This window comes from Hydra vulgaris, chromosome 13, assembly GCF_038396675.1.
Source record: "Hydra vulgaris chromosome 13, alternate assembly HydraT2T_AEP".
NCBI classification, from domain to species: domain Eukaryota; kingdom Metazoa; phylum Cnidaria; class Hydrozoa; order Anthoathecata; family Hydridae; genus Hydra; species Hydra vulgaris.
Genome location: NC_088932.1, coordinates 3,150,057 through 3,222,145, shown reverse-complemented (window position 1 = coordinate 3,222,145; position 72,089 = coordinate 3,150,057). Strand labels below are relative to the sequence as shown.

Genomic DNA, 72,089 nt, shown 5'->3' with positions numbered 1-72,089 from the left:
ATTAGTTTAAATATATAACATCAAAACAAATGCTTTACTCAAATTCTAAATAAAGAAATTAAGATAAAAACAAAAAAGGAAATTTTAATTCAATTCTGAATTAAGTTAAAAAATAAATTAATTGAATAAAGAAAGTTATTTTAAAATTCCTAATAAAATAATTAAAATCAAATAGCAAAAAAAAAAAAGTTTGTATTTGGAACTTAAATTCCAAATACTTTATTTAAATTGTAAACAAAACAATTAAATTCAAAATGGAAAAACAAACATTTTTTAATAAAATATAATAATAATAAAATCATTAAAATGAAATTTGGGAGTAAAATTTACAAATGATCTTAAGTGGAAATTTAAATACCAGAGGTCACGGTTTTAGATATGACAGAGAAATTATTAATAGTGGAGTTCAACATAACATCTTAACAAACAGAGTTGCAACATTATGGAATTCATTGTTAGAAGAAGCTGTCAACGCAAAATCTTTGAATGAATTCAAAAATATTTATAACAGACTACAAAAGTAAAAAACCTGAACGCATTAAAACGCATTAAAGAAAACTTCTCTTAAAACATGAAAAGGCTGTCATAGTGTGGAATTTACACTTGCTGGTATTTCCATCAGTTACAGCATTAAATTATAATAAATATAATAATAAAATAAGCAGAACTTTCATTAAATTTTCAAATATTTAGGAAACCATCGACATTTGAAAGAAATGTTGGAAAACTTGATGTTTGTTTTTCTTAATAAAGTCATAGAACTTAGGAATTTGGTTTTCTTTCTATTTTCTTTCCATTTGTTTCAAACTTTGTTTTAAAAATTTGTGCTGAACTTATGCCGGACCTAAAACAGTTTTAGACCAGCAAAAAAGTTTGCTGACCTTTTTTTTCCTAATTCCAGGGGGAGTATACTTACATTGACTAATGGTTTAGGTTCAGGCAACCTATTAATTTAAAGAAAAAGCATTTTTAAAAGTTATTAAACTTACTAAAGTTATTAAACTGTGGTTTATTAGCATTTGACTTGAAACAACAGTTTATGGAAAAAACCTTTTACGATCATGCAGGACTATATAGTATATATAACATGTACAAATATATACATGTATATTATACAAATATATATATATATACATATATATATATATTTATATATATATATATATATATATATATATATATATATATATATATATATATATATATATCAGGAGCTTTTCTAGGAAAAAAATTTTGCCGCCGTACTCCTGTATCCTGGAGAAATTTATAAGAAATATTGCTGAATATAGGTGTTTTTTTGCGAAAAAAAAAAATATATATTTGCCATTAAGTATGTAAAAAAAAAAGTCCCCAAATTTTAATTTGGACGGCGCACTGTGGAAAATAAAGGTCTGTTTTGGATCAAAAATCAATAACTTTTTTGTTCTTAAAGATTAAGTTTTGAAATTTTGCACAAATGTAAAGTAGTATATGATGCTTCTAAGGAAATACTTTTTATAAAAAAAAATTTAAGTATAAAATTTTAAAATAAAAATTAAAAACTTTAAAGTTGTCATTTTTATTTTATTTTTAACTAAACATGTTCTTTTTAATTATATGAAAAACTTTGAAAGTATTCAAAACAACAAAAAATACATAAAATGTTTGGAAAATATATTCTGGAAAATATATACTCTAGTAGTGATGTACCGATTAATCGGCATCGGCTTAATCAGCCACATTTTGCACAATCGGAATCGGCATCGGCCTTATTTTCCATTTTCCAACCGATGGCATTTTAATATTTTTATCCTGCATTATAATAATAATTAAATAATAAATTAACTAAGCTTTATGCATTACTTAGAACTTTTTTGGATTTTGCAAAACAACTGCGCTAGTTACCTCATCAACTAATCTGATCGGTACCAAAGGATTAATAAATAAATTTGCATCAGAAATAAGTTCAGATTCCTCTAAAAGTTTCTGCGTGTACTTGCTTTGGCCAGAGGAGCCATCACAACCCCATTTACTATACAAAATTAAATGTTTAAATTTACTATTGTAAATGAAATCTTTAGTCAAAATTCTATCTACAGTGTGATCCAACAAATTTTGCAGTTCCATATTCTATTTCTATTGCAGAAGATGGTGGATAGCAGGTCTGTTTAATTTCTTTTAATTTGTAATATGGTGGGAATAAGTAACAGTTTTTTATCTGTCAACTTCCTCAAGTATAAATATTGTGCTTTAGTTAAATTTAAATCAAAAAACACGCTGAGTGCTTCTTTATCCGTCAGTTGAACGTTTTTGTTTTCCATAAAACTCAAGACAGAGATTTTTTTTCTCCTATTGAGAAGAAACAGAAGATCTTTTTTGAAGAAAAAAAGATCTTCTGTTTCTTCTCAATAGGAGAAGAAACAGAAGATCTTTTTTTCTTCAAAAAAGAAAAAAAGATCTTCTGTTTCTTCTACTATTGAATATAATGTCTGAAGATATGTATTAAAGATATGCTTGAATCTAATTTCTTTAACTAATGAGATTTTTTTCTTCTTTTACTGGTCTCTAACAAATCTTTATAAGACACGCACGGTCTTCCACATTTTTCAAATGATGTAAATGGCATGGGGTCTGTTACAGCGTTTTTCGATTTTAGTAAAAATACACTATATTCAGAATCTAACCAATTACTCTTGTTAGATAAAAAAGCTTTCACTTTCCGTGATGCCTTGGTACATTGTTTTTTAAACAACGGAATAATGTGCCTTTAAAAATCACTAACGATGAAACACAAGCTATCCTGAGAAACTTGATAACTTTCTTTTAAAGTTATTGATGGTGCCTTAATTGACCTTATTCCATCAATATAGGAAAGTAACAGTTTCCATTTTGAACACTTAAAAGTCGTCATTTTAAAAAGTAACCGAAGTATTCAATTTCCACTGTAAATTTGTTGCAGTGATATAAATTTTTCAACTCTTTATATATCATTTTTTAAATGATGCAGTGTTCAAAAATTGCTGATATTTTTACCACAAAATGCAAAAATGATAGAATGCATGTCCACCAAAATTAATTCTCAACAAAAAATTGACTAAAAAACTTAAGCAAAACTATTTTTATAAACAGATATAGTCTAAAACCACGATAAAAAGCGGTTTTCTGACTTTTATCACTTTTTTATATATAATTTTGGAAACCACACATATCCACACCTGATTTTTAATAATTCATTTTTATAGACACCTAAGCTATAAATAATTATAAAAATGAAGCATGGGAAAGCGTGGGTGACTGACAAAAAAATCAGTGAACTTTAGGATTTTTTATTTTCTAGGTTACTTTATAGTTCAATTAAATATTAGTAAACAAAACCATATAATTAAAAATATGAATTTGTTCTAAAATCTGAATAACATGATGCTTTCAAAAAAGTATAATACTTTATTCATAAAAAGTTTTATAGAAAACAACTTTTAAAGTAATGAATCAAATAAGTTTCAACGGAACATTTAAAAAATATGAAACAATATGGCTTTAAAAATTTCAGCTAATTTTATGTTAAATCTTTTTACATAAAATTAGCTGAAATTCCTACATTATAGTAAAGATTAACTATCAAACTTTTAAAAAAAAATTAAAATATAATTTTAGAAGTGAAATTGAAATTTGAGGAAAAATCATTTATGCTACATTTTTGTAGTACTATTTTCCACAGTGCAACGCTCAAATCAGCACCCAAATACGGTTGACACTGTCAAAAACAATCTAGAATAGCCCTAGCCCAATCTAGAATAGTATATATATATATATATATATATATATATATATATATATATATATATATATATATATATATATATATATAATATATATATATATATATATATATATATATATATATATATATATATATATATATATATACATAAATACATATATATATATATATATATGAAGACCACACCGGTAAAACCACAGATGTCCACTTTTTGAAAATTTTGAGTTTGAGATATTTTTATGATATTCTAGTACTAAGCTATTTTAATTTGAAAATTCATAATAAAAAAACTATGTTATAAGCTTCTATGGTCATTTTAAATAAAGGGCAACTTTGAAACAACCACTGTTGTCCAATGTTTACTTGGTAAAAAACGCAGTTGTCCAAGTTATTAATAACTAAACCAATGATAATAAAATAATAAGTCACGTGACCAACATTTATCATTAAAAAAATATGGCGGCTAATCTAAACGACCCTACAGTCACAGAAAAACCTAAAAAAAAGGCAGTCAATGGAAAAAAAAGAGAGTTTACTTGAGATCTGAGATTAAAAAATCAGGTTATAGGAATACCATGTAACTGTGTTAGTCTGAAGTGTTTTGAAGTTACAACAGAAGATGACAGAATAAAACTTATATCATATTTCAACAACTTGAAAACAAAGGATGAGCAGGATATGCATATTTCTTCTCTTATTTCTGTTCATAGCATTAAGCGTCAATGAAGCAGAAATTTAATAATTGAACAATCTAAAATTCATAGTTATTTTTTTAAGTATCACCTGAACATTATTAGAGATAAGAGTTCTACAAAAATATGTGCGTGTATCAAAGCGTTCATATCTATATTTGGTTTGACAGAAAATCATGTAAGGCGAATCAAAGAAGTTCTTTCAGCCACAGGTATGTAAAAATAAATTATGATATATGTATATATTGTATACATCTTTATATATAATGAGCATTAAAATAATAAGAATTTTTTTCAATCATTAGGTCTACCTTGTAAAGACATGAGAGGACGTCATAAAAACAAAAAGCATGCTTTTTCTGTTGAAAACATTGATATGATAGTGCAGCATATCAAGTCATTTCAAGGACGATCTTCTCATTATGTTAGAACAAAATCTACCAGACTTTACCTTCCAGAAGACTTAAATATTTTAAAAATGCATTGCATGTTTGAAACTATGAAAGTTATCGTAAAATTTTTAATTCAAAGTTTAACATTTCATTTGGATATCCTAGAAAGGACACCTGCTCATTTTGTGATTTAACAAAGAAAAAAATAGTTGCAATAGATATTCAAGTACCTATTGACTCTGTTGCTGCTAATGATTTGTTAAGAAACAAAAATGCTTTGAATGGATCTCTTAAACTTCATCAGAGAAAAGCTGAAATGTTTTATCAAAGAAAAAGAACTGCATGTTTACAAGCTCAGCAAACTTTAGACTGTGCAGTAATCTGCTTTGATTTTCGAAAAAATCTGAAATTCCCAAACATTTCAACTCAAGATGTATACTACTCCAGGCGACTGTCATTTTACTCTTTCAACATTCACATACTTTCTACTCAAACAGTATATTTTTATTGCTATGATGAAACTGTAGGCAACAAAGTCTCGGATGATGTATGTTCTATGCTTCATGATTTAATTGTCATTTGCCTAAAAATGTAAAGCATATCAAATTGTTTTGCAATTCCTGTGCAGGACAAAATAAAAACTGGACAGTTTTACATTTCTTTTATCATCTACTTCATAAAATAGAAAGATTTGACAGCATAACAGTTTCATATCCTATAAGAGGTCATTCCTATATGGAATGTGACAGAGATATGGCTATTATTTATCAAAAGTTTCCAGCAGAAACACCAGAAGATTGGAGGAGTGTTTTCCAGGCATCTCGCAAAAAACCAGAGCCATTCAACATTATAAACATGACACAAGAAAAGTTTCTGAAGTTTACAGAGTTTTTAAAGCAAAACTTTTTAGTTGTTTGTCCATTTAAGACACGTTCACTCAGAGAAGTTGAAATATCAAATGCTAATTCTAACTTAATTATGTATAGGGAAAACTGGAGTGGTATATTAGTAACCTAAAAAAATAATTTTTTAAAAGATTTTTAGAATGACATGGAAAAATAGTTTCAAATATTTAAATTTATCATAAAAAATATGTACCTAGTAAAAAAAAATTTAATATAACATTTAATTTACATATAATGCATTTGTTTTTAAACAATCACTATAATTAATTTTTGATTCTATTTTATTTAAAGTCTTCACGTAAAATAAAAACTTTATAAAAAATCAATGATTAAAAGTTATGCATAATGTAACGATTCTTTTAATTGCATATAAATTGTTAAAACATCAAAACAGCAGTTGTCAAATTGTATAGCAAAAAAAAAACAAGCGTTGTCAGCTACAGCGTGAGATTTTAAGTCTATCTAAAAAACGTACAATATTAAATTGAAACTATTTCATTAAAAAACAAAAATCTACGATGAATTATTCTAAATAGTAAGGAAAGAAACAACAACTTCAAAAGACTAATGTTAAATAAACTGAATAACATGACAAAGATTTTGATTGCAAAACTCGGTTCCATAAAACCATAAAAATCATATTTTAATTATTTGATTGGACACTGGCCAACCCAAACAAGTTTTGATTGGACATTTTGTCCAGGACTTTATAAAAAATTAAATTGAGCCCTGGACATATATATATGTATATATATATATGTATATATAAGTATATATATATGTATATATATGTATATATATATATATATATATATAAATATATATATATATATATATATAAATATATATATATATATATATATATATATATATATATATATATATATATATATATATATATATATATATATATATATATATATATATATATATATATATACAGGGCTCAAAATAACAAACTTTTTTATTTCGGACAATTTGTCAGATAAAAACTTAGGTTTGTCAGACAAAACCAAAAATGTCTGACAAACCAGCAAAAATATTTACTTTATGAAAAGAAATGTGATCGCATATCATTCCTGATCACACAAAATATATCTTGTTTTTATACGTTATGTTTAATTATAGTTCACAATAAAACATAATTAGCAGAAAAATTAATTACAAAAAGCAGCTGTAAAAACAAAGAACTATTAAGTAAGTGCTTTCAGTTCATACTGAGTTCTATAATATCAACCGAGTTCAAGTTTGGCCAACATCTATGTATGATAAACATTGATTTAGATAAAATTTATTGTTTTTCTTTCTCAAAAAAAGTGTCAGGATTTCTACTGAAGATCACGGTAAATGCAGTGGTAATAAACTACTCACTTTTATTTTTAAAATGCCTTAAAATGAAATAAAAGTTATTTGCTTTTTCGTTATTTTCCTTTTTGTTCTTCTTTGACTAAAAAAGTGTAATGATTAAAGTTGACTTTTTAAAAATTAAAGAAAAACTATTAGTTGTTTATTTCATCATAGTAATATCTTTCTTAGTTTCTTAATTTAATTGTATATGGAAGTATAAAAAAACAATTTATATTTCATTTATTTTTGAAATTTTTCTGATCTAAGTATACCTTCTCAGTAGGCTATTCATACACTATGCATAAATTAAATTGTGAAATTTATATTTAAATAGTTAAACCATATTTAAACTAAATTTAAAATAACTTTAAAACACACAAATAAAAGTACCTTCTTTGTAATTGCATTCATATCCTTTAATATGGCTATATTTTTTTTTTCTAAAATAGTTCATAACACTTTAGTATTAGATCAAACTCTTTGACAACTTACAACAACTGAAGACTATTGGCATGCAAAAATCTATTACTTTCTCTCATGCAAAAGTGATAGAATCATTAATTCTGACACTTTGGCAAGACTGTGGTATCAATGGTTTTTGGTTAACATGCTGTGGGAAAAGATAAGCTCTGAATAACATGCTGTAGAGTAACCTGAATTGTCAAGAGCTAGAGGAAAAGTTTATTTATTAAGGAATTAAAATTATGATGGAAAAAGTGGAGCTGTTTTGGCTGTAAACACAAAGTATCTACTGTAAACGCAGTTTATAAAAATGATGTCTGCCTGCAACGACAGTTAATAAAATCTAAATGGTATGGCTTTTAACTTAAATAAATAAGAACTTTCAAACTTTTGTAAGAACATTCTGGACATTTTTCAAAATTCAATTTGAAACTGACAATTTTAAACGACTACCAAAAAAAAATATTGAAACATGTGCAAAAAAATTAACGTTTTGATTAATTTTATTTCGCATTTTTTTATGATAAAAGCACGTGGAAGAAAAATTGAAACATGTTTCAATATTTTTTTTTTTTTAGTTTTTTGTTATTTTTATTATTACGATGTTTAAAACATTTTAAAATATAAATGTTTAAGTATGACTTTGATGTAAGATGAAGAGATATCATAGAGCAATTAATCTAGAAAACAATAAAACATTTAGGTACATATCTCGTTCAGTTTTTGTTTATATTTTACATCAATAGCTTTTGTTTATTTATATTTTACATAGCGCTATTTTATATTTTAAGTAATAATGTTGCAACCAAGGAGATTTAATAAACCTTCTTGGTTGGAATTTATTAAACATCCTTGGTTGCAACAGCTAAAATGTAAATACGGTATTTTAGATTTTAATGGTACGGTATTTTTATAATCATTTCTTTCACTTGAACAGAATTTTTAGTGCGGTATTTTTATAATCACTAGACCAGGGCCCAATGCCATGAACATAAAAAACGAAGTTTTTTCCGTAAAAAACGAAGTTTTTACCGTAAATGGGTCGTCAATAAAGGACGTCATTCAGAATTTAATTAAAAACCAGAATAAAATAATAACCAGTATTAGAAGTCCATTGGCTCCCTTCCGCGGAGATTTTCGTAGAACATAAGGCGCTATATTACCCTCAAGTCTCTGCGCACGAGAGCCAACATTCTCCTACTTCTTGCCATTAGTTAAACTTAATGTGACGTCCTTTATGGGATGACCCCAAAAACCTAAGGAAAAAAATTCATTGCTATAAACATTCAAAAAAATCCGTTTTTAAGATAAAAACTTCGCTATTTAATCCAATGCTATTAACGAACAAGGGAATCGCTTTTTCAGATAAAAATTGCGTTTTTTCGAAAAATAACTTCAGATAGGTTCTTGATATTTTCTTCGTGATTTTTAGCGGCCATTCTTAGAGCAACGTTAGCGCTTCAAAATCATTGAACATTCTTTGTTTGTATTTTTATGTAGATATTTTATAGATAAAACTGAAAAGGATTTTGGTAACTCCATAATAAACTAATTACTTAAAATCTGCATTTAATCGATTACTCAGTTCCTTGTTGTGCTTCGTTAACAATGCATGCATGTATATAACATTCCATGCTTATTTATGTATGTTTTCGATAGTAATTTTGGTTAACCAAGTTTTTCATAATGTTTGACAAAAGAAAAGTATAAATAGTCGACAAATATGCCATATAAAACACAAATTCACAACAAAATAAAATGCTGTCTAAAGAACTTAAAATGCTACTAGCAATAAAGATCAGACAAAAGAAAGAGGTTCTTCTTGGGAAGCTTAGTATGTTTTAATCAGCAAATTATTTAAATAAAAATATGTATAATTACATTATATTTTATATATATATATGGGTAGAATTCAATAAATACGGCTGCGTATAAACTTTTTAAAAAATATATATATATTTTTTTAATAATATATAATTATTTCGATATTTCGCTGATCTATCGTGATCAGCGTCATCAGGTATAATACCTGATATATATATATATATATATATATATATATATATATATATATATATATATATATATATATATATATATATATATATATATATATATATATATATATATATATATATATATATATATATATATATATATATATATATATATATATATATATATATATATTATACCTGATGACGATGATCACGATAGATCAGCGAAATATCGAAATAATTATATATTATTAAAAAATATATATATTTTTTAAAAAAAGTATTTACAAATGTTATAGTATAAGTATGTCATATATAGTATATATTAACATAATATAACTATGTATTCAATCAATCATATATTTCTAAGTAAAGATTTTACATTCAAGTTTATATACAAAGAGTTATAAACTAATGTGACGTAAACTACTAATAGTGCTAATGATATATAACCAGGGTAATAATAATGGCAATTTAATCATTGTATTCAAAAACAGTAGTAGTCTAAAAACAGGTATAGTTTTGTTATACATATTTATATATGTGTGTTTATTATATATATATATATATATATATATATATATATATATATTTTATATATATATATAAATATATATACATATATATATATATATATATATATATACACATATATAATTAAATATTTTTGTATATATATATATTATAAACTAATATATATATTTATATATATATATATATAAATATATATATTTGTTTATAATATATATATATACAAAAATGTTTAATTATATATGTGTATATATATATATATATTTATATATATATATATATATATATATATATATATATATATATATATATATATATATATATATATATATATATATATATATATATATATATAAAATATACACACATATATAAATATGTATAACAAAACTATACCTGTTTTTAGACTTTTGGCAAAGTTTTGCATTGTAGTTCTTCGCAAATAATCCCACTCTCTACTACGTAGCTGGTTGATATATTCAACTTTTGCCCCTAAACTATTTAATGTGACATTATGTCTTCCCATATTCTATTTCTATGCATCATAGTAATAGATGGACCTAAAAGTAGAGTAAATAATAATCAATATATAGTATAATATAGTTTTATTATAGTAAAATACTAAATATTCCATAATAATATATTATTTTATAATTAGAATCATGCCTTAAAAAGCTTACCTATATATATATATATATATATATATATATATATATATATATATATATATATATATATATATATATATATATATATATATATATATATATATATATATATATATATATATATATATATATTTATATATATATATATATATATATATATATATATATATATATATATATATATATATATATATATATATATATATTTGGATATGTTATATATTATATATATATACACACATATATAATTAAATATTTTTGTATATATATAATATATACAAGTAAATATATATATATATATATATATATATATATATATATATATATATATATATATATATATATATATATATATATATCACATAAACAAGTATATGTAGATATATATATTTTTTTTTAAGGTGCTGCAGGAAAACAACTAACAGAATTAAATAATGTTGTTTTAGACATTGTTGACACGAAGTCAATAAATGTATCTGGAATTGATGTTCCTGATTTTAATATCTCTTTTTGTACTCCCAACCAAGTTTCCACTTCAACAGCCATCCTTTCCTCATCAACTGAAGAAGTAAACTTTACTTTGAAACAATCTTCTGATACAGCTTCTTTCATTTCATCTATGTCTGGTACATTTTTCTTTGTTGGTTAAGACTAGTTGTGTTATTAGATATAAATATATACATTAATTTTTTCACATCACATCAAAAACTTATTATTTTTAAAGGAATCTAAACCAACTTTCTTATTATTTTAATCAACGGATCTTGTTATGACACCTATAATTAAATTTTTAGATTCAACTCAAAATAAACCATCAATAGAGGCATTAAAAAATTTAAAAAGAAAACAAGCTAGAGAAGTCTCTTGGTAGATGGAAGTTTTAAAAAATTCAAAGTAAGTGTTTTAGGGTGAGAAAAAGAAAGATTAGAAAAAGAGCAAGAATTAAGAATTAAACTTTTGAAATAGGACGTTGCTCTCAGACAACAGCAAATTCGAAAAGAAAAGGCTCTAACAATTTATTACACAACAGCAACAAAGCTAATGAATGACAAATTGCAACCTTTAAAGCAGCAACATTTTTTTAATACAGAAACGGTATTTTAAAATTAATTTGTTGTAATATTTAGTATCAAACTTTATAATTAACAAATTTTATAATTAACAAATTTTTTGTTGTTTTAGGAGGAAATTCTCGAGCATTAAGGGAAGAACTATATCATAATTTTATGTTAAATTTCAAAAAATATTGCATAACTATATTTAACACACCTGTCCAAAATTGGTTGAAACTACTTTGGAGCCCTCCAGAAAAACCCTTTGGAAGGATGATTTTAGTATTATTCCTGATCACAAAAATGTAAAATTTGAAATCATCTGTTTCCGTCCGTGGAAGAAAATTTGATTTGAAGAGTTTCTCCATTTTAAGATAATTTAAAACAATGGTTTAGTATCTCATTTGCATTTTTGCAGCATTTTAGGATAAAATAGCAATCAAATGCTTAAATAAGTACTCAAATAACAATTTTTTTTGCAATAATTTTAGCTTTCCTGGAATTTAAAATTTAAAAGTCAACAAAATTTTTTTCGGGAAATAGCAAATTCTCTGATACTTTATCTTTAGAATTAGACCTTTATTGAGCAAAATTTTGTTAAAAGTCTCAGAAAAATGCCAAACTCAAAGAAAACTCATGAAGACTGTAGAAAAACAGTTTGTATCTTTTGCTTGAGAAAATGTACAAGAGAGTTTAACAACCAATTGATCAATACATTTGAAACTGTGCTCCAAATGAAACTTGACATATTAGACTCTAGAGTTCCAAAAGGGATTTGTGACACATGCAGAATTGCTCTTGGAAAGAAGAAAAATGGTGAGAATGTTTCACTTCTTCTTATGTTTCAATTTGAAACTATAAAAGTCAGTCCTTCAACTCGGGAACAGGACTGTGACTGCCTGATTTGTCAAATAGGACATTTGAAGTCTTATGAAAAACACCCACTCGAGACTTTACAGTCTTCTTCAAACCAAAAAAGATGTTCAGAGTGCTTGTCAATTCTTGGAAAAGGAATATCACATAACTGCTCTGACTTCTCATTTCGTGAAAACATGAGAAAACTAGTAATGAGGGATTCTCTTGTCAGTGAGCAAATTGCAGCTTCAGTTGTTACTGTCAAAGAAGCATCTCCGCATGGAACTGTCAAACTTGCACAAAGCAGAGGTGGCCGCCCTTTGTGTCTCACAAAAGGTACATAAATTTAGGCTAAAATTACTATTGTGTTATGTACAAGCTTTAAGACTAAGCATTCTTATCCTTAGTTTACTATTTTAAGAAATCACAGACACGTTATCAAAAAGCCCCTTGTAAAAAGAGATATGTTTGTTAGTTATCTCTTATAATAAAATAAAAGATTAGTTAGTGTTTAATGTACCCTTAAATTTGAGATTTGAGGGCAATGTTTGAATAAGTACAAAATTTATTTTGTTGCATGATAAAGTACACCAAACTCAACTTACAGCTGAATTTAGTTGAATCAAACATAACAAATAATTATCCAGGTTTAGTGTAGTGTCAAATCAGTAAATGCATATTTTCTTACACATTTAGACAAGCACCTAGCCAAAGATCAAAATTTGTTAATTAGATAGTCAAATGCTACTTATGTTTGTTTATCCATCATAATATCATTATACTTTAAGTGTCTATTTTACTTGTAGCAAACAAATACAACTATACATAAAGGTTTTCAACTTTATTATAGGACCATCAAGTGCCAAAAAACTTTTTGGAGACACCCCACTACTGACAGCAGAAGATCTGGTGAATGTCCAAGTCAACACTGGTTTGTCCAATTCCTCAATGAATAAATTGGTGTCTACCATAAACCAAGTCACCAAAAGTCACGTTGTGGAACCCAACTTTAAAACAAAGTTTATTGAGATTAAAAAGAAGCTGTCTGCTCATTTCACTCAAAATGACCTTGAAGTCTGCAATGACAAATCACAGAGAAGGAAGCAATTGGTTGTACACTGCAAAAACCTACGAGAACTTCTGAATGATGTCCTGCTTCAAAGACAAGTCTATACACAGCACATTGTGAAGCTTGGTCTAGATGGTGGTGGTGGCTTCTTTAAGGTCAGTCTGGGCATTCAAGAGATGGAGCAAGTGTTAGAGTCTAAGTCTCCACCTTGCAAGAAAACCTTGACATCACAAGTAGCTAAAGAAAGTGGAGTGAAGCGTCAACTTCTTGTTGCTGTAGCAGAAGAAGTTACAGAAAACTACAACAATGTAAGAAAAATTTTGAATCTTATTCATCTTGAGGGTGCCCATTTTCTCATCTCATGTGATTTGAAGTTAGCCAATATTATCTGTGGTTTGCAGTCCCATTCAAGCTCTCACCCATGCACTTGGTGTGAAGTTGACTCAAAGGATTTGTCTGCATGTGGGATTTGTCACAAGTCCTCGAACATTTGGTTCATTGAGAAAATGCTTCAAAGCATTCCAGGACAATGGTCAGGACTACAAAAGAGTCAAAGATTATAAGAATGTTGTCCATGAGCCTCTTTCCACTTCATTCCACCAATGGAACTCCATCTCTTACTTGGAGTAGTCAACCATCTGTTCAGAGCATTGAAGGAAGAGTGTTTGAAGGCTGATGAGTGGCCCAAGGCTCTTCACATCAAGCCTCAGCCTTTCCATGGTGGTCAGTTTGCAGGAAATGAGTGTAGAAAACTCCTCAAAAATGTAGATATCCTTCAAAGGCTTGCAGAAGAAGACTGTGCGTTCAACATTTTTGGCATTGTTGATGCACTGAGAAAATTTGATGCAGTGGTGTCTGCCTGCTTTGGAATGACCCTGGAACCTGACTATTATGAAAAACTATCATCATTCCAAGCCTCATATCTGGCTCTTGACAGAGTAAGTGTTACTCTAAAAGTCCATGCAGTGTTTTACCACATCAAACACTTCATAGAAAAGAATCAAGACTCCCTTGGAAAATATAGTGAGTAGGCCACTGAAGCTCTTCACCACAGCTTCAAGCCTCATTGGAGCAGATACAAGAGGCCAGTAGACCATCCAGAATATGAAAAGTGGCTGCAAACTTGTCTCGTGGACTACAACAGCAAGAATATCTAAATTGGGAGTAAAAACTATTTTTTTATTCTGCCAGTAAACTAAGATTTTTTTTTTTAGGAATGAGTAATTTAAAACTTTCTTCCTTCTTAGAACACACAGAATACCTCTTTTTATTCCTATCAATATTATGGACATGATTGTGGTTTCACGTGTGGTTAAGAATGCTAGAATTTGAAAACTTAAATATAAACTTTCAAATTTGAATGCTCTAGAAAATCAAAATAAACAGAATGCTCTCATTTTCTCTCTATTGTGTAGGATGTAATTTTCAAATCAAATTTTCTTCCAAGGACGATTACAGATGATTTCAAATTTTACATTTTTGTGATCAGGAATATTACAAAAATTATCCCTCAAAAGGGTTTTTCTGGAGGGCTTCAAAGTAGTTTCTACCAATTTTAGACATCATTTATTATTTATCACCATAGCCTTACAGTAATAAATTCTGTAAAACTTTACACTAACATTAAAACCAATGCTGTTGCAATGTGAAATTGATACAAGCATTACAACTATACCACTACCGCATTTAAATAGCGTGTTCAATTTATGGTATTGCATTGGCTAGTAATTGACATTTACCTTAACCTCTAAATTCCCTTTTTCAACCGCTTTTTTTGGGTCAGTACTCTACTTAAGAATATTTTATGTATATATCGGATATTTAGTACAACATCTTTCATATTTTATATTAAATATCTATTATAGTTTTATATTAATTCGATAGTTTATCTTAATTTTATGCTATTAAGCAATTTTATCTTTTTTAAAATACTCTTAATAAGAATTTCTCCTTACAACAAAAGCTAACAAGTCTCCTATTATTTTTTTAAACGTGTTCTATAAAAAACAAAATACACATACTTAAAAACAATTATAAACATATGTTTTTATGGTCTAATATTTTATAAAATTTCTTGCTTTTATTAAAAAATCATTGTGTGAATTTTTTTCCAATTTTAATTCTGCTAATTTATACACGAATCTATGATCCATATCTAAACTATTTTGATAGATCCTCTGCTCTAGAACAAATTGTATATGAATTTTTAAACAATATTTTTAAGTAAAGTAGTTGTAATCGTCTATTCAAAGCTCTATCATTCTGATTTGCTTGAGCTAGATTTTCATCAGCTTGTTCTTCTTCGCAGTCTTCAAAGTCATTACCGTTGTCTCCATGTCGAATACACAAGTTATGGATAACAAATCCACACATAATAAGCTTAGAGGCATCTTCGACCTTATGCAAACGAATTCCAGTTTTCAAAGCATAAAACCTGTTTTTGACAATTCCAAAACATTACTCAATTATGCTTCTAGTTTTTCTCTGTGCTATGTTGAAACGTTTTTGAAGTCCATCTGGATCACCAGGAAAAGGTGGAATTAACCATTCTCGACATGGGTACGCAGAGTCAGCCAAAATTACAGCTCCATTAAATGAAAGCTCTACAAATTCAAACTTGTTCCATAGGTTACAATTTCTTAGAACCTAATAGTTGTAAAATCACGATTTTAAATTTACTGTAAGTTACATTATAATAAATTATAACAGTTAGTCTAAGTTACATTATAATTACCAATCTAATACAGAGTGGTGCAGAGTAAACGCATCTTTTTCGAACCGCTAGTAGGCGGCGACGGGAGGAGGTATTGACCTTGAACGAATGTTGACAGACGGCCCAAACAATGCCGTTTCAGTCGCTATGGAGCATTGGAGCGTACAACATTGTGTGTTTGTTGTCGAGTAGTTTTTTAAAACAATGCTTCTGTAGTCACAGTGCAACGTCTTTTCCGTCAATATTTTAGAGTTGGACGTCGAGGTGCAGTGCCTGATCGAAATACCGTACTCCAATGGGTTGCAGCGTTTAGAAGTACTGGTTCTGTGATGAAAAAGAAACCACCTGGTCTTCCCCGTTCATTTCGTACTCCGGAAAATCTAGACCGAGTTAGAACGGCAGTTGTTACTAGTCCTAGACGATTGACTAGACGACATGCTGTAGTGCTGGGTATGTCACGTCGTTCGCTTCACCGCACATAAATAATGACCTCAAGTTCCATCCGAACAAAAAAATGATCGTCCAGCAGCTTAATGAAAAGGATTTCGTACAGCGCAGAGAGTTTTGTCGCATAATAGATGAAATATTTACGGAAGATCCCAATGCTACAGTCTTCATGACATCACTCATGCACATTTTCATCTTAACGGTTACGTCAATGTTCAAAACTGTCGGTATTGGGCATCGGAGAACCCACAAAAATTACACCAAAGACCTCTGCACAGTTTAAAGGTAACAGTGTGGTGCTGCATTTCAAAGTTGGGGATTGTTGGACCCTATTTTTTTGAAGAGGAAGGAATTTCAGTTACTGTTACATCAGCTCGCTACGTTGAAATGTTAAACAACTTTCTTCATCCGGAACTTGAAAGGCGTCAAGTGAACATGAGTGACATTTGGTTTCAGCAGGATGGTGCCATAGCTCACACGGTGAGAGTATCCATGGAAGTGGTTCAACAAATGTTCCTAGGACATGTGATTTAGAGATTTGGTGATGTTCACTGGCCCCCTCGCTCACCCGACCTGTTGATATGTGACTTCATTTTGTGGGGATATTTGAAATCAAAAGTGTACATGAACAAGCCTCGCACACTCAATGACCTTAAGAATTCCATTCGTCAGGAAATTAAAGCCGTGCCGAATGAAATGTTGGAGAGAGCCGTCCGTAATTTTCTGAAGAGGATCCAAATTTGTATCCAGCAAGAAGGACGTCATCTCAAAGAAATTATTTTTCCGAACCTAAATATGGTTTGTAATTTCATAAACTGCATTAAAAAATCTATCATTTAATACTTGTTTTTATTATTTTCAACCCATTGTGTCCCAGTAATTCAATATTGAAAAACATGCGTTTCCTCTGCACCACCCTGTATTTAAAATCGTAAGTTTAAATATGAACATACCCAAAAATGTCACGTACTTGAATGTCACGTAGTTGAATAGCCAGTATTAGTGCACTAACAGTTGTAAAATATAACTTAGTGATAGACTTACATGTGCATCATGCCACCTTCCTGGACTGTTGGTCGATGCATACAATATGAATGTGTTGGGTCCACATACTGCCATTGTATTTATGCTATGGATATAATGGCGATTGATTAGAGAATCTTCATCTGCTTGAGGAGGGTTAGAAAGGAGTATATGAGACCCATCCAGGACACCCCATACGCACGGAAAACCTCCAATTTCCGTAAACTTTTGTGGAAGAGTGGAGCAATCATTGGGCCATTTTATGATCTCTTTTCGAATCTAATTTTATAAGATAACAATTTTTACCTCTAAAAACTAAATTAAATTAAAAACTTTGTTTTTAATTTAGTTACTAAAATAAAAATAATAAGCAACTTTACATGACAACGTAAAACTTTCAATAATTTTATTAACTTAATACATTAACATTGAAAATAGCACTGTGTATAATACGATAAATTGTGTTGGTAGAGATTCCATGACAGTCTCTGAGAGCATGAAAAAAAACATTTGTGCCAATATATGTAAAAATATCATTATCTGGAAACGTACTGAAATGCTTTTATTTCGCTTAGTATAAATGCAAATTATCTTTAAGCCTAGTTTCTAAAAAATCTTATACAGCTCTTGGGACTACTGCTCTCGAAAAACGTTGTCAGAAACATCTTCGTTAAAAAAGCGAATAAAATGAAATTGAAAAACAAAACAAAAATATAATTTCTGCGCATATTTAGTATGATTTCTGATTTTGTTCGATAAAAAATCATTAAAAAACATCAAAATTTAATAATTTTAAGTAATGTTTTAAACACCAATCTCTCGAGGCAATCGGTGGCGAAGCTCATTATCTGCAACTTCGAAATCTAAGTCTTCATCCGAAAAAATTAAATCCATGTTCCTTTTTTAATTTAACACAGTTTTTTTAAACACCAAATCCTAGAATGTACAAATATTTATAAAAATAAAATAGACAGCACAGCCTACTTAATAACTAATAAAATTTATTAAGTAGGCCTACATAATGAAAATTTAAAAAAAATTGCTGTTACCGATGACGTATTACGGATAAAAAAGTGCGTGAATTTTAGCGACGTATACGTTTTACGCTTTATAGACCAGTTGTAAAGGTACTAAAAACTAATACTTATAGTAATAATTATTTTTATTTATAAATAAAATAGTATTTTTCTATAAAACTACAGTTCATTTAATTAAATCTATATTTTTAGGAATTCAAACTAATGAGGAAGAAATTGCATCATTAATTCAAGAAAAACTTAACAATCAGGTATCAAAAAAATTTTAAATTATTAGAGAAACTAAATTACTGGAAAAGAAGAGCAGCATGCGATTTTCATTCAGTGAAACTTAATTCTGGTAATTTAAACTTTATGACTGTTCTAAAAAACGGAAAGATATTCAATTGGATTCTTTCTCTTTTCATACAAAATGTCACACATGTGTGAAAAGACCTGAGCTATGAAAACCACTTCCTCCTACTTTTGATGAAGCTACGACTAGGTTTATCAAATAGTGATCTCTCGTGCCGATTTAATATCAGCAGAGAAAATGTTACCAAAATTTTAAGAAACTGGATCCCTGCAATTGGTAAAAAAGTTAAATATCTAATTATATGGCCTTCGCAAACAGCAATACAACAGAATATGCCATCGCAATTTCAGAATTTTAAGAAATGTGTTGTCACATGGTTGGGGTGGAAGAATTTCTGATAAAGAAATTGCAATAAAATCATGTTTTTTAGATTTTGTAAGATATGGAGACAGTATCCTAGCTGATAGAGAATTTCTTATTGAAGAGGAGTCAGCATTAAAAGGTGCAACATTGTGCAGGTTTTCATTCACAAAAGTAAAAAAAAGTTATCTGCTAAGGAAGTTAAGGAGTCTAGAAAATTGTCTCACTTGAGAATACACATCAAACGTGTTATTGGAAGATTAAAGACTTTTAAAATACTTTCAAGTGTTATTCCTATAACACAAGTTGACTTAATGATATTATGAAATCAATTTGTGCAATAGTTAATTTAAACAAAAGTATTGTTTCTTAACCAATTATCAAACAATTATGAACAATTATAAACAATTCTGAACAATTATAAACAACTTTCTATTTAAAATATAAAAATAGTATTTGAATACTTCTTTTTTAACAAAATTATATAAATATATATTATATAAGGGGAAAGTATATATTGAGACATACTATAATTTACAATCTATTACAAGATAAATCTTAAGGTTACATTATCTTATCTGTATTTAGACAGGGAGGACAAGATTCGAATGGTTCGAATAGATATGTCAAAGGTTCTGGGATACAAATTTCATCAGTTTCTTCTGCTGTACCAGTTTCACTAGAATACAAAAAATCAGTTTCATCAATACTTATTAGAACAGCAGCATCAAGTCCTATTTCTTTCAGTTCATTAAACTTGGACTTTGAAAAACTAGCATACTGTTTATAAGAATAACAATTTTCATCAACATTCTTGGATACTTGATTATGTAGGAGCAATTGCTTTTTTTTTCGGGCAGCTAAAATTTATGTTTGCTAATGCTGTAGGACTAACATGCTTTTTAGATCGATTCCATTCACATTGTAAACTTGTACAAGCAGTTTTATTGATTTCAAGTCTTATACAGGCTTCAACTTTAAAAAGTAGAGCTGCAATATGACTGCAAGCTAATCCAAATCTAAAACATAAGTTATTAAAAACTTAGGTTTTAATTATATTAATTATTATTTCTAATTAATCATTATAAATTATCTTAATTAACATAATTCTAATATAATATAATCATAAGACAATCCTAAAATAATCATAATAAAATTTAATGTTGTTAAAAAAAACAAATTTTATGGGTATGTTAACTTTAATTGTTGAAGTTAACATACCCATTTTATGTTACTAAAAAAAATCAACTTTAATTGCTTAAGTAAACATACCCAGCAACACAACTGCAGTTTCCATTTAAAATATATCCTTTTGATTTATGAACATAAATCCAAGCATCATACATTGCTGTTTTTTTCCCTTGTCTTTGACTTGGTAAGACCTAAAATAACAACATTAATTTGGTTTAAGATTTATTGTAGTCATATATCTTAGTTATATTTTAAATTTCACTAAAATTGTTTTTTTTACCTATGATTTTAAAGCACAAAATTCAGACTCTTTATTTAAATCAGCATAAAAAACATCTTGCACGTGTCCACACACAAAACAGTTAAAAGCCTCAAAGGATTTATATGCTTTCATACTTTCTCTGCTATAAAAACTTTGTGATTCTACTAAATATGTGTATATATCACCATAACTGACTTCAGGAAACAAACTAACATTGTTTTTCCAAAATTTCTCTCCGTTACCATAAGGATCGGGAAGCAAAACATTATTTTCTAATGTCAACTTCTTTAAATAAAATTATTTGTCAGGATTAGCAAGAGAATAGAAGTAAGAAGACATGGTTTAGATGAAACTTTATTAGGTTGTCCGAATTAGAATTCTTGTTATTTTTATATTTTTGCCTACCAACTACTGCGCATGCGCTTAAGTTGTAAACATTCGCAACTGTTCTATGGCAATGGGCAAAAAAATAAAAACAGCGATAAATTCTTCGAGTTTACGCATTTTTTTTAAGTAAAAATAATTTATTTAAAAAATTGCGTTTTTACGAAAGATTTTTTTTCTCAAAAAAAACTTCGAATTGTTTATAGCATTGGCCCTTAGAACTTTTCCTCGAGTAACTTGTCCGCAAGTTTGATTTTTATTTGTTACGTCATCAGTTTATTCGCGTAGTGCTTAGGGCGACCCGATTGCGCATTTTTTTCAACTTTGAGTTTAACATTTTGTGTGAGGTGCATAATTATTCAAAAATAGCTATTGTAAATTTTTATAACAATCAAACATTATTTAAGGGCAGCATAGTTACCTAATTAGCAAAACTTGTAGTTTTCGCGCCTTTTTTTCAAGATTTTACTGTCAGTTTTTCAAAATTCATCTGAGAACTTGTAGTATGTTATTTTCGCTAAGTAATTTACAGGTAAAAAAAACAGAGCTGAAAGAAGAATATTTAGGGGGTGCACAGAGCTGAAATATATGTTACTAATATACAAAACTGCCTAAAACAATGGTAAAAAGAAAATTATATGTTATTTTATATTATATTCATATAATATTCATATTATATTCATACTATATTCAAATATATTCATATAATATTCATAATATAATATTCATAATATAAATACAATATAAATATTCATATTATATTCATATAATATTTTATATTATATTCATATATTATAGATTATATTCATATAATCGATTGCGTGGATAAATAAGGGACTAAGCAGAGGCGGATCCAGCATTTTTTGACCTTTGAGATAGCTAACTTCCAGACATAGAGCTGACCCCAAACATTTATATGCTTATACTTATGTCAAATAATGAGGGTTTGAAAAAAATTGCGATGATTGGAGGCTAGGAACAAAAAAGCCCCAAAATTTTTGCAACACCTGCCCCAAACGTGAGAGCAACAAGTTGATGAAATCTTTTTTGTGCTATTCTCAATTAGACTTATATTCATCGATAATTTTTAAGTTTCATAGTATTATCTCTAAGCGTTCAAAAATGATGACCATATAAAGTTTAAACCTTTCTAAATTTGAGGGGGTTGAAATTTTTATATGATCATAATTTTTGAACGGTGAGAGATAATGCTATGAAACTTAAAAATTATCGATGAATATAAGTCTAGTTGAGAATAGTACAAAAAAATATTTCATCAACTTGTTGCTCTAATATATAACTCCAAATATTTATATAAACATATAAATGTTTGGAGTTAGCTCCATGTCTGAAAGTAATCTCAAAGATTAAAAAATGCTGTATCCGCCACTGCTAAATGATAAGGCAAAATTCACTTTTTCTTAATCTTGCCATCTTTATTTAAAATAAAATAAAAAATCGTTAACAGTATTAATAGATGTTTATATTATAATAGTTTATACTTATTAAACATGTCTATCACACTTATTGAAGTTAAAAAATTGATAACGGAAATGTTTATGAAGTTTAAGATCGAGACGGAAGAAATGCTTGAGCAACAAGAAAATACTTTTATCAACATAGTTAGTTCTAACACAAAAATATTAAATGATCGAGACAGAGTTGAACTTAACATCCTTCAAAACTCAACCAAAATAGCATCAATTGCAAAGGAAGTAGAAGAAATCTAAGAAAGTTTAAATTTTCATGAAGATCTCTTCAATAAAAAAATAAAAACCGCCTTTGATTGTCTTGCAAAAGAAAATCTGACAAACATCAAAATACAAAATAACAACAATGAACTTATAAAAATAAATAACAAACTCAGAGAGATTGAGGATAGGTCAAGGCGTAATAATCTAAGAATCGATGATGTCCCTGAAAATGACAATAAAAGCTGGGCTGAATGTGAAAAAAAGGTAAAAGAAATATTCAACAACATATTAGGAGTCAAAAGTGTAAACATTGAAAGAACACATAGAAAAGTAGTTCACAACAAACATAGAACAATAATCCTAAAACTTCTCGATTTTAAAGATAAAACTAAAATTCTCAACAACTCTTCCAAATTAAAAGGTAAAAATATTTTCATATATGAAGATTACTTTAAGGAAACGAATGTTATACGAAAGACACTACGTGAAAAAATGAAAGTCGAAAGACAAGCTGGCAAATACGCGTATTAGCTGAATTCATAAGACGCGGTCCGCACACTTATGATTACGATTTAGGGAAAAAAATAAAAATGGTAGCTTTAGAGTTTGACAAAGTATCAACAAGTGTTCCACATCTTAATATTTATACTTTTACTAGCTAAATTTTTAAAATGCTTTAATTGTATTGTGCTTCTGCTTTATGCTTTATAAATGTTTTAAATCAAAAGATTCGAATGGTCTGCTCAAATACTATCGTTTACCAAGATCAGAAAGTGTACAAAAAACCTATATGAAGTTGTTTAAAACAAGTTTATAAAAAGAAAGATTTAATACAAACAATTTGCCAGAAATACAAAGAATTTGCCAGACATTATTATTTCAGTTAAATAATAAGAAAAAAGATGCAAAAAAAACTGACTACCTAAAATAAAACTCGAATCAATCATAAAAACAAAGTGATATGAAAAAACAAAAATAAAATTCAGCAGAGAGAAAATTATTGTTATAAAAATTATAAAAGGAACCCTTTATATATACTAATTCAAAAATAAGATTTTCAAAATGTTAAAATTGCTTTTATCTCGAAAAAATTACAATGGCAAAAAACTTTAAGTTTTTTATAAATTTTCTTAATGATTTTAACATAACAAAACCAGATTGTCAAATTTGACTTTTAACATAACAAAATTAGATTGCAAAACTTGATTTCAAGATAATTTCAGTTTTTCATTTTCTTTTAATCATATACTGAATTTACTGTTTCTTCAACAATTACTAATAAGGTATTAATTTGTTTAATTTTAAAATGTTTGATGTATTGCATTTGTACACTCAATCTGTAGCTGGCTTTGAACATAAAATTAAAGAAAATTTTCTACTTGTTTTTCATGGCCCAACACAATTAACACAATCTTGAGTTTTCTAGCCTAAAAAACTTCTTGATAGATCTAATTTATCAGGGCTACAACCATATTTATTGTTGATTAGACTAATAAAGTATAGGTATTTTTCAACTTTTGCTTTAGAAAGTTTTCAAATAATTTACCTTTTTGAATATTTTCTAAATGGCTTAGGCCTAGTGTAAAAAACATTCTAAAAAACATTCCAATATAACATAACTTTAAAAGTTTTCCAAAAAACCAAGTAAATTATAGTCAAGCAGCTGTAACTTTATGTTTTCTGTAATCATGCTACTTTTTTGTATTTTGTTCTATGCTTATGTAATGAATACCATATCATTTTGGAGCCATGCGGTTACTAAGGTCAATATTTACAATACCAGTATTAAAAAGTTATCTATTAATGAGAAATATGCTATGCCTTTTAAACCATCATATGTTCTTTGTACATCAGTCTTTTCAGTCTTATTTTGAATGATATTAGCGACAATTTTGGTATTATTTTTAAGTGTTAGAAGAAGTTTCTTCAAGTATTATTAGAATTTGAATCTTCCGAGAGTTTATTAATGTAGAAGTCAATATTTTCAATTTTAGTGTTATCTATATGAAGTATAATTGGATCAAATAATGAGGTATTAAAACAAATATAATCTGATAAAACAAAGGCAGTTCTTTGTGAGCATTTATAACATATATAAATGTTGACAGACAAATGATTCGCTTTCAAATTTCAATTTCATTTGTACAAAATAAACACATTACAACTAAACAGCCATTTCTCAAAAGTGTTATTTGAATTTTTAAACAATGATACATCTGTTTACAAATAGTTTAGTTCTTGATATGCTGGTATAGCAATTGTCATCTTTTTTATTTAGGACTCAGTTAATTTTAAAAAATGATTACACTTTGTAACTGTTCTGTGCAAGAAAGAGCTTATTTTTTAATCTTATCTTTTATAGTTTTCATTGTATTTAGTATTTTATTATTATTGTGTTTTAAAAAACACAAAAGTGAAAGTAAACCCAGTACACAACCTACTAAAACTTCAATGTTCTATTTTATGAATAAATCAATCAAAAAGTAAAACAACTGATCTCAAATAGTCAATATATAATTTTATACTCATAGATTTAATGCATGTAACATTTAACCAGGTAATTATTTTATTTTGCAATTTTGTAGCATTTTTTGTTTTTTAAGGAAGACGCAGTTCCCTTCCTTTTTATGGTCACAATATTTGTAAATGATACCTTCACTAATTTTCTTATCACAAAATATCTTGTTTGATGACCATTCAGCTGTAATTTTCGGTACTTTAAGAGATACTTTATTAAAAATACATGTTTGCTACTTAATAACAATATTCAATAGACTATTAGGCTTCCTTTTTTTCTTTTAGCTTTAAAAAACGTAAATACATTTGCATTTTCTTTTTCAATTCTTCGAAAGTATCTTTTTAATCATTTAGGTTTTTAATCATGATGAATTAAGATCTAATAGTAGCAGCAACAGTATCGTTTATACGATTTTTTTTAATAACAAAGTAACCATACTTTTTTCCCTACATCGAATTAATTTCGAGACCAGGCCTTTGAAATGAATTTGGCTAATATTTCTTACGACAAACTTATTGTTCGGGATTGGAATTCCAAAAAAAGTAATATCTTATCTTTTTAAATTTTTTTTGTGGTAAGCAATAAGTTAATCACTAAGTCTTCCTAAAAGACTTCCAAATTGTTGCATACTATTATTTATTGCCAAATCTAAATTATAGCGAAAATGGAAACAGCTAATAACGATTTTGAAAAAAAAGTCAATTTATTTGAAACCTATAAATTACACTTAGACTACGAATCCGATCCGGATATTAATTATTTTAATGAAATTAATTCTCCTGAATTTGAAACTTCTTATTTTTATCCTAGTGACGTGGGCAAAATTTTAAAAAGCGATAATAAAAGTGATTAACTTAATGCAGTCCACATAAATATACGTAGCTTAAAAAGAATTTTGAAAACTTATTAAATTTTATTAGCGAAGCGGAAAGTTCTTTTAATTTAATTCGTTTAACTGAAACCTGGTGTTTACAAGCAGATTTTAAAAATAACTCAAATCTCCATCCCTGGTTTTGATCCAATAATTTTAGAACGAAGTACTAATAAGCGAGGAGGAGGAATTTTATTTTTTGTTAAAAATAACCTTCTGTATAAAGTTCGAAGCAAGATATGTGTTTCTGACAAAAAATATACTAAGCTGTTGTTACAGGCCGCCAACTGGAAGAATCGAAAACTTTGGCAAATTTTTACTAAAAAACATAATAAAGCAAACTGATCTTGAAAAGAAAAAAAATTACTTGATCGGGGATTTCAACAGAAACTCCTTTGATTATTATGAAAATCAAAGTTCGAGAAAGTTTTTTAATGGTTTATTTGAAACTGGAACAATACCTTTAATTAATCGCCCGACTTGAATCACAAGTCGATTCATCATCATTAATTGATAACATTTTAACAACCAATCATCAACAATTGATAACGTTTTAACAACCAATTGATAACATTTTAACAACCATTTTATTTAATAAGTCACTAAAAAAGGGAATTATAAAAACCGATGTTTCCGATCACTTCCCGATTTTTTTTTCTATATGTGTTAATTTAAAAAAAGAACAGCAGGGAAAAGTTTTTATAAAAAAACAGCTTATCAGTAATAATAATTTAAATTCTTTCAGAGAACAATTATCACATACAGATTCGGGTTATATTACCTTTAATGATAATATCAATATAATCTACGACAATTTTTTCAAAACTTTTTACCAAGTGTACGATTCCAATTTTCCTTCAATTGAAATAGTTTTAAGCGATAAAGAAATGTCATCTCCTTGGATTACTAAAGGTCTCAAAAAATCGTCAAAAATTAAGCAGAAGCTATACATAAAATACCTAAAATTGAAATCTGAAAAACATAAAGAAAATTCATAAAACTTATACAATTTTATTTGAAAAGCTTCGCAAAAATGCAAAAAAAAACTATTATTCAAACTTGCTAAATAAATATAAGCACAACTCAAAACGCGTCTGGCAAATTATGAAAGAGTTATCTGGAAAACTTAAACCAAATAAAAATTTACTCCCAAATTTTACACAACTCGATAACAAATTAATAAATGACTCAAATGATACTGCATTTGAATATAATAAGCTTTTCACCACTATTGGGACAAAACTAAGCGATAGTATTTCATTCATTAAAGATAAATCTGTTGATGAGTTCAAAACATCAATAAGCTCTAATCTAAATTTTACTGAGTTAACTTTTAATGAATTTGAGGTTGCTTTTAAGTCATTAAAACGTAATAAAGCTACTGGGTATGATGATATTAACACAAATATTGTGATTGATTCCTACGATGTTATAAAAAATATTATTTATAAATTCTTCTAATGCACAAGGGTCTTTTCCAGATAAACTAAAAATAGCAAAAGTAACTCCAATCTTTAAGACAGGGTATCGTGCAAATACTACTGTGATCAAAAAGTAAGGTGAATTTTTTTATAAAATGAAAAATCTATATTTATTCTTCCAAATCTGTATTGTCCCCCTCAAAATAATCCCCCCCGGCCCCAATGCACTTTTGCCAACGTTTTTTCCAGTCTTCGAAGCATGCCGAAAAGTCCTCGGTAGGGATAGCCTTCAATGCGCGTGCCGATTCACGTTGGATCTCTTCAATGGACTCAAAACGATTTCCCCGGAGTGGTCTCTTGAGCTTTGGGAACAGCCAGAAGCCACACGGTGCTAAGTCGGGCGAATACGGTGGTTGTGGAGCAACATGGGTAGAGTTTTTGGCGAAAAACTCACGAAGAACCAGTGCTGTGTGCGAAGGCGCATTATCGTGGTGCAAAATCCAAGAGTTATTGGCCCATAATTCCGGTCTCTTTTTGCGAATAGCTTCACGCAAACGTCGCATAACGCTTAAATAATATTCCTTGTTGACAGTTTGGCCAGTTGGAAGGAATTCGTAGTGCACGACACCACAATAATCAAAGAAAACAGTCAACATGACCTTGATTTTTGAGCGACTTTGACGTGGTTGCTTCGGTCTCGGCTCGCCTTTTTCACGGTATTCACTCGATTGGTCGGTTGTTTCAGGGTCGTATGCGTAGACCCAAGTCTCATCGCCAGTAATAATTTGTTTGTAGACGTCTTGATAGTCAGAAAGCATTGCTTCACACGTTTTAACGCGACGCTCTTTTTCAAAGAAATTGAGAAATTTCGGCACCAAACGTGATTTGAGTCTGATGAGGCCCAAATGATCCTTCAAAATCGCTTGCACCGACCCAAATGATATTCCAACCATGTCAACAAGGTCTCGAATGGTTAACCGACAATTTGTAAGCACCAATTCTTTAATTTTGTTGATGTGGCGATCATCAATCGAAGTAGATGGTCGTCCGGAGCGTTCCAAGTCATCGACACGTTTTCGGCCTTCTTTGAAGTCTTTGTACCACTTGTAAACATTTTTTTGAGACATAGTCTCTTCACCGAAGGCCTTTTGCAACATTCGATACGTTTCAGCAGCAGAAATATCATTCCGCAAACAAAATTTAATAGCACTTCTTTGCTCAACAAAATTAGACATCGTGAAAATCGCCGAACGCACTTTTGGTACTTCAGAAACAAGCGTAAACAAAAAAAAATAATTATGAGTTTGACATGTAATTTAGCGCAAATGTTAATGACATTCCTACCAACTTAAAAATAAAAAAGATTGGACGATTCGAACAAGGGGGAAGTTTAAATTAAAAATTCACCTTACTTTTTGATCACAGTAGTATAACAAATTATCGCCCTATTTCAGTTCTTCCAGTTTTTTCAAAATTTTTAGAAAGAATAATGTACAACCGAATCTACTCTTATCTTGTTGAAGATAAAATTTTATACAAAAACCAATTTGGTTTCAAAAAAAATAATTCAACCGAGCATGCCATTCTTCAACTTACGCGCAATATAACTGACTTTTTTAAAGACTCTTGTTTTACACTAGAAGTGTTTATTGATTTGTCTAAGGCATTTGATTTGATTTAAAAAAAACTAATATCATATGGTATTAAAGATAAAACCCTATTATGGTTTGAAAGTTATCTTACTAACCGTAAACAGTTTATTTACAATAAAGATTCTATATCTCATCTATTAATGAATATAACATGTGGTGTCCCACAATGATCCATACTTGGTCCACTTGTTTTTTTAATATACATAAATGATCTTCATAAATCATCAAACTTAACAACAATATATTTTGCAGATAACACTAATTTGTTTTTGTCTCATAAAGGTAATAATATGTTTTTTACTAATATGACAAATGAATTAAAAAAAGTATCTGTTTGGTTTAAACAAAATAGATTGTCTCTAAATATAGAAAAAACTAAATGGATACTTTTTTATCCACCTTCAAAAAAACAGAAACTGCCTCATATCATGCCAGACCTTTTAATTGATAATATAATAATAAAAAGAGAAAAAGTTACTAAATTTCTTGGAGTATATATTGATGAAAATCTATCTTGGAGAAATCATATTGATAATATCTCCAATAAAATTGCTAAATGCATCGGAATTCTCTATAAAGCAAGAAATATATTATGTAAACACCAGTTAACACAATTATATTATTCATTTATACATTGTCATATAAACTACGCGAATATTATATGGGGAAGCACTCTAAGAACAAAGCTAAAATCTCTTTACCTTCATCAGAAACACGCAGCCCGCGCAATAAATTTTAAAAATCGGTTTTTTCATACGAAACAACTTTTTAAAGAAATGAATATTTTAAATGTATATCAACAAAATGTCTTTAATATTTTATGTTTCATGTTTAAATGTAGAGAAAATTTGTTGCCAAACGTATTACAAAATCTTTATTGTATGAAACTTAAAAACAAATATAATCTTCGAATTAATAACAATCTTATTGCCCCTTTTTGCCATAAAAGCAAAGACCAGTTTTTGTTTCTTATCGAGGTCCTGATCTCTGGAACAAAATAGTCTTACCAAATTTGATTTTTCTACCCAACTGACTTTTGCTTCATTCAAACAAAAGCTTAAAAAAATTATATTTTAATTGAAAATATCTTGATTTATTTTAAATTGTTTTTTTGTTGTTGTTGTTGTTGTTGTTGTTGTTGTTGATGTTGTTGTTGTTGTTGTTGTTGTTGTTGTTGTTGTTGTTCTATTTTGTATATATATATATATATTTTTTTAACATTTTATCTTGGCTTTTTAACATTTTATTTTGGTTTTTAAATGTTTTTGCATAAAGGTGTATTATTATTTTAATAAAGACATTGTATTTTTATTAAAAATTAACCATATATTGTAAAGGGCTTCATGACAAGATTCTCATGATCTTTTTGAAGTTCTGTCGTTACTAATGTAAAAATTGTAAAATATAATCGGCTATTGTAATATTTTTAAACAGCAAAATATTAAAAAAAAAAAAATTTTAATTTTTTCTTTTTTCCGATGAGAGACCCGTTTGCGATAGTTCTCAACGATTATTGTTAGATCATAGACATGTTTTTGAAGTCATGGATCAGCTAGACTCTTTGTTCAGCGCAGTCATTAACCAATTCTAAAAACTACATTTTTAACGTAGTTAAAGTCATTCAACTTTATCTAATGTTTAACCGATAGTTGCAACCATTTCACTCAATAAAGTTTAATTTTGAGTAAACCAAACAGTAGCCAGTAATCTTGCACAATCAGCGACACAAAATGTAGAAATTTGGTCAGTTCGATTAGTGGAAATGTAAATTTTTCAAGCTTGATTTGTCTGTTCTTTTAATGTTAAATAATTTTAAAGCTGCGGCAGATTGTTCGATTGTAATAGATTCATCAAACAAGTTGAAGAAAACTAACTGTTAAGTTAAAAAACAATGATGCCTATAACACGACTGATAAGCGGCATCTGCTGCTGCACTTTCAAACTCGCAATAACACTGCATGTCAGTGATTTACTGGCGATCGACATTTGGTGCAATGATGGAAACTCGACTATGCAAAAAACTTTTGTTTAGAACAGTGCAATAAATTCCGCCATTCTCTTAAACTTGTGACATAAGTTCTAGTCAACCAATTAATTTTTTATTCCAACATTACGTACTTGAAGATTTATAGCTCATTATGCACGAATTTATAGCTCATTGTGAAAGAATCTTACACGACGATAAGCATCAGGTTCCACTTGTAAGATTCCACCAAGATAAACAATTTCCAGTTCAATAGGTGTATGATATTCTTCTCTGAAAATTTTTTTTTTGTAGACGATTGCTGGCCCATTTCAAGACTAGTTTTGATTAGCAATGAATAAGGTTATTTAAATCTGGGCGATTCCATGTTAAAACATATAACTTTTTTTGAAAATACAACCCTAAGTCTCAGATTTTGCTGATTTTTAAACCACTTAGAGATTTTAGTAAAATATGAACGTCCTGAAAATTTTATCCTTTAACTTCAATCGGTTCCTAAGATATAGCTATTTTAAGTTTGCCTCCAACCAACAAAAATACGCCATTTTTAAAAATGGTTTCGGTCCTAGTTTCTGTTATATGTGTGTTGGAAAGCTGAAAATTTGTACCTTTACACATTTTGGGCCAACGAATCTAATGAAATAGCATAAAATATTTAAAAACGAACTTAACACCTAAAATTTAAATGTTTACCGCAATTGTAACGGGGCGAGTCCAATCACAAAAATGCCGATGTAGCTCGATTATTTTTTTTAGAATTTGTGCTGAATAGTTAAGTTATAGTTATCACAAAAATTTGGAGAATGGTCCCTTTTAAAACAGAAATAAAAACGTGGTCAAATCTACTTAAACTTAGTGCTTTAAACAGGTATTTTGACAAATCAAACAAGAAAAAAAGGGTGTAATTTGACAGTTTTGTAACTAAAACTGCTTTGGCAACATCAAACTGTTCTTTTAGTTGTTGTTGACTATCTGTTTCTGTTTTCTTTATAATTTTATAGAACCTGATCATAAAAAATTATAGTTTCAAAGGGGGAGTATTATATAAATGTAGATGTATATCACAAATTTAGTTGTATTTTTCAGAGGTTGCATTAAATAGTTTAGTTGGAGTTATTACAAAGAATCAGATTGCGGCCTTAAAACAGAAATAAAAACATCTTCAAATATACTTAAAGTTATTACTTATAAAACATTAGTTTCATATTCATCAAACTGAGACAAATAAACTTAAATACCAAAGGCTCCAAAACAAATAGAGCACTTGGAAAGAAGTGTTTCAAATCGCTCTTTAAGTTGCTGTCGCCTTGAATTAACTGTTTCTTTGGTAATTTTATAAAATATGATTGTGTTTATATTGGTGATGCAAAACTCAAGCATATCATCAACCGTCAATATTTGGTTTTCTAATGATCTTTGCAAACTTGCTCTTGCTGTTATTCATTTAACGGCACCACCTCTGCCATCACAAGTGAATTTTCCATGGCTGGTTGCAAAAAATACCAATTCAGCTGTAATCTCGAAATCTTCCTTATAGTGGCATATATTTATAAAGTTTTTATAGTTTTTATAATGAGCAAAACATCCATCAGAAAAATAATAAATTTTATTGATACCAACTAAATATTCTTTAATGTACTTTATAATTTTCTTTTGAAATTTATACACAAGCATGTATCGTGATCATTGCCACCACTTAAAAAACAGAATGACTTATGCTGAATATTTGTTTTAGAAATTTCCTTAACATATATAACAACAGGATGTAGTGTACATTGTTGTTTATTCCAATGATAACTTTGTATTTCATCCTGCATAACAAATTGAAAGTTCTCTGCAAAATCTGCCTGTATAATACATTCATTGTAACCTAAATAATTTTTCAGATCTTTCAAATAGTGAGTTTGGCATTTAGCAATATATGAATGTGAAGTTAGTTGATTAATGTGAGAAACAACTAGTTCTTTATATTCAAATAAGTTAAGTGTCTGAGTAATTAATTGTGATCTATCAGTACTTTGCCATTGATTAAATTGAATTTCTTCTTCTTCGTCAATCTCAATTAACTCCTCATCTAAAAATGCCTTTAAGTTATCATAATCTTTTTTGTTGAGGAGGACCACTTTTACCCTTAACAAAATCTTTTTTACCAGGCATAATTCTAGAATGTTCATCTTGTTGAAAAAAATCTTGAACCAAAGCTGTAAGAAAGTCAGGTATTTTTTTGCCTGTTTTCTTCTCATGTATAGCAAGAATTCCATTTTCACTTTTAAGTTTCCTACCACGTTGTATTAGATGTTCAGAAACTTCAAAATATTCTGAAGCGTATTCTCTAGACCAAGATTCAGGTGTAAGTCTTAATATTTGAATTTTTTCTTTAAATGGTTCAACTTGAAGTTTTTATTTCATTAAAATTGTCAAATGATCAAGATCATTTGCATTTTTTTTATCTGCAGGATGACTGGGAAAAGTTGCGGCTACACTTATGTTATCTATATTTACTCTATAAGCACTTGCTACTCCTTCTTCCAATTTTGAGTACACTTTGACTAACTTTCTTTTTGCTGTTACAACTCGTGGATGCTTTGCGACTCCATGAACTTTAATTGGTGAGACTCCAATTGATAATAAAGAGTTGTCTAACTGTTGTTTATTACAAGATTTACTTTTAACAAATAGTTCATCATCATCAATTTGACACTCCATTTCATTATCAGAAACTTCATCACAATTTGACAAAAACTGAATACATGAGCGACAAAATTTCCATCCTAGTTTACAGTCTAGATTTTTGGATTTAAGGTTACAAGCCATTTCAAGAGATATGGTTGTTTGACCTAAAATAAAATCATTAATTTTTAATAAACATTATACTCTGCTTCTAAATTTATATATATTGTATAAATTTATATAGACGGGTCACTTTGTTTACATTCTAAAGCACGTGCGCAAAAAACGACAGGCAAACATTGGAGCTAAAACAAAGAAAGCAAGAGTTATGGTGTGAAGTTTGTACAAGTAAACTATGTGAATTGAAAAAGTCTTGTTAAAATGTGTCAAAATTTGACATATTTTAACGCGCTGGTTCTAGTAAAGTAGAACTAGCGCATTAAAATGTGTCAAATTTTGTTAACCAGTATCAAAAAATACTTTGCCAATTTTTAAAAATAAAATAAATTTAAAACTAACAAGATATACTTCTAATAATCTATACTTCTATCAACCCAGGTTGGGTCCCAGCTAAGTTATAGAAAAAACCGAGAATTTGTAGCAAAGTTTACATAAAGTAGCATCGAAATCTGTTGTTTTTAAAATTATTAGTTGGAAAATTGATGAAACAGAGACTGTAATGAAACAGACACCGCATATGAAAATGAGCTTTACTTTATTCCTAAAGTTCAGGCTAAACCAATTTCTGCTCATTATGAGCCATTGCTTATTAACAAAAGCCAAGATAAAATTACAAAAAAATCAAAAGTTTTACTCAAATTGTTTATGAAATCTGATCAAATTAACTTAATACTGTAGAAATTTTTTCTAAAACATAAGGAAAAACGCTTCTTGCAAAATCCACAGGCCTGGACTGCATCTGTTGATAAAATACTGAATCTGTTCATAAAATGGGGTACAATGCAAAAATTTATAACCCCTCACAAGTCTTTACAAATCAAATAATGTAATATTCTAAAATTGTTTGCTATATTCCAACAGATTATAATCTTAAAATGGAAAGTATTGCAAAATATAAACTTTTGAATGCAATGTCTCTGCAACAAATAAATCTTTCCATTTCTGTCTCGGGTTTGTACATTGATGTTGATTATCCTAAGTGCAAGTTCAGATGGAATTGAAAAATGAAATTGTCATGTGGAATGGGTATTTCTTAAATGAAATTCTCTATAAATATAGAATCAGCTTAGAGTTGTGGAAAGATGACCAAAATTATTCACTTAATAAAGATGGTCTAATTAAAACTAATCACCAGTATTACTATCAAATACCATGACAAACAATGGTAACCAAAATAAAATACTGTCTCTTAGAGTAATGGAAACATGGTAAATGATAAACTCTGTACCTGAGAAATTCTGTTATATGTTTAAAGATAAACTTAAAACAGTTTTTTAAAAAGTTACATTGACAATAATTATAACAAGAAAATTGAATCCAAATCAACTACAGCTATTCTGCATGTGTAAATGTTCAAAATTTCTTCCTCTGACAGAGTGTATTAATTTTCATTGTCCAGTCAAATGGTATCATTACAAGTGTGCTAATATTACAATACCTCAGTCTTCAAATAAAAAATATTTTTGCTCTACATGCATTTTGCAACCTAAAGACAATATAAAAAGCTTTTGTGTAACATTACTAAAAAAAATTTAACACCTTTTTAAATTAAAAAAAATATTTTATGATTCGTTGACAAAACTTATTTCATAAAACATTTTATAAACATTATAAATATTCAAATTTTTTAAAATATTGTAGAGTATTTTTTATGATCCATTAATTTTATATATATATATAAATATATATATATATATAAAAATATATATATATATATATTTAGAAACGTGTTGTTCCTCCATTTGTTTTCAAGCACTCTTGTACTCGTTCTGGCATTGAATTCATTAAAGTTTTGATTACTTCATCAGGCACATTTTTTAAATGATGAGAGATAGAAGATTTCAAATCTTCCAAATTGTAAAGTTGTTCTTTACCAAGCTTGTGATCAAGCCGCGACCATAAATTCTCTATTGGATTCAAGTCTGAACTATTGGCAGGCCATGGAAGCACTTGAATTTTATTAGAATTGAACCAATCGCTAACAAGATGCGCTTTATGACACGGCGCATTATCTTGCTGGAAAATCCATCTTGCAACTGCCATAAATCAATGCTAGGAATAAGCGAGTTTTCCAAAATTTTAATGTACCTTTCTTTGTTGAGTCTACCATCGAATAAATGAAAAACGCCAACTCCACAGGCACTCATACAGGCCTAAATGCCTATTGAACCACTGCCTTGTTTTGTTCGTTTCAAAATGCATGATTCATCGAACCGTTCGCTTGGAAGTCTACGCAACATTACGCTACCTTTTCTGTTGTCTACCTCAACGTTCATTTCATCACTAAAGACCACACGGCTCCACTGATCTGTTAACCAATTTTTATGTAGTTTGCACCACTCTTTCCTGGCAAATTTTTGTTTTCTATTTAAGCGTGTTTTTTTTGCTGCAGCACGCCATAAATAATTTAAATTGTGGAGGACCCTTCGCACAGTTCTAGGGCTTGCTTTCAGACCATTTGACAGTGTCCATTTCATAGACAAGTCTGTAGATGATGCTTGTCTGTCTTTCATTAATCTCACTAACGAGCGAACATCACGGTCATTTGAAATTTTATTGTGTCCAGTCCAAAGACGATCATTAATTGACCGGGTCTCTTTGTATCGTTGAATTATGTTAATAATGCAAGTGTGAGACCTTCCGAGCTTTTCTGCTATTTGTCTGATGCTATAGCCTTCTTCTTTTAATACAAGAGCCGCGTATCTGTCTTTTTCTTCGATCTTTGCACGCATTTTTGCAATATTTTTATATCCTTATTGCAATTTAAAAAATAAATGTTTATTTGATATCGAAACTCAGGTTTCGACATTTTATTTTATAGCCAATGTAATAAGCAATTAAGACAGTTAAAAAAAATAATGGATTATTATTTTTAATAAGTGCAAATTAAAGATTTAAAAGTGGTCGATAAATTTTGTCCAATTTATTTAAAGAAGATTTATAAGTACTCATCAGTTTTTTAATAAGTTAAACGCTATTTAATTAGAATTAGATTAAAAAAATTATACCACTTTAATTCGTATGTTTTAATTAACAAGATATTATATATATATATATATATATATATATATATATATATATATATATATATATATATATATATATGTATATATATATATATATATATATATATATATATATATATATATATATATATATATATATATATATATATATATGCGTGAATTTTATTATCAGGCATGATTTTAAAAAGGTAACTTATATTTAGAGAAAGTAACTGCACTGTTTTGGAAATACACAGGATTTTAATAAAATTTGAACATGTTTTGCCTGTCGTTTTTGCGCGTGCGCTGAAAAATGTAAACAAAGCAACCTGTCTATTTGTCTGTTAATATTTCTCTGTAATGTCTTAAAAATTTGATTTTATATTTATATCAAGAGATTTAAATTGTAATATTATCTTTTAAAAATGTATATGATAACTACAAAACATTTCAAGATTAAAAAAATTTATTGCTATTATGTTGCTCTAGAAATATATATATATATATATATATATTTATATATATATATATTTATATATATATATATTTATATATATATATATTTATATATATATATATATATATATATATATATACATATATATATATATATATATATATATATATATATATATATATATATATATATATATTATATATATATATATATATATATATATATATATATATATATAATATATGGCTATTTCCACGATGGAAGAGATAAATTTCGTGTTTAAAAATATCTTTTTTCAAAAGGTTTTATTTCTTTAATTATAGTTTAAACACCTTAAAATTATTGTTAAAATAAATTTTGAGTAGAAAATGTTTGAACCGAGTAGATAAATTCGATGAATGTTAGCAACCGTTTGTTCTTTTTATTATTTGAAAAAGTGAGTAAAATTTGAGGGCGAGTTATTGCAATATTTTAAACAAAACATATCCATATTTTTGTTTAGAAAGAATCTTTGAGATTACATATATGTCTTGAGTAAAAAAAATTTTACTCTTTAAAAATAATTCAAGTGTTTTTTTGTCACATACACCTCTGCAAAAATTACGTTGCGTCACTGAACTAAAAGCTAAAAAAGTTTAATTATCGCAATGAAATTATGCTTTATGGCGAGGTTTTTTTAGAAATTATATATTTTAATGTAAACTTTTAATCATTACTAAAAAAAAAGATGGTCAAAAAGCATTGTATTAACATATAGTTATAGTTTAAAAGCTGTTGCGTCACTGAACCCATCGACGGGATAATTAGCATTTTATAAAATAGCGCGGTAAGGAAGTCAAAATATCATCCAAAAGTTCAGATTTCGTTGTGGGTTTTCAAATTTTTCAAATTCGAATAAATTTTTGCATTTTAGTATTGTGAAGGGCTATTAGTAAATATTAGTAAACTTTTGGATTTATGTTAACATTTTCTAATAAAGTTGTAAATTTTTAAGAAATGGAATCAAAATTAGAAGTAAAAAAAAAATGTTATGCTGAATACCAAGCTAATTATGTTTCTCGGAATGCTGATAAAAAGAAAGAAATGTCCACAGTTAGATCTAACAGATATCGAGAAAAATTAATAATAAAAAGGCAGCTTATGCTGCTAGAGCAAAATTAAGAGTTTTAAAAAGTCGCGCTTTAAAAAGAAAACTTTTAAATCAATATCAAAGACCAAGCTCATCTTTTAAAAACATTCAACAAAGAGGAAAAGCATTGAAAAAAGTTTTAAAAGCACTACCAACTTCAAAGGAGAAACAATCTGAAATTCTTTCTATTCTTTCAAATAGCTCTGCTTGTAAAGATAATTCGGGTCTACCTCCAGCATGTTCAAAGCTGTATGGTCTTTTTAAAAGCGATGTTTTAGCAGTTGTAAACTTTTATAATGAAGATGAAGTTTCCCAAATATCATAAACAAAAAAGATGCCACTCGAATTCAATTATCTGACGAAAAAGCAAACAATATTCAGATACGTCATTTATATTATACGCTAAAAGAAGCTTTCGAGTTATTCAAGGAAAAGCATCTGCACATAAAAATTGGACTCAGCAAATTTTGCGACCTTCGTCCACGCAATGTAAAATCAGTTACAAAATTTCCGCATAATGTTTGTGTTTGTAGTTTGCATAAAAATATGCGATTTGCCTTAAATGCATTAACAAAATCAATTCAAGCGCCTTCAATCAAGGTTGGATCTGAAATGATAAATAACTTTTTTGTGAACCGTACACATACGATTGCGCCTATGACAAACGCGTTGCATGCAAATGTATGAAACAGTTCGATAAACACTAGCAAACTGTTAATACATTTGGTTTCGAAGTATCCTGGGACGAGTGGAGAAAGCCTGAAACTAAAACATATGCAAACATTGAAAAAATTTCAAATAAGTCTACTCTAACAGAACTCATCCAACACATATCAGCGATGCGTGATAAGTTCGTTAAACACGCATTTGTAAAGAAAAACCAATCAACAATTTTTAATAAACTGAAGGAGGTTTCGATGAGTGTTAACTCTGAAATTGCGGTAATCCAAGTTGACTGGGCTGAAAACGCTAGGTGTTTCTATCAAAATGAGCCGCAAGCGGCTCATTTTAGTCAAAATCAAGTTACTATCATGACCCTAGCAGTCTGGAACATTGAGTTAAAAACATTTGCCATAGTTTCAGATTCAACTGATCATACTAAGTCTTCCGTTATACCGTACATTGACAAAATCCTTCACTTTATTCCTGATCAAGTCAAAGAAGTACACATGTTCAGCGATAATGCCACTTCTCAGTTCAAAAACAAAAGCATTATGGCTGCAATGTTTGTGTTTAAAAAATGTTTTCATAAAAAATTCTTCTGGCATTTCATTGCAGCGATGCACGGGAAAGGAGTGGTTGACAGAATAGGAGCTACTGTTAAGCGAATCGCAGCCCTGAGAGTTAAAACTAGTCAATACGAAATCAGGTCAGCAGCAGATTTTGCGTTAGCATTACAAGATTTGCAAATATCTGTAATTCACATGTCAGAAAACGATACAAGACAACAAAAAAATGAACTTGGATTCAGTTCAATTCTAAGTTATTCAAGAAAAATCAAAGGTATATCAAAATCACATTATTTTTATGTTCAGAATGATAACGTTGTTCCGATGCTATTTTCACCTGAGTATAATTAAAATTTATTACAAAATAACAAAACTTTTTAAAATGATTTTAATTTCGTCTTTTTGTTTCGTCACTGAACGTTGCGTCACTGAACTGATAGTTTTTTTTCTGCAAAATAAAACGATATGAAAACTTTATTGTTTGTGGCTTTTTTTATGACTACCTTATTGCCAAATGAATAAATTACAACAACAAAAAATCTATTAAGTCAAGCAAGAATTAAAATTTCAGCGAAAACTCCATTTAAAAGTATGCTGATAAAAAAACACTTTTTTCCGCGTTGCGTCACTGAACTCATGTTTTAATTTTTGCTATGTAGCAGTGTTATGTTAATACAATTGTGTTTAGTTTATATTATAAAATTTTAATTCAAGATTGATTTAGAGTAATAAAAAATTATTTTTGAGTTATAGAAAAATTTCTATTAAAAAAAATCTCTCCGCATGATGCGTCACTGAACTATGGAATTGGCCATATATATATATATAATATAATATAATATAATATATATATATATATATATATATATATATATAATTATTTTTTTTAAATAACACAATGTTTTTTATTCTTGACATGTTTTGTAAAACTTATTTACATTTTCAAAAGATTATTTTACAATAATAAAAAACTCTGAAATAATTATTAAAAAATAGAAGCCTTTACAGAGAAATATTAACAGAAAAAAAATTATACATAAAAAACCAATATATTTATTACAAAATAACTTGGGAAATAACCAATCAAAATAACCAACTATCAAAAAAATATATATATAAATAAACTGAAAGTAAAATTAAATAGATAAGTTTATAGTATAATGTAAAGTTTGTTTATTAAGTGAGGGACTTTCCCATTTAATGTGGAGGGCTTCTTTTATCTTTAATTTGTGTTTGATTGGGGCATTATCCAAAATCTCAAAAGAATCACAGTTAGCCAAATTTTGCAATTAAGAGATAAATTTAAGTGTTTAAATATATGAGATTGTTTATCACTTTTAAGGTGCTCATTTATTCTAGTTGCCAAGTGTCTGGAGGTTTCTCCAATATAACTGGCATTACAGCCAGCGCAAGAAAATTTATAGACAACATGAGGTTTAAGCAGTTTAGGAAGTGACTCTTTTAAGCAAAAACAATCTTGTATTTTATTAGTAGTAAAAATTAATTTTATTAGAACATCCTTGCAATATTTATGAACAATTTTTGAAATTTTCATTTTAGTGTAATTAGAGTACACTCCAATGTATGGAAGCTTAAAGTATCTTATATTTAAGCTATTAACAATGTTAGAAACAGATGGGTTCATTTTCTTATCAATATAGGATTTAATTTCATAGTCAATAATTTTTTGTGGAAATTTATTATTTTGTAAAACTAATGATAGATTCTAAATATCTTTATCAAAACCAACCCAAATATTCTTAACTTTAAATGTACGATCAATCAAACAAGGAACCAGGGATGCGGAGTCCCAAAAGGACTCTGGCTTTATATCTCTACTTTTTCCAAGTCTGTAGTGTCCAGAAGCTCTAAACATGATTGTTGACTTATGATCTGCTATAAGAAAAAATTTCATAAGATTTAATGACTTGAAACTTATTGTTTTTAAGCCCGGAGTCCTTGCCGCCATTATACCTAAGGACTCCGGGTTCAAAAAATGATTGTTCCTCTAACCTAAAAGTCTTCATTTTTTTCCTATTAGTAGTCCGTTAACTTATTTATATTTTTAGAGCTCCTGGATACCAAAAACTAGGATAAAGTAATCTTTTTGTGACTTTCAAACCCGTCCTTTTTGGGACTCCGCATCCCTGCAACGAACAAGTCCAAATTTGAAGCAAGAGGGAATAAAACTAAAAAAAATTACTACTTCTATTTTTTAATATTTATTTCAGAGTTTTTTATTATTGTAAAATAATTACTTATTTTATGCTATTACAACATTCATGATATATATATATATATATATATATATATATATATATATATATATATATATATATATATATATATATATATATATATAGATATATATATATAAATATATATATATATATATATATGAATATATATATATATATATATATATATATATATATATATATATATATATATATATATATATAATTGATTTTTTGACGAGATTAAATAAAAATAACTACATGATTTTTATTACTAAAAGTTTCATGCGTTTAGCAATTATCAGGTAAAGATTTTTACCTGATGATTGCTAAACGCATGAAACTTTTAGTAGTAAAAATCATGTAGTTATTTTTATTTAATCTCATCAAAAATTCAATTATATAGCTCTGATATCATTCATCGAGCACTCTTGCTGAATATATGCTCACAGCAAAATTAAACTTATATATATATACATATATATATATATATATATATATATATATATATATATATATATATATATATATATATATATATATATATTACATATATGTATATGTATATATATATATATATATATATATATATATATATATATATATATATATATATATATATATATATATATATATATATACATATATATATATATTTATCATTAATGTTGTAATAGCATAAAATAAGTAATTATGTATGCATATATATAGATATATATATATATATATATATATATATATATATATATATATATATATATATATATATATATATATATATATACACACACACACACGTACATATCCTAGACTTTTAAATAAAAGATTAGACTTAAAGAATAAAATTACTTACTAGCATTCTATTACCTATGTTTTTATACGATTCAGACAGCTTGGGTTGTTGCTATCTTGAATGATTTAAGTCTTGTAAATCATGTTATTCAATCTCGCAAATTTTCTATTTTGTTAAGCATTTAACAAAACCACCAGTATCACCCTAGGCAAAAAAAAGTTTTTTTTTCTAAAGTTTTGTCTAAGCATTGTCGATACTGAATTAAGGAATGAAACCAGTAGTTTATACATTAAGAAATATTGATTTGTTCCAGTTATACATAAGTCAATTCAAACCACGCTTTAAATAGCAAATCACTATTTTGGCCTATGAAAAATGGTACATGTACCAATAAACAATTATAATTATTATTGTTGGTATTACATAATAGAACTCTCATGTAACCATTACTTTAAAAATATTGACCACAATATCACATTAATTGGTAACTTTTTGAGTTAAAAGTAGCAAAGAACTATTAAAATTTAAATAAAACTGCCATAAATTCCAAACAGGTAACAATCGAGACTGAAATTTTATCCAGATTTTGGCGAACCCATAGGCTACATTTGCACCGCTTTTTATCAAATTATATTGAGTGGTTTGTATTCTACTGGCGTTTTTATTGGCGCACGATGTCAAAGTTTCACTCAGTTTGAACATTCCAGTTAAATTTTTTTCCGAAGAAAAAATTAAAAGATTTCAAAATTTGCATCACGGTGTACCATGATGAGTATACTATCTTTCAAATAAGTGGCGTTCTTGGATCAGTTAGGATGGCATTTTAGATTCCACGAGAAACGTGCTTAGTAAAATAAAATGCGTTTTATTACATAGTCGTTTGCTTTATTGTTTGTGCTTTTTTTGTAATTTTTTATAAAGAATCGTTTCCAATCATCGTCACTAAGTGTTTGAATGCTACTATTATTGTTTAGCAGCCAATTACTTAAAATTTGTAACTAACGGGTTTATTGGTTTGTTTAAAAGTTTATACGTAGTTAGAGCTTTGAAATTTTTTATATTAATATTTATCTTATAATTTAATCAAAAAGTTGGGCGCTTTTTTGTCGTATAGCATAGCCATCATCAGTTAAAATATATTGAAATGCTAAAATCAAATTAGTAAAATTGAGTTGCAATCATAGAGACCTTATAAAAAAAATACAATAAAAATTAAAAAATGAAACATATGTTTTAAAAAAGGTAAAAGAATCGGTAATGTTAAAAGGAACTAGATTGAAATTGTCGTTTTTACATGGTTCATTTATTTATTAACAGTGAGTTTTTCCCACTCTATGTACATGCTTTCTTTGAGTTTTAATATAAATTTGTTGGAGGCCGAATCCAAATTTGAAAAACTAGCATGATTAAAACTATTAAAACAGCCTTTATTTGAATGAAAATGTTTGTAATGTGTGAGTATTTATCCCTTTTTTGATGCTCGATTATTCGTGTCTTTAAATGGCGAATAGTTTTAAAGACATAAAGACAAGTATTATGTTAAAATTAATTACATGTGTATCGCAAATTGAGATTTAATACATAAGTTGGCGATATAAGTTAATAGCAAAGTTTATCAACTTGCAGATTTTCTCTGCAAAACAAGATATTTTCGATGTTATATTGTGAAAATTCTTAATACTGTTGTGAAAATTCTCAAAATTAACTATATTTCTAAATTAGATAAAAATCGGTTTTCGGTATATTTTTCTACCGAACTTTTGCTTTTTACCGAATTTATAAAAAGTACCGAAATTTCAATATCGGTTCAAATTGAAACTTCGGCCGAAACCAAATTTCGGTCGATCGCTACTCCTAGCAGAGTAAAACAATTAGACTGTCATGATTTTTGTGAATTTCAGATTTTGAAATTTATTAGTGCTATTTTCTTGTTACGATTTTTATTTTTACTATCGCCTTTATTCTCTTGATGTAATTAGATTTGTAAATATTTACCATACTGAGTTTTATAATATTTTTGTCTTATATGCAATGATGTAGCAATTTATACAATCACGTTCATCGGTTAAAGATTTACATTTCATACAAACTAAACCATTCAGCTGGTGACGGCACCCTCTGCCAATCTTCGAAGATAGGCAGAACGATCATCTATAACTCTTAAAAATCTCACGATCTCAAGAGTTTAGCATCACGCTCAGGCGCTGTCACTTCAGCTCATCATCATGGTTTGGAGGGTTGTCTTTGTAGAATTACAATGACAGGACGCATACTATAGAAATGATCCTAGTTAGTACGGTCTTAAAGTAATATTTGGCAAAATAAAATTTTGCAAATTTTTCCATTCTGTTTTAATTGTGGGTTTATAATAACAAAGTTTATCTGTGCCTTCCATTCATAAGATCACATACATTCATAAGATTCATATGATTATGTTAGTTTTGCGGAAACTGCTTGTTAAAACTTAAGATTAAGCATTTTTCTGAATTATTAAAAAAATTAAAGAGAACAAAGATATTTAAAAAAATTCATCACAACAAAAATATTAATGACAAAAAAAACAACAGAAGAGTTGTTTTAACAATTGACGCGCTTTCACGCTGTTTAATATTTAATATATCATTTTGTTTTAAAAACATTATAACCCAATCTACAATAGTAAAATAGTATTAGCAATAGTAAAATAATGTATATATTGTTCTATAAAATATTCTTTTAACTTTTTCTACTTTTGACAGTTTTAAACTTTTCTATAATATATATTTTAACTTTTCTATATACTTTTAAATTTTTATACTTTTAACTCTTTTTATAATATATACTTTTAACATTGCTATAAAAAATTTTCTGTGTTTTGTACAGGTTATGTTGATTTAGGGGAAATCGCTTTTTTAAAATATAATTTTTAATATCTTAAACTAGATAAAAAAAAATTAGGATTTATAATTCAATTACATAAAGAGTACTAGTATGATCAGAAATTAAACTTGTAAAATTACAACTCGCTGCCTTTAGGGAGTTTTAAATTTTATATGCGTTTTTATATGTTATTATTAATGACTAACTGTCAAGACCTGTTTCACACCTACCATTTATATACTTTATTATATATATATATATATATATATATATATATATATATATATATATATATATATATATATATATATATATATATATATATATATATATATATATATAAATATATACATATATATATATATATAGTCTATTTTAATTAAGACAGAAAATAATTCATTTTTGCTTTAAGTTAACTTTTAACACTTTATAACTTTAAATTGACTCTATATCTTTAATTAAACACCGAAGTTGGACGCCTAAAAATTATATATATTTCCGACTTCTTCTCCCCTTTCCCCTCTTATTACTTATGAGTTTTAATGTACAAACTCTACATTAAAACTCATAAGCAATGAGTTTCGATGAAGAGTTTAATGGGGGGAGGTCGGATGGAGGACGTTTATTAATTTTACTTGTTATCAACAAAACAACAATATCACAAAACTTAAAAAAAAAATATTCAAAAAAACATATATCAGTCACTAATAGGAAAAAAAACTTGTGTATAAAGGCGTTAAAAATCGTCGATTTTTCAAAAACTTCGGTTTTTTCAAAATTAGTAAACGTTTAATTTTCACCACAGTTTAAAACTTATGTGAACATAATAAACTCTATTAAACTATATTGAACCAGTTGTTAAACTAGACTATACTCCGCATCCGTAAATTGTGGTACGCACCCGAGAGTTATTAAATAAAAAATGGTTTGGCAAAATTAATAAAATTTATATTATTATAAAAACTAAAGGTTCTTTTTTTTCCAGAAATTTCTAGATATGAAGGACTTTTTTTTAGTTTTCAGTCTAGAGGGCACACCAAAAGTTTATCGCTCCGCGTGACACTAACCTCAGCAACGCCACTGGTTGTTGGTGTTGCTAAATAGCGTAATTTAACATTAAAGAGATCATAGCTTTAAAGAAATCATAACTTCTGTTACGATAGCAGTTTCTATTTAAAAAAATTAGAACCAATATTTATTGCCAGTAGCGACAATGATTAAATATCTATCAATATAATAATATGATTGTAAATAAAGTTAATTAAAACAACAACAACAAAAATTATTTCACAAAATTAGAAAATAAAATAGATAAACTTTTTAATGGAGATCTTTTTGCAATGGTTTCAAAATATTTGTTTATGTTTAAAAGTGCAAACATATTAACACCAGTTTTGTAATAAACAAATGTAACATTCTGCTATTTCTATTAATATTTAATAGCAAAATATTGTCTTGGGTTTTAGTGAATGATTAGAAGCAGTGAGTTCCAGTAATGAAACTAAGTAATAACTATTATTTTTTTATGAATAAAAACAATAAATTAGGAGTTAGTTGACTATATTTAGTTACTCTCCAAACTTTTAGAATGCAGTGTATATATAAAACGAAAGACTAATAAATGCAGATTTTTTTTTTGCTGTATTGTTTTCTAAAAGTAAAACTTAAAATTTTGTATTAAACGGAATTTTGTTAGGCATAAGGCCGTTTTCCACAAGACGAAATATTCGCGCGAGACGAATTTTTTCGCCATGACAAAATGCCGTTTTGATTTCCACTTATTTTCTTTTGCGCTACTATTTTTTCGTTATCAACGATAGTAATGGCAGTAATAAGTTTACGACGTATGTTTAACTAAAAGCAACTATTACATTTTTTGCATACTTTCTACTTTGAAACATGTGGACATTTTTTTCTATGCATTAATTTTAACATTTCTGTCTTTGTATTAAGATATGGTATCATTTTGTAATATAAGAATTTAATATAAAGTTTTTTTATAAGAAAGTATGAGAAAATAAATCCTAAACTCTGATATAAAAATTTCTGTTAAAAAACTGTTACTGCAAGAACGAGCAGCAGGTTTAACTCCGTGTGGGGTTTTTTTCAAAAAGCTTTAGTCCGCTCATACGTGAATTCTTTAAGTCTTAAATTGATATATTTTGGGCTAGTTCACTGTTTCATTAATATTGCTAATATATCATGGGCTAGTACGCATAAAACAAAACTTGAAAAATTTTATAAGCTACAAAAACACGCCTGCCGAATCATATACTCTAAACATAAACGTGAACATGCAAAACCTCTTATTAAAGATGAAAATGATGGATGTAAAAATAAATTGCCTCGGAAATGTAACAAACTCTTAGAATACTGTATATCTTATCGAGGACCTAAATTACGGAATGAATGTCAAAAGGATTTTAAGTTTACGGTGAAGTCCTTAAGTTCATTTAAGTTTCAAGCAAGAAAAGAAATTTTTAAAATGTAATAATTTTAAGAATAAAAAAGTTAGTTTTATTTTAACTAATTAATTTTTTTTTTGTTTGACTATTTTACCGGTAACTTTGCTACTATTTTGCTTCTTAATACGAGCTTTATATTATACGTGTTTATATTCTTCTTAATACCATCTCTTTAGTAGGGTGGGGAGGGGTAATACGGATAGAATTTTAGATGTATTTGTTTCTAACATATTTTTTTTTTTTAGTTAAAAACCACCATAAAAACTTTTGTTATTTTTCTTTACATTCAGGGTGTATACAAGAAAATCACAATGAGTAAAACATAAATATATTTTAAATAACTAACATACTAATTCTCTTTTAACAACACCTTTCATATATCCAAATTACACCACTGGTGGGGTAATGCGGATACTCATTATATTTGATATAAGGATAATCATTATATTTCTTTTGATATCACACTTATTGCTTTTCACGTATTTAAAAAGTCAAACTGTATTGGTTATGTCAAGCAGTTTTCTTTTACTTACTGATACAGTCTTCTTTTCAGCTTTATTCTTTTCTTCTATTTTATTGAATATATCCATATTACCCCAACAATCCATATTACCCCACCCTACCCTATATTTATTATGAGTTTTATATTTATATTATACTCGATATTAATGCTGTATATTTACGATTCATTAAAACGATTTAATACTCTTCTTATTTATTATATAAATCTACCATTTATTATTCTTTTAAAAAGGGACCCTATGAAAAGATTGCGATAACGTAATGTTATCCTTATTTTCTTTGAGTTCCTATCTGCTTTAACCTTATTTCATTGTAATACTAGTGTATACTCTTGTAGCTGAACTTATTTTATATATATTTAAACAAGCATTGTAAAAATTATTATACTGTGTTAAACTGAAAAAATAAAAATAAAAATAAGTTTATATTCATGAGGTCAGTCGTGTGGTAACTTGAAGATAAACCTTCATTTGAATTGTAACTTTCAGAATTGAATTTTTCGGCAAATTTAAATTTGTAAATTCTTGATTTAAGTATTGCTCCTTACTTCATGAATTTACTTATGCTTGCCAATATTCAGAGTGATTTCATAGAAAACAAATAATATTGCCAGAATATTATTCCTTTGCCATTTTAAAAAAAAAGTGCTTTCGGATTTATTACTTTTGACATCACGTGATACAATATTTGAAACTTGATTGGTTTTCGCTTACGTCGATTCGCAAAATGTCGAAATGAATCCGACTTTATTTATCGATGCAGCGAAACGCTGTATCAGCACAATTACCAGAAATGTTTTATCTGCGCATGCTTATCGACGGAAAAAATCGCTTCGCGCGAAAATTTTGTTTTGTGGAAAATGGCCTTTACGCCTAATAAACATAAAAACTTTAATTACGCTACCATCTGTTGAGGAAAGGAGGGGATGATGTGGGTACAATAAAGTCTTAAGGATGCGTTACGAGAGGGAGGAAAGGATTAAAAAATGTCAAAAACTGCGTGATTAAATTTATATATATATGTCGCCTTCTTCCTCTCGTAACGGATCCGTTACAGTTTATTGAACCCTTTTCTATTATTAGGCAAAAGTTTATTACCCCCTCCCCCTCTTTTAAAGTACATTGTTTCGAAGTAGAAAGTATGCAAAAAATGTAATAGTTGCTTTTAGTTAAACATACGTCGTAAACTTATTACTGCCATTACTATCGTTGATAACGAAAAAATAGTAGCGCAAAAGAAAATAAGTGGAAATCAAAACGGCATTTTGTCATGGCGAAAAAATTCGTCTCGCGCGAATATTTCGTCTTGTGGAAAACGGCCTTATGCCTAACAAAATTCCGTTTAATACAAAATTTTAAGTTTTACTTTTAGAAAACAATACAGCAAAAAAAAAATCTGCATTTATTAGTCTTTCGTTTTATATATACACTGCATTCTAAAAGTTTGGAGAGTAACTAAATATAGTCAACTAACTCCTAATTTATTGTTTTTATTCATAAAAAAATAATAGTTATTACTTAGTTTCATTACTGGAACTCACTGCTTCTAATCATTCACTAAAACCCAAGACAATATTTTGCTATTAAATATTAATAGAAATAGCAGAATGTTACATTTGTTTATTACAAAACTGGTGTTAATATGTTTGCACTTTTAAACATAAACAAATATTTTGAAACCATTGCAAAAAGATCTCCATTAAAAAGTTTATCTATTTTATTTTCTAATTTTGTGAAATAATTTTTGTTGTTGTTGTTTTAATTAACTTTATTTACAATCATATTATTATATTGATAGATATTTAATCATTGTCGCTACTGGCAATAAATATTGGTTCTAATTTTTTTAAATAGAAACTGCTATCGTAACAGAAGTTATGATTTCTTTAAAGCTATGATCTCTTTAATGTTAAATTACGCTATTTAGCAACACCAACAACCAGTGGCGTTGCTGAGGTTAGTGTCACGCGGAGCGATAAACTTTTGGTGTGCCCTCTCAAGACGAAACGGAAAAAAGTCCTTCATATCTAGAAATTTCTGGAAAAAAAAGAACCTTTAGTTTTTATAATAATATAAATTTTATTAATTTTGCCAAACCATTTTTTATTTAATAACTCTCGGGTGCGTACCACAATTTACGGATGCGGAGTATAGTCTAGTTTAACAACTGGTTCAATATAGTTTAATAGAGTTTATTATGTTCACATAAGTTTTAAACTGTGGTGAAAATTAAACGTTTACTAATTTTGAAAAAACCGAAGTTTTTGAAAAATCGACGATTTTTAACGCCTTTATACACAAGTTTTTTTTCCTATTAGTGACTGATATATGTTTTTTTGAATATTTTTTTTTTAAGTTTTGTGATATTGTTGTTTTGTTGATAACAAGTAAAATTAATAAACGTCCTCCATCCGACCTCCCCCCATTAAACTCTTCATCGAAACTCATTGCTTATGAGTTTTAATGTAGAGTTTGTACATTAAAACTCATAAGTAATAAGAGGGAGGAATAAAAAGAAGTCGGAAATATATATAATTTTTAGGCGTCCAACTTCGGTGTTTAATTAAAGATATAGAGTCAATTTAAAGTTATAAAGTGTTAAAAGTTAACTTAAAGCAAAAATGAATTATTTTCTGTCTTAATTAAAATAGACTATATATATATATATATGTATATATTTATATATATATATATATATATATATATATATATATATATATATATATATATATATATATATATATATATATATATATATATATATATATAATAAAGTATATAAATGGTAGGTGTGAAACAGGTCTTGACAGTTAGTCATTAATAATAACATATAAAAACGCATATAAAATTTAAAACTCCCTAAAAGGCAGCGAGTTGTAATTTTACAAGTTTAATTTCTGATCATACTAGTACTCTTTATGTAATTGAATTATAAATCCTAATTTTTTTTTATCTAGTTTAAGATATTAAAAATTATATTTTAAAAAAGCGATTTCCCCTAAATCAACATAACCTGTACAAAACACAGAAAATTTTTTATAGCAATGTTAAAAGTATATATTATAAAAAGAGTTAAAAGTATAAAAATTTAAAAGTATATAGAAAAGTTAAAATATATATTATAGAAAAGTTTAAAACTGTCAAAAGTAGAAAAAGTTAAAAGAATATTTTATAGAACAATATATACATTATTTTACTATTGCTAATACTATTTTACTATTGTAGATTGGGTTATAATGTTTTTAAAACAAAATGATATATTAAATATTAAACAGCGTGAAAGCGCGTCAATTGTTAAAACAACTCTTCTGTTGTTTTTTTTGTCATTAATATTTTTGTTGTGATGAATTTTTTTAAATATCTTTGTTCTCTTTAATTTTTTTAATAATTCAGAAAAATGCTTAATCTTAAGTTTTAACAAGCAGTTTCCGCAAAACTAACATAATCATATGAATCTTATGAATGTATGTGATCTTATGAATGGAAGGCACAGATAAACTTTGTTATTATAAACCCACAATTAAAACAGAATGGAAAAATTTGCAAAATTTTATTTTGCCAAATATTACTTTAAGACCGTACTAACTGAGGATCATTTCTATAGTATGCGTCCTGTCATTGTAATTCTACAAAGACAACCCTCCAAACCATGATGATGAGCTGAAGTGACAGCGCCTGAGCGTGATGCTAAACTCTTGAGATCGTGAGATTTTTAAGAGTTATAGATGATCGTTCTGCCTATCTTCGAAGATTGGCAGAGGGTGCCGTCACCAGCTGAATGGTTTAGTTTGTATGAAATGTAAATCTTTAACCGATGAACGTGATTGTATAAATTGCTACATCATTGCATATAAGACAAAAATATTATAAAACTCAGTATGGTAAATATTTACAAATCTAATTACATCAAGAGAATAAAGGCGATAGTAAAAATAAAAATCGTAACAAGAAAATAGCACTAATAAATTTCAAAATCTGAAATTCACAAAAATCATGACAGTCTAATTGTTTTACTCTGCTAGGAGTAGCGATCGACCGAAATTTGGTTTCGGCCGAAGTTTCAATCGAACCGATATTGAAATTTCGGTACTTTTTATAAATTCGGTAAAAAGCAAAAGTTCGGTAGAAAAATATACCGAAAACCGATTTTTATCTAATTTAGAAATATAGTTAATTTTGAGAATTTTCACAACAGTATTAAGAATTTTCACAATATAACATCGAAAATATCTTGTTTTGCAGAGAAAATCTGCAAGTTGATAAACTTTGCTATTAACTTATATCGCCAACTTATGTATTAAATCTCAATTTGCGATACACATGTAATTAATTTTAACATAATACTTGTCTTTATGTCTTTAAAACTATTCGCCATTTAAAGACACGAATAATCGAGCATCAAAAAAGGGATAAATACTCACACATTACAAACATTTTCATTCAAATAAAGGCTGTTTTAATAGTTTTAATCATGCTAGTTTTTCAAATTTGGATTGGCCTCCAACAAATTTATATTAAAACTCAAAGAAAGCATGTACATAGAGTGGGAAAAACTCACTGTTAATAAATAAATGAACCATGTAAAAACGACAATTTCAATCTAGTTCCTTTTAACATTACCGATTCTTTTACCTTTTTTAAAACATATGTTTCATTTTTTAATTTTTATTGTATTTTTTTTATAAGGTCTCTATGATTGCAACTGAATTTTACTAATTTGATTTTAGCATTTCAATATATTTTAACTGATGATGGCTATGCTATACGACAAAAAAGCGCCCAACTTTTTGATTAAATTATAAGATAAATATTAATATAAAAAATTTCAAAGCTCTAACTACGTATAAACTTTTAAACAAACCAATAAACCCGTTAGTTACAAATTTTAAGTAATTGGCTGCTAAACAATAATAGTAGCATTCAAACACTTAGTGACGATGATTGGAAACGATTCTTTATAAAAAATTACAAAAAAAGCACAAACAATAAAGCAAACGACTATGTAATAAAACGCATTTTATTTTACTAAGCACGTTTCTCGTGGAATCTAAAATGCCATCCTAACTGATCCAAGAACGCCACTTATTTGAAAGATAGTATACTCATCATGGTACACCGTGATGCAAATTTTGAAATCTTTTAATTTTTTCTTCGGAAAAAAATTTAACTGGAATGTTCAAACTGAGTGAAACTTTGACATCGTGCGCCAATAAAAACGCCAGTAGAATACAAACCACTCAATATAATTTGATAAAAAGCGGTGCAAATGTAGCCTATGGGTTTGCCAAAATCTGGATAAAATTTCAGTCTCGATTGTTACCTGTTTGGAATTTATGGCAGTTTTATTTAAATTTTAATAGTTCTTTGCTACTTTTAACTCAAAAAGTTACCAATTAATGTGATATTGTGGTCAATATTTTTAAAGTAATGGTTACATGAGAGTTCTATTATGTAATACCAACAATAATAATTATAATTGTTTATTGGTACATGTACCATTTTTCATAGGCCAAAATAGTGATTTGCTATTTAAAGCGTGGTTTGAATTGACTTATGTATAACTGGAACAAATCAATATTTCTTAATGTATAAACTACTGGTTTCATTCCTTAATTCAGTATCGACAATGCTTAGACAAAACTTTGTAGAAAAAAAAACTTTTTTTTGCCTAGGGTGATACTGGTGGTTTTGTTAAATGCTTAACAAAATAGAAAATTTGCGAGATTGAATAACATGATTTACAAGACTTAAATCATTCAAGATAGCAACAACCCAAGCTGTCTGAATCGTATAAAAACATAGGTAATAGAATGCTAGTAAGTAATTTTATTCTTTAAGTCTAATCTTTTATTTAAAAGTCTAGGATATGTACGTGTGTGTGTGTGTATATATATATATATATATATATATATATATATATATATATATATATATATATATATATATCTATATATATGCATACATAATTACTTATTTTATGCTATTACAACATTAATGATAAATATATATATATATATATATATATATATATATATATATATATATATATATATATATATATATATATATATATATATATATATACATATACATATATGTATATATATATATATATATATATATATATATATATATATATATATATATATATATATATATATGTATATATATATAAGTTTAATTTTGCTGTGAGCATATATTCAGCAAGAGTGCTCGATGAATGATATCAGAGCTATATAATTGAATTTTTGATGAGATTAAATAAAAATAACTACATGATTTTTACTACTAAAAGTTTCATGCGTTTAGCAATCATCAGGTAAAAATCTTTACCTGATAATTGCTAAACGCATGAAACTTTTAGTAATAAAAATCATGTAGTTATTTTTATTTAATCTCGTCAAAAAATCAATTATATATATATATATATATATATATATATATATATATATATATATATATATATATATATATATATATATATATATATATATATATATATATATATATATATATATATATATATATATATATATATATATATATATATATATATATATATATATATATATATATATATCATGAATGTTGTAATAGCATAAAATAAGTAATTATTTTACAATAATAAAAAACTCTGAAATAAATATTAAAAAATAGAAGTAGTAATTTTTTTTAGTTTTATTCCCTCTTGCTTCAAATTTGGACTTGTTCGTTGCAGGGATGCGGAGTCCCAAAAAGGACGGGTTTGAAAGTCACAAAAAGATTACTTTATCCTAGTTTTTGGTATCCAGGAGCTCTAAAAATATAAATAAGTTAACGGACTACTAATAGGAAAAAAATGAAGACTTTTAGGTTAGAGGAACAATCATTTTTTGAACCCGGAGTCCTTAGGTATAATGGCGGCAAGGACTCCGGGGCTTAAAAACAATAAGTTTCAAGTCATTAAATCTTATGAAATTTTTTCTTATAGCAGATCATAAGTCAACAATCATGTTTAGAGCTTCTGGACACTACAGACTTGGAAAAAGTAGAGATATAAAGCCAGAGTCCTTTTGGGACTCCGATCCCTGGTTCCTTGTTTGATTGATCGTACATTTAAAGTTAAGAATATTTGGGTTGGTTTTGATAAAGATATTTAGAATCTATCATTAGTTTTACAAAATAATAAATTTCCACAAAAAATTATTGACTATGAAATTAAATCCTATATTGATAAGAAAATGAACCCATCTGTTTCTAACATTGTTAATAGCTTAAATATAAGATACTTTAAGCTTCCATACATTGGAGTGTACTCTAATTACACTAAAATGAAAATTTCAAAAATTGTTCATAAATATTGCAAGGATGTTCTAATAAAATTAATTTTTACTACTAATAAAATACAAGATTGTTTTTGCTTAAAAGAGTCACTTCCTAAACTGCTTAAACCTCATGTTGTCTATAAATTTTCTTGCGCTGGCTGTAATGCCAGTTATATTGAGAAACCTCCAGACACTTGGCAACTAGAATAAATGAGCACCTTAAAAATGATAAACAATCTCATATATTTAAACACTTAAATTTATCTCTTAATTGCAAAATTTGGCTAACTGTGATTCTTTTGAGATTTTGGATAATGCCCCAATCAAACACAAATTAAAGATAAAAGAAGCCCTCCACATTAAATGGGAAAGTCCCTCACTTAATAAACAAACTTTACATTATACTATAAACTTATCTATTTAATTTTACTTTCAGTTTATTTATATATATATTTTTTTGATAGTTGGTTATTTTGATTGGTTATTTCCCAAGTTATTTTGTAATAAATATATTGGTTTTTTATGTATAATTTTTTTTCTGTTAATATTTCTCTGTAAAGGCTTCTATTTTTTAATAATTATTTCAGAGTTTTTTATTATTGTAAAATAATCTTTTGAAAATGTAAATAAGTTTTACAAAACATGTCAAGAATAAAAAACATTGTGTTATTTAAAAAAAATAATTATATATATATATATATATATATATATATATATTATATTATATTATATTATATATATATATATGGCCAATTCCATAGTTCAGTGACGCATCATGCGGAGAGATTTTTTTTAATAGAAATTTTTCTATAACTCAAAAATAATTTTTTATTACTCTAAATCAATCTTGAATTAAAATTTTATAATATAAACTAAACACAATTGTATTAACATAACACTGCTACATAGCAAAAATTAAAACATGAGTTCAGTGACGCAACGCGGAAAAAAGTGTTTTTTTATCAGCATACTTTTAAATGGAGTTTTCGCTGAAATTTTAATTCTTGCTTGACTTAATAGATTTTTTGTTGTTGTAATTTATTCATTTGGCAATAAGGTAGTCATAAAAAAAGCCACAAACAATAAAGTTTTCATATCGTTTTATTTTGCAGAAAAAAAACTATCAGTTCAGTGACGCAACGTTCAGTGACGAAACAAAAAGACGAAATTAAAATCATTTTAAAAAGTTTTGTTATTTTGTAATAAATTTTAATTATACTCAGGTGAAAATAGCATCGGAACAACGTTATCATTCTGAACATAAAAATAATGTGATTTTGATATACCTTTGATTTTTCTTGAATAACTTAGAATTGAACTGAATCCAAGTTCATTTTTTTGTTGTCTTGTATCGTTTTCTGACATGTGAATTACAGATATTTGCAAATCTTGTAATGCTAACGCAAAATCTGCTGCTGACCTGATTTCGTATTGACTAGTTTTAACTCTCAGGGCTGCGATTCGCTTAACAGTAGCTCCTATTCTGTCAACCACTCCTTTCCCGTGCATCGCTGCAATGAAATGCCAGAAGAATTTTTTATGAAAACATTTTTTAAACACAAACATTGCAGCCATAATGCTTTTGTTTTTGAACTGAGAAGTGGCATTATCGCTGAACATGTGTACTTCTTTGACTTGATCAGGAATAAAGTGAAGGATTTTGTCAATGTACGGTATAACGGAAGACTTAGTATGATCAGTTGAATCTGAAACTATGGCAAATGTTTTTAACTCAATGTTCCAGACTGCTAGGGTCATGATAGTAACTTGATTTTGACTAAAATGAGCCGCTTGCGGCTCATTTTGATAGAAACACCTAGCGTTTTCAGCCCAGTCAACTTGGATTACCGCAATTTCAGAGTTAACACTCATCGAAACCTCCTTCAGTTTATTAAAAATTGTTGATTGGTTTTTCTTTACAAATGCGTGTTTAACGAACTTATCACGCATCGCTGATATGTGTTGGATGAGTTCTGTTAGAGTAGACTTATTTGAAATTTTTTCAATGTTTGCATATGTTTTAGTTTCAGGCTTTCTCCACTCGTCCCAGGATACTTCGAAACCAAATGTATTAACAGTTTGCTAGTGTTTATCGAACTGTTTCATACATTTGCATGCAACGCGTTTGTCATAGGCGCAATCGTATGTGTACGGTTCACAAAAAAGTTATTTATCATTTCAGATCCAACCTTGATTGAAGGCGCTTGAATTGATTTTGTTAATGCATTTAAGGCAAATCGCATATTTTTATGCAAACTACAAACACAAACATTATGCGGAAATTTTGTAACTGATTTTACATTGCGTGGACGAAGGTCGCAAAATTTGCTGAGTCCAATTTTTATGTGCAGATGCTTTTCCTTGAATAACTCGAAAGCTTCTTTTAGCGTATAATATAAATGACGTATCTGAATATTGTTTGCTTTTTCGTCAGATAATTGAATTCGAGTGGCATCTTTTTTGTTTATGATATTTGGGAAACTTCATCTTCATTATAAAAGTTTACAACTGCTAAAACATCGCTTTTAAAAAGACCATACAGCTTTGAACATGCTGGAGGTAGACCCGAATTATCTTTACAAGCAGAGCTATTTGAAAGAATAGAAAGAATTTCAGATTGTTTCTCCTTTGAAGTTGGTAGTGCTTTTAAAACTTTTTTCAATGCTTTTCCTCTTTGTTGAATGTTTTTAAAAGATGAGCTTGGTCTTTGATATTGATTTAAAAGTTTTCTTTTTAAAGCGCGACTTTTTAAAACTCTTAATTTTGCTCTAGCAGCATAAGCTGCCTTTTTATTATTAATTTTTCTCGATATCTGTTAGATCTAACTGTGGACATTTCTTTCTTTTTATCAGCATTCCGAGAAACATAATTAGCTTGGTATTCAGCATAACATTTTTTTTTTACTTCTAATTTTGATTCCATTTCTTAAAAATTTACAACTTTATTAGAAAATGTTAACATAAATCCAAAAGTTTACTAATATTTACTAATAGCCCTTCACAATACTAAAATGCAAAAATTTATTCGAATTTGAAAAATTTGAAAACCCACAACGAAATCTGAACTTTTGGATGATATTTTGACTTCCTTACCGCGCTATTTTATAAAATGCTAATTATCCCGTCGATGGGTTCAGTGACGCAACAGCTTTTAAACTATAACTATATGTTAATACAATGCTTTTTGACCATCTTTTTTTTTAGTAATGATTAAAAGTTTACATTAAAATATATAATTTCTAAAAAAACCTCGCCATAAAGCATAATTTCATTGCGATAATTAAACTTTTTTAGCTTTTAGTTCAGTGACGCAACGTAATTTTTGCAGAGGTGTATGTGACAAAAAAACACTTGAATTATTTTTAAAGAGTAAAATTTTTTTTACTCAAGACATATATGTAATCTCAAAGATTCTTTCTAAACAAAAATATGGATATGTTTTGTTTAAAATATTGCAATAACTCGCCCTCAAATTTTACTCACTTTTTCAAATAATAAAAAGAACAAACGGTTGCTAACATTCATCGAATTTATCTACTCGGTTCAAACATTTTCTACTCAAAATTTATTTTAACAATAATTTTAAGGTGTTTAAACTATAATTAAAGAAATAAAACCTTTTGAAAAAAGATATTTTTAAACACGAAATTTATCTCTTCCATCGTGGAAATAGCCATATATTATATATATATATATATATATATATATATATATATATATAAAATATATATATATATATATATATATATATATATATATATATATATATATATATATGTATATATATATATATATATATATATATATAAATATATATATATATAAATATATATATATATATATATATATATATAAATATATATATATATATATATATATTTCTAGAGCAACATAATAGCAATAAATTTTTTTAATCTTGAAATGTTTTGTAGTTATCATATACATTTTTAAAAGATAATATTACAATTTAAATCTCTTGATATAAATATAAAATCAAATTTTTAAGACATTACAGAGAAATATTAACAGACAAATAGACAGGTTGCTTTGTTTACATTTTTCAGCGCACGCGCAAAAACGACAGGCAAAACATGTTCAAATTTTATTAAAATCCTGTGTATTTCCAAAACAGTGCAGTTACTTTCTCTAAATATAAGTTACCTTTTTAAAATCATGCCTGATAATAAAATTCACGCATATATATATATATATATATATATATATATATATATATATATATATATATATATATATATATATATATATATACTATATATATATATATATATATATATATATATATATATATATATATATATATATATATATATAATATCTTGTTAATTAAAACATACGAATTAAAGTGGTATAATTTTTTTAATCTAATTCTAATTAAATAGCGTTTAACTTATTAAAAAACTGATGAGTACTTATAAATCTTCTTTAAATAAATTGGACAAAATTTATCGACCACTTTTAAATCTTTAATTTGCACTTATTAAAAATAATAATCCATTATTTTTTTTAACTGTCTTAATTGCTTATTACATTGGCTATAAAATAAAATGTCGAAACCTGAGTTTCGATATCAAATAAACATTTATTTTTTAAATTGCAATAAGGATATAAAAATATTGCAAAAATGCGTGCAAAGATCGAAGAAAAAGACAGATACGCGGCTCTTGTATTAAAAGAAGAAGGCTATAGCATCAGACAAATAGCAGAAAAGCTCGGAAGGTCTCACACTTGCATTATTAACATAATTCAACGATACAAAGAGACCCGGTCAATTAATGATCGTCTTTGGACTGGACACAATAAAATTTCAAATGACCGTGATGTTCGCTCGTTAGTGAGATTAATGAAAGACAGACAAGCATCATCTACAGACTTGTCTATGAAATGGACACTGTCAAATGGTCTGAAAGCAAGCCCTAGAACTGTGCGAAGGGTCCTCCACAATTTAAATTATTTATGGCGTGCTGCAGCAAAAAAAACACGCTTAAATAGAAAACAAAAATTTGCCAGGAAAGAGTGGTGCAAACTACATAAAAATTGGTTAACAGATCAGTGGAGCCGTGTGGTCTTTAGTGATGAAATGAACGTTGAGGTAGACAACAGAAAAGGTAGCGTAATGTTGCGTAGACTTCCAAGCGAACGGTTCGATGAATCATGCATTTTGAAACGAACAAAACAAGGCAGTGGTTCAATAGGCATTTAGGCCTGTATGAGTGCCTGTGGAGTTGGCGTTTTTCATTTATTCGATGGTAGACTCAACAAAGAAAGGTACATTAAAATTTTGGAAAACTCGCTTATTCCTAGCATTGATTTATGGCAGTTGCAAGATGGATTTTCCAGCAAGATAATGCGCCGTGTCATAAAGCGCATCTTGTTAGCGATTGGTTCAATTCTAATAAAATTCAAGTGCTTCCATGGCCTGCCAATAGTTCAGACTTGAATCCAATAGAGAATTTATGGTCGCGGCTTGATCACAAGCTTGGTAAAGAACAACTTTACAATTTGGAAGATTTGAAATCTTCTATCTCTCATCATTTAAAAAATGTGCCTGATGAAGTAATCAAAACTTTAATGAATTCAATGCCAGAACGAGTACAAGAGTGCTTGAAAACAAATGGAGGAACAACACGTTTCTAAATATATATATATATATATTTTTATATATATATATATATTTATATATATATATAAAATTAATGGATCATAAAAAATACTCTACAATATTTTAAAAAATTTGAATATTTATAATGTTTATAAAATGTTTTATGAAATAAGTTTTGTCAACGAATCATAAAATATTTTTTTTAATTTAAAAAGGTGTTAAATTTTTTTTAGTAATGTTACACAAAAGCTTTTTATATTGTCTTTAGGTTGCAAAATGCATGTAGAGCAAAAATATTTTTTATTTGAAGACTGAGGTATTGTAATATTAGCACACTTGTAATGATACCATTTGACTGGACAATGAAAATTAATACACTCTGTCAGAGGAAGAAATTTTGAACATTTACACATGCAGAATAGCTGTAGTTGATTTGGATTCAATTTTCTTGTTATAATTATTGTCAATGTAACTTTTTAAAAAACTGTTTTAAGTTTATCTTTAAACATATAACAGAATTTCTCAGGTACAGAGTTTATCATTTACCATGTTTCCATTACTCTAAGAGACAGTATTTTATTTTGGTTACCATTGTTTGTCATGGTATTTGATAGTAATACTGGTGATTAGTTTTAATTAGACCATCTTTATTAAGTGAATAATTTTGGTCATCTTTCCACAACTCTAAGCTGATTCTATATTTATAGAGAATTTCATTTAAGAAATACCCATTCCACATGACAATTTCATTTTTCAATTCCATCTGAACTTGCACTTAGGATAATCAACATCAATGTACAAACCCGAGACAGAAATGGAAAGATTTATTTGTTGCAGAGACATTGCATTCAAAAGTTTATATTTTGCAATACTTTCCATTTTAAGATTATAATCTGTTGGAATATAGCAAACAATTTTAGAATATTACATTATTTGATTTGTAAAGACTTGTGAGGGGTTATAAATTTTTGCATTGTACCCCATTTTATGAACAGATTCAGTATTTTATCAACAGATGCAGTCCAGGCCTGTGGATTTTGCAAGAAGCGTTTTTCCTTATGTTTTAGAAAAAATTTCTACAGTATTAAGTTAATTTGATCAGATTTCATAAACAATTTGAGTAAAACTTTTGATTTTTTTGTAATTTTATCTTGGCTTTTGTTAATAAGCAATGGCTCATAATGAGCAGAAATTGGTTTAGCCTGAACTTTAGGAATAAAGTAAAGCTCATTTTCATATGCGGTGTCTGTTTCATTACAGTCTCTGTTTCATCAATTTTCCAACTAATAATTTTAAAAACAACAGATTTCGATGCTACTTTATGTAAACTTTGCTACAAATTCTCGGTTTTTTCTATAACTTAGCTGGGACCCAACCTGGGTTGATAGAAGTATATCTTGTTAGTTTTAAATTTATTTTATTTTTAAAAATTGGCAAAGTATTTTTTGATACTGGTTAACAAAATTTGACACATTTTAATGCGCTAGTTCTACTTTACTAGAACCAGCGCGTTAAAATATGTCAAATTTTGACACATTTTAACAAGACTTTTTCAATTCACATAGTTTACTTGTACAAACTTCACACCATAACTCTTGCTTTCTTTGTTTTAGCTCCAATGTTTGCCTGTCGTTTTTTGCGCACGTGCTTTAGAATGTAAACAAAGTGACCCGTCTATATAAATTTATACAATATATATAAATTTAGAAGCAGAGTATAATGTTTATTAAAAATTAATGATTTTATTTTAGGTCAAACAACCATATCTCTTGAAATGGCTTGTAACCTTAAATCCAAAAATCTAGACTGTAAACTAGGATGGAAATTTTGTCGCTCATGTATTCAGTTTTTGTCAAATTGTGATGAAGTTTCTGATAATGAAATGGAGTGTCAAATTGATGATGATGAACTATTTGTTAAAAGTAAATCTTGTAATAAACAACAGTTAGACAACTCTTTATTATCAATTGGAGTCTCACCAATTAAAGTTCATGGAGTCGCAAAGCATCCACGAGTTGTAACAGCAAAAAGAAAGTTAGTCAAAGTGTACTCAAAATTGGAAGAAGGAGTAGCAAGTGCTTATAGAGTAAATATAGATAACATAAGTGTAGCCGCAACTTTTCCCAGTCATCCTGCAGATAAAAAAAATGCAAATGATCTTGATCATTTGACAATTTTAATGAAATAAAAACTTCAAGTTGAACCATTTAAAGAAAAAATTCAAATATTAAGACTTACACCTGAATCTTGGTCTAGAGAATACGCTTCAGAATATTTTGAAGTTTCTGAACATCTAATACAACGTGGTAGGAAACTTAAAAGTGAAAATGGAATTCTTGCTATACATGAGAAGAAAACAGGCAAAAAAATACCTGACTTTCTTACAGCTTTGGTTCAAGATTTTTTTCAACAAGATGAACATTCTAGAATTATGCCTGGTAAAAAAGATTTTGTTAAGGGTAAAAGTGGTCCTCCTCAACAAAAAAGATTATGATAACTTAAAGGCATTTTTAGATGAGGAGTTAATTGAGATTGACGAAGAAGAAGAAATTCAATTTAATCAATGGCAAAGTACTGATAGATCACAATTAATTACTCAGACACTTAACTTATTTGAATATAAAGAACTAGTTGTTTCTCACATTAATCAACTAACTTCACATTCATATATTGCTAAATGCCAAACTCACTATTTGAAAGATCTGAAAAATTATTTAGGTTACAATGAATGTATTATACAGGCAGATTTTGCAGAGAACTTTCAATTTGTTATGCAGGATGAAATACAAAGTTATCATTGGAATAAACAACAATGTACACTACATCCTGTTGTTATATATGTTAAGGAAATTTCTAAAACAAATATTCAGCATAAGTCATTCTGTTTTTTAAGTGGTGGCAATGATCACGATACATGCTTGTGTATAAATTTCAAAAGAAAATTATAAAGTACATTAAAGAATATTTAGTTGGTATCAATAAAATTTATTATTTTTCTGATGGATGTTTTGCTCATTATAAAAACTATAAAAACTTTATAAATATATGCCACTATAAGGAAGATTTCGAGATTACAGCTGAATTGGTATTTTTTGCAACCAGCCATGGAAAATTCACTTGTGATGGCAGAGGTGGTGCCGTTAAATGAATAACAGCAAGAGCAAGTTTGCAAAGATCATTAGAAAACCAAATATTGACGGTTGATGATATGCTTGAGTTTTGCATCACCAATATAAACACAATCATATTTTATAAAATTACCAAAGAAACAGTTAATTCAAGGCGACAGCAACTTAAAGAGCGATTTGAAACACTTCTTTCCAAGTGCTCTATTTGTTTTGGAGCCTTTGGTATTTAAGTTTATTTGTCTCAGTTTGATGAATATGAAACTAATGTTTTATAAGTAATAACTTTAAGTATATTTGAAGATGTTTTTATTTCTGTTTTAAGGCCGCAATCTGATTCTTTGTAATAACTCCAACTAAACTATTTAATGCAACCTCTGAAAAATACAACTAAATTTGTGATATACATCTACATTTATATAATACTCCCCCTTTGAAACTATAATTTTTTATGATCAGGTTCTATAAAATTATAAAGAAAACAGAAACAGATAGTCAACAACAACTAAAAGAACAGTTTGATGTTGCCAAAGCAGTTTTAGTTACAAAACTGTCAAATTACACCCTTTTTTTCTTGTTTGATTTGTCAAAATACCTGTTTAAAGCACTAAGTTTAAGTAGATTTGACCACGTTTTTATTTCTGTTTTAAAAGGGACCATTCTCCAAATTTTTGTGATAACTATAACTTAACTATTCAGCACAAATTCTAAAAAAAATAATCGAGCTACATCGGCATTTTTGTGATTGGACTCGCCCCGTTACAATTGCGGTAAACATTTAAATTTTAGGTGTTAAGTTCGTTTTTAAATATTTTATGCTATTTCATTAGATTCGTTGGCCCAAAATGTGTAAAGGTACAAATTTTCAGCTTTCCAACACACATATAACAGAAACTAGGACCAAAACCATTTTTAAAAATGGCGTATTTTTGTTGGTTGGAGGCAAACGTAAAATAGCTATATCTTAGGAACCGATTGAAGTTAGACGATAAAATTTTCAGGACGTTCATAAATTACTGAAATCTTTAAGTGGTTTAAAAATCAGCAAAATCTGAGACTTAGAGTTGCGTTTTCGAAAAAATTTCATGTTTTCACATGGTATCGCCCGTCTGCATGAGATTAAAACTTATTTTTTGTCCCAGTTATCCTATAGCATTTTAGGTGGCGACTTGATTGACTCATTATGGTTTTTAATAACTGTTCCCCAGACGTATTTAATGTGCTACTCATAAAGTCAAACCACATTATCCACTTTCAAGAATGACAACATGTTCCTGTTTCTTTCGTGTAAAAAATTAAATAAAATTAACTTTTTTTTAAAACAAAAATCTACGTATTAAAATCTTAACCATTTAGGATTGTAGGATTTCCGAGATCTTTTAAATTTGAATCTTCAACCATACCATCCCATCATCTTGCAAAAATGGCAGCATGTTTCTCTTATTTTCTAGTATAGAAATGAATAAATTTTTTTTAAGATTATTATTCTAATGTCTTATTATTTTTACCATTGAGCGATGAAACAAGTTTGCTAACCCAGTGACTGCATAGATGAAGTAGACGGTTGCATCGTTTGTTCTTTCTTTTGTTGTTGATGAGCATTCAATTTTGAAATAGCTAATTGTTTAAGTGGAGCACCAACAATTATTTTTGCTTTAATGGCCATTGTATCTCTTACCTTGTAATATTATCTCGTTTTCTATGGGATAAATTATCACTCGCTACTCTCTGCTGTTCCAGACGTTCAATAGGATCGTGTACTTTTTTCTCTGTTTGGTCTAAAATAGTTTCTAACCCAAACATGTGGCCAACCTTAAAAATAAACAGATTAAAAATTGTACATATTGTATTTCTCGAACAAGATAGAAAAGCTACACAAGTAATTTTGTTTACCTATAGATTTCTCCGCTGGTTTTTTTAGACTCCTCTTTCTAAGTTGAAATTCGAGATCCCCTTAATATTTCGTAGGCTTTAGATGCTGAGTTATCACACAGCTGATTTATTGATGTCCTGAGTATTTTACCTGTCTTCTCTGTGCATCTTGTTCCGGTTTTCTTTATACTTTTTCATTCAACAAACACTTTTAAGAAATAACCGTGGCATTTGCTATCTGGCTTGATTGAAATTCTTGTTCTCCTTAAAATTGTATTAAAAACATCACGGGTTGAAGACAATTCTTTTATACTAACATTGTCAACTTTTTGGAAGTGCAAATATCTTCTGAAAAGAGAAACTTTAAATGGAAGTTTTGAACCAACAGCCAAACTTTTTTCAAGATCCAATAAATTTGTCTTGATGATCTTTTTTTTCTTTGTAAAATTTCTACCACTTTAAACTTTTCCATTTTTTAACTAGTACACTTGAAAATTTGAAGTTGAAGTAATAGAGCAATATTGCTAGCTGTTCCGAATTGCACGCTTGCTTAACTCCGTAAAAAGTTTAGTTAATAAAATTACGTCGTTGCCATAATAGAATACATACAGATTCATGATAAACATAACAGAATACATACAAAAATATTACAAAATAATAAGTTAATAGTTATTATGATTTGCCAGGAAATATGCAAAAAAACTTTATGGGAATTTCCCATTGAATTTTCCAGGTATATTCCTATAGAATTTTAATTGCTTTTCAATAAATTTTTTTTGAAAATGTTGATTTGTTGATTGTATTCGTAAGTATGTGTTATCATAATTTTAGTATATTAATTATCTTAACAAATTAATAAGTTAACGAGTGATCTTTCATTCATTAGCTACATTTTTTATTGAGTTAATTAGTATTTCTTTTATATTTTAACTATACTTGCATTCTTGCTGATAGATTAACAAACTGCAGCGAGAATTTTTAATTCGACACTATATTGATAAAATGACTGAACTTGATAATGCGTGACCCCTAGATATTTTTATTCAGCCCAGTTTTTTTTACCTGTAATACGTTACTTAGTGAAAGATAATATACTGAAAGTTTTCGAATGAATTTTGAAAAAATGACGGTGAAATCTTAAAAATTGTTGAAAAATAGCCTCAAAAACTGCAATTTACTCAAGTTAGGTAATTGTTTAACTATTTTTGAATGATTATGCGCCTCATACAAAAAATTTAACTTAAGATAAAAAAAATGCGGAAAAGGGATACCTTAATGTGTATGCAATAATGGATATCATTACTTGTACGTTTGTACTCATAATGTTTACATAATAAAAATTTGTACGCAAAAAAATGCTATAGTTTTAACTTTTTTCTCCTTATTGAGTGGTGTAGTGGTGTAGTGGTGTATTGATATAGTGGTGTAGTCCTCTGCATGAAATCTAATATGCTGGCATTATATTGCATTATATTGTTGACTTTATATTGCAGATATAAATAGTCTAAATATATTAAAATGTGGACATTTTATATTGGTGCAATGTTGTTAAATACATTTAGCCGACACTGAGATAAATATTGCACTAATTTTTTTTGCTACGAGGGAGCTTAATCACAACTCTTCCTTTTATTTCTTATAGTCTGTACACTGATTAATGATAATATTGCGACATAACAATAACAATGCCACATAACAATAATTTTCATCGTCAAATACAGTAACACAATGGAAAGACTAAAAAGAAGAAAATATAATATAGCGAGAACATTAGTTAAAAAATATGACTTTTTTTTGTACTAAAAAGCGGAAAATAGTCTTTTTAATTTAAATTTAAGTTCAGTAAACTAATGAAGTAAACTAAAGGTCTGTTTCAAAATAAACCTTGTGCAGAAAAACGAAACTTTCTCAACATTGTTAGGCAACAAATTAAAAAAAAAAGTTTATAAAAGAATATATTTTTTTATCCATAGTAAATAATATGATTGAACTAGCCTCGTAAAAATTTTACCAACTTGCTCTAAAAAGCTTTTCTTTTTTTTTCAATAAACCATCCTAAAGAATTTATCATTCTTGGTTTATCTTTACAAAATACTTTATTAACTTCTATGAAGTTATTATTTAAAAACAACAAGAAATAACAGCAGCCAAATTCCGAAAATCCGATTTGAATTTGATAAAAGTTCTTTCTATTACTAGTAATATTGTTATTTAATATAAACAAACCTATTTATACTAAAATCGGCAATTATCAGTAAATTAAAATACATTGCTAATTGCCACCTTGATACTGTAATATTTACCGTAGTAAAAAATAAACGTCTTCGCTTTAAATACATATCATAGTTCTACGTAATTAAATAATATTTGTTTACGACACGCTCCCCAGTTTGTAGAGACAATATCTACAAATTTTATTCGAACTGTTCGTCGAACACAGTTGCTTATATAATTTCCACAGCCGTTGATTTTGCCTTTCATGATTGTCTTTTCCTCTTGATTGTGGCGTGTCTTTGTTTATTTAAGAATCGTTTTCTTTAATTTGGTAAGAAACTTGGTAGCTAATTTCCAACGGATATAGCTGAATCTGAATCGGTCTTTCAACTATTTGATTATTACCCGTCTTTAATTTAGCACCACGAATTATATTATCATCCCCACGTATAAGTTTTGTAACCCTACCAATTTTCTACTCGCCTTGATTCTTTTCTTTTCCTTTATGTAAAAAAATTCCACCCATTAATATATCTTTTTAATTATACCCTTGTATTAGTAGTTTTCACGGAATGATCTTAGGTCGTTCGTCCACCTTTTCCATGCTAAGTTCTTACATTTTTCGGTTTTCCTCATTGCTCGTGTCGTTATATTGTTGTTGAACTCTTGATCATTTTCATTTTCTGTTTTTTTGAAGGGGATTGTAATACCTTTACCGTGTTGAATCATATTTGATCAATTCGGGAAGTTGAATATTGTTTTCAATGTATCCTAATGATCGATTATTCAAAGTATTTAATGTCAATCAAAACTTCTTTAAGCTGTTCGAAAGTCAGATGTACCCTTTCAGTTGCTTAATGTAATGATCTTTTTAACAAACCTACCACTCTTTCAAAGAAACCTCTGCACCGTGAACTTCTTGCTAAATTGAATTTCCATTTTATAGGTATTCGTTTATTTGAAAATCCTTCCGCAATTGATGGATCCACATTGCACTACTTGAAATTACTGCAAATGTTTTAGCATTGTCACTTTCAATGAGTGCCGGCGTGCCTCGTCTTGCACTCATTTTGCACTTTACCAAAAATTATAATTTTCTATCTTTTTTAGAAGATCCAAATGGATAGCTCTTGAAGTCGCACAAGTATAAAGCACAATCTAGGATTTTTTGCAACAATTTTTCCTTACTTTAAGTTCGATTGGACCAGCAAAATCCAAACCAACAGATATTTAAATTCAAACGGATATTTACATTTAGTTCAATACTTTGGCAAATCAGCGGTTGGTGGAGTTAGCAGTGCTAGTTTGCACCCGAACCGTGTGCACCAATTGCAATCAAATATTAATGATTTGACTTGTCTTCGTAGAGTATCTGTCGAATAATGCTTACAAAACTTTGACATAATTAGGCTAACTATCTCATGATGTGTTTGTGCATGTGCTCTTTGAATAACCAAGTTTGTAAAGGATGTTTGCAGGGTAAAAATATTGGGTGTTCGCCCTGTATTCGGCCCATGCAAGTTAATATTTTATTAATTTGTATGGGTCGAATACAAGTATGTATGGTTTTTGTGCAACCGCAACCTTCCTGAATTCGTGTTGAACAATTTCGATTATATACTGCATAGCATTATTACGTTCAATCGCTGATAAAACACCACAACATTTCTTTTTCCTTTTAAAACTGTTAATAATTCTTAAGATCCATGCTATTATTCATTGATTTTTTGTAGCTGATACTTGTTTATAAGTTCTTCTCAGTAGTTACTCTTTTCGACTGTAGTCAGGTTATGTGTTTTAGTTGGAAAAAGTAATTAACTTTGTTAATTACTTTTTCCATTTGTGTATAGGATATATTTTTGGTGGCCACTCACTTTTTTTTGAAAACCATGAGGGGCTGTTGAACTATAATTAAGAAAGTTTCCTTTTTTAACTCCTCTGCTTCCAATATCAGTTGAATTTTGATTGGTAGTGCAGTGAATCCAGATAATCCAATCACGTTTATTATTTCTTTAACGCGATTTGACACAAACTGCTTCCATCTACGATTGTCATTAAGTATCCAATGTAGTGCCACAATGGTATCCAGGCAACCATATATCTCCATAACTGGATGTCCTTCGAATGTCATTTTAACATTTGTAAGCGCATTAGCTACCTGTGATCTACAATATTCATGGGAAAACCAGGTTTTCCCATGAATGTTGTAGATCACAGATTTTCCCATGAATATTGTAGATCACAGATTTTTCAACATATTAGTTTTGCTGTTAGTGTTATTGGGGAATTATACGAAGTGGATCAAAAACTTCAGCCAAACTTTCTAAAATTGATCGTTTGGTTGTAATATTTGTTTGGTGAGTCGGCCGACAATCTACAAACAAAGTGTCATTGTCTTTGTCCCATAACAAACCAAAAATTTTTGCGTAACGATGATTATTTTCATTAATGGTAACTTCATGGCAATTACCTTCTGAACCATTGATTTCTAAAACAGTGAAGTTTAAATGCCATTTGTGAAGCTGGAACCCTCCTCTTTTAAACAAATTATTTTCTATGTGTTTTAATTTTTTGACAGATTCAAGATCAGATATTCCAGAAATCAAATCTTAAACATATCGCAACGTCAGAATTATCTTGTTTATTTCCACTTATTGAAAAAAGTTATTGTCTGTTTTCCTCAGAATAATATTTTTCTACTATATTGAAGCCTAATTTACAAGTGAAATAGGTGAGGAGAAAATATGAGTTATAAAAATGCTTATAACGTTTCCTAAAGTTTTTATTTTTTAAATCTCAAAACTAAAAACTATGAAGATAAACACAAA

General features: G+C 27.9%; 1 protein-coding gene, 1 long non-coding RNA gene and 2 other non-coding genes across 4 annotated transcripts in view; 1 reads left to right on the top strand and 3 right to left on the bottom strand.

Moving 5' to 3' along the window:
• Window positions 1-7,652, bottom strand: part of LOC100200135 (ribosome assembly protein METTL17, mitochondrial) — a 68,577-nt gene extending 60,925 nt beyond the window's left edge. Inside the window, exon 1 of the mRNA XM_065816627.1 lies at window positions 7,487-7,652. Within this exon, the coding sequence (XP_065672699.1) occupies window positions 7,487-7,507 (21 nt within the window). The 5' untranslated portion in view covers window positions 7,508-7,652. The remainder of the gene's footprint in view (window positions 1-7,486) is intronic.
• A 12,704-nt stretch (window positions 7,653-20,356) lies between these two features.
• On the bottom strand, window positions 20,357-22,065 carry LOC136089221 (uncharacterized). Its single transcript, XR_010642865.1, has 3 exons — window positions 21,077-22,065; window positions 20,878-20,987; window positions 20,357-20,624 (listed from the first exon to the last, which is right to left on the bottom strand). It is a non-coding gene; the product is annotated as an uncharacterized LOC136089221 (long non-coding RNA).
• Window positions 22,066-45,375: 23,310 nt separating this feature from the next.
• LOC136090406 (small nucleolar RNA U3) lies at window positions 45,376-45,585 on the bottom strand. Its single transcript, XR_010643404.1, has one exon. It is a non-coding gene; the product is annotated as a small nucleolar RNA U3 (small nucleolar RNA).
• Window positions 45,586-52,699: 7,114 nt separating this feature from the next.
• LOC136090407 (small nucleolar RNA U3) lies at window positions 52,700-52,910 on the top strand. The gene has a single exon (XR_010643405.1). It is a non-coding gene; the product is annotated as a small nucleolar RNA U3 (small nucleolar RNA).
• Window positions 52,911-72,089: the final 19,179 nt, after the last annotated feature.